Source organism: Pezoporus occidentalis, unplaced genomic scaffold, assembly GCF_034315485.1.
Source record: "Pezoporus occidentalis ecotype Australia unplaced genomic scaffold, CSIRO_AGI_Poc_V1 ctg496, whole genome shotgun sequence".
Taxonomy (NCBI): domain Eukaryota; kingdom Metazoa; phylum Chordata; class Aves; order Psittaciformes; family Psittacidae; genus Pezoporus; species Pezoporus occidentalis.
In genome coordinates this window covers 1-60243 of record NW_026915831.1, presented here as the reverse complement: position 1 = coordinate 60243, position 60243 = coordinate 1, and the positions used below count along the sequence as shown (strand labels likewise).

Sequence of the window (60243 nt, the reverse complement as noted above, 5' to 3'; positions counted from 1 at the left end):
GGGATGGGGCTGGGGTACGGAGCACGGGCACCCACACCGGGCACGGGCCCGCTCGGCCCCGGGGCGCGACAACAGCCCGGGGTGCGCGCCGCGCTCCAGCGACGTGGCGGGGACTCCGGAGGGGGGGGAGCGCGGCCGGGACCGGCGGCGGCACCGAGGGGGATGGAGCCCCGCAGCGGCCGCTGCCCCAAGGCCTTTCCCGGGCGCGGTTCCGCAGGCACCGGGCAGGGCGCAGGCCGCGGCACCGGGCTCCCCCCGCCCCTGCGCCGGGAAGCGCCACACGGGTCCTGCAGGCCTCGGCCCTGCCGCGGAGCCGCGGTTCGTTGTGCGGGACCGGTTTTGGTTGGGTTTCGGGGCTGTGTCCGTGATGTTCCCCCCGGCCCCGCGGGTTGGGGCGCAGCGGCGCTGTCAGTGAGAGAGGGGGAGTGCGCCTGGAGCAGGGGTATCCCGGTGGATCCCCACCGAGAGCATCCAGGCTGGAACCGCGGAGGGGTTTGTTTTGGAAGGGACCTTAAAGCTCCTCCAGCTCCAACCCCTGCCACGGGCAGGGACCCCTTCCACTAGAGCAGCTTGCTCCAAGCCCCTGTGTCCAACCTGGCCTTGAACACTGCCAGGGATGGGGCAGCCACAGCTTCTCTGGGCACCCTGTGCCAGCGCCTCAGCACCCTCACAGGGAAGAGCTTCTGCCTAAGAGCTCATCTCAGTCTCCCCTCTGGCAGGTTAAAGCCATTCCCCTTGGCCTGTCCCTACAGGCCCTTGCCCAAAGCCCCTCTCCAGCTTTCCTGCAGCCCCTTCAGGCACTGGAGCTGCTCTCAGGTCTCCCCTTCAGGAGCCTTCTCTTCTCCAGGCTGACCCAGCCCAGCTCTCTCAGCCTGGCTCCAGAGCAGAGCTGCTCCAGCCCTCGCAGCATCTCTGTGGCCTCCTCTGGCCTCACTCCAACAGCTCCACGTCCCTCTTGTGCTGCTGCCCCAGAGCTGGACTCGGTTCCTAACCTGCTCATTCACAGATGCTGGTGCCTGGGTGGTTCTGAGCCTGCGCTGGAGCCAGGGATGGGGAATCCTTCCCCACCCACCCGTGGGTCGGTGATGACAGGAGTTGTGGCTGGGAGCTCAGTTCCCACCCAGAGCGGCTGCACCGTTGTGTGGGTGCAGATCCCAGCTCTGGGGGCTCTCCCATGGGGACAGGAGCTCTGGGAAGCACAGTGCAGCTCCTGTGAGGGCCCATAGCAGGCAGGCCAAGGCACAGGCAGCCAGCTCAGAGGTTTGGTGTACCCTGTGCTCTCTGGTCCCGTGGTAGGTGTGATGGTGTTACTGTTGCAGGTGTTTTCCCCTGTGTCACAGCATCCCACAGCAACGGGCTGGGAAGCAGCCGTGCTCCCAGTGCCCTCAGTCGGATCCAGCCTGGGATTGCTGCAGGACATGGGCTGCCTGAGGTTTGCTGGTCTCCACAAGGCAAACACTTCACCCGTGTTCCTTGTCCTGAGGCTCCTGGGGCTGAGTAGGGATCAGTCACTGCCCACATCCTCCTGATGCTGTCTAGGAGTGGTTTGAGGCAGAAGAATGTTGCTCCTAGGTGATGTGGTTCATTGAGTGGGACATGAGGAAAGGAAGAGCTGACCCTTAATGAATTGTGTTCTTCTGACTGAGTGTTCACTCTCTGACTTCAGATCTCGCCTGTCACATACAGAACAGGGGCTGGGCTGGTGCTGGTGCTGGTCACAGACCTAGCAGGACATCAGCCTCAGCTGGGAACCCATATCCAGGCACTGGGAGTAGAAAACCACAGCACGTGTCTGGTGGTCCCTGTCCCAGTAAAGCTAGTGTGTGTGTGGGTCTGAACTGAGCTGAGTGCAGGCGCTGGCTGAGAGGGGATCATGGAACCACGGGGTGGTTTGTGTTGGAACGGACCTTAAAGCTCCTGAGCCCCTGCCACGGGCAGGGACTCCTTCTGCTAGAGCAGCTTGCTCATAGATCTCATCTAATGAGCCCTGTCGGAACCAGGGCTGTGGCTGGGGGTGTGAGCCCTTCCCCAGGCTGTTCTGCCTGAGCAGGGCTGCAGTGGGATCTGTGGGGCTTCCTATGGCCATGGATGGAGACATGGGCACAGCCTCGGGGGTTACTTGCAGCCAGAGGTGTCTGCCCATGGTCGAATCTGCTCTGATACACCTTGGGTGGGTGCTTTGCTCATGCTGCCGGTACAGCAGGGAACTGGGCACCTCTGCCATGGGTGGCAGCAGAATACAGGCAGGAAAGCCTTGAGGTGGGGAGCGGTGTCCTGCGAACCGTGGGGAGCTCTGCTGCAGAGCCTGAGTCCCTGTGCTGCTGGGGGGACACTGTCATGGGGTGAGGAGCCCCAGATTGGGGCATCCCCTCCAGAGAGCCATTAGTGCATACTCTGGGCAGTGACAGCTAAAGCCAGACCCTTTCCCATCCCCATGTGCAGGCGTCTGAGCTGTGTGAGGGGTGCTTTGGATCAAGATGTGTGTCAGAGTGATGCTCTGACACCTCCCGCCCCGATCTGCCTGCTGGGATGTGAACACTGATACTGGTTATTGGTTTTGGGGATTTTTTTGGGTTGCATCTTGTGTTTACCCAACACAGGAGGGGCGTGGAGCTGTTGGAGCAAGGCCAGAGAAGGCCACGGAGATGCTGCAAGGGCTGGAGCAGCTCTGCTCTGGAGCAGGCTGAGAGAGCTGGGCTGGTTCAGCCTGGAGAAGAGAAGGCTCCTGAAGGGGAGACCTTAGAGCAGCTCCAGTGCCTAAAGGGGCTGCAGGAAAGCTGGAGAGGGGCTTGGGACAAGGGCCTGTAGGGCCAGGCCAAGGGGAATGGCTTTAACCTGCCAGAGGGGAGACTGAGCTGAGCTCTTAGGCAGAAGCTCTTCCCTGTGAGGGTGCTGAGGCGCTGGCCCAGGGTGCCCAGAGAAGCTGTGGCTGCCCCATCCCTGGCAGTGTTCAAGGGCAGGTTGGACACAGGGGCTCGGAGCAAGCTGCTCTAGTGGAAGGGGTCCCTGCCTGTGGCAGGGGCTGGAACTGGATGAGCTTTAAGCTCCTTCCCACCCAAACCACCCTGTGAGTCTATGTATATCTTGCTCTCTGCGCTCCTGCTGTCACATCTCCTCCCTGCTGCAGCTCAGATGGTATTTGCAGGAAGGACAGGCTGCTCCTCTGGCAGTGACTAACTGCTGTACAGGTTGGGTTGGTCCCATAGAGCTGTAGCTTGGGCACAGGCTGTGCTGTACTGTGCTGTGCTGGCTATAAACACACCAGGGCTGTGGGGGACCCACATGGCACTGGGGAGTTCAGCTGTATGAGGGCTGGATGGGACCCTCTGCAGCAGTGGGGAGGGGGCTCAGCTCTGCCCACAGCTGGATGTGTGCAGCAGCAGTGATGGGTTTGCATGTGGTGAGGCGCTGTGGAGTTCCTGTATCAGTAGGGTTAATGGCTGGGGAGGGATGGGATTGGAGCTGGGGATGGGGAGTGGGGAAGCTCTGCAGGGGGTGGGATCTGAGGTAGCTCTGTGTTGTCTTCAGAGAGAGAATCATGGGATGGTTTGCATTGGAAGGGACCTTAAAGTTCCTCCAGCTCCAACCCCTGCCATGGGCAGGGACACCTTCCACTAGAGCAGCTTGCTCCAAGCCCCTGTGTCCAGCCTGGCCTTGAACACTGCCAGGGATGGGGCAGCCACAGCTTCTCTGGGCACCCTGGGCCAGCGCCTCAGCACCCTCCCAGGGAAGAGCTTCTGCCTAAGAGCTCAGCTCAGTCTCCCCTCTGGCAGGTTAAAGCCATTCCCCTTGGCCTGTCCCTACAGGCCCTTGTCCAAAGCCCCTCTCCAGCTTTCCTGCAGCCCCTTTGTGAGCTGGAGCTGCTCTGAAGCCTTCTCTTCTCCAGGCTGAACTAGCCCAGCTCCCTCTGTGCCCCCAGAAGGTGTTAATGTTGCTTAGTGCAGTTTTGTGAATCCAAAACCGAAAGTAAAGGTGCCGCAGGATGTGACCGCGGTGTCCCTGTGTCCTGGTTGGTGTCACTGCGCCTGGATCAGCTCTTGCACCTACATCCATGCGTCTGATGAGAGGGGCTGCTCCTGGGTACATGTGTGGAGCTGAGTGTGCCCAGCAGTGGGTATTTCATAGGTGAGGGTTGGCTGTGTTGTGTGATGATTGCTCACGTATTCTGTGTAAATGGATGGGTTCCATTTCTTGGCTCTCATCCTGCTGCATGCAAATGATGCTTTGCAAAGCTGGGGCCTGTGGCTGCTCTTTGCCTCCGCAGCCAAGGGTTTTTCTGTGTGTGTCCCCTGTGGCCTGAGAGTCCCTAACAGCTCAACCCCAAACACGTTCAGTGTGGATGGAGGGCTCATCTGGGAGGGGTTTATGGAGCAGGATGAGTCTCAGCCTCCTCCTGCGGGGAATTACAAACACAGAGAGCTCAAACGTGGGGATTTGGAGACGTGCGATTCTGCTGCTCCCAGCACAAGAGGGACGTGGAGCTGCTGGAACGAGTCCAGAAGAGGCCACAGAGATGCTGCGAGGGCTGGAGCAGCTTGGCTCTGGAGCCAGGCTGAGAGAGCTGTGAGGGTTTGGGGCTGCTCTGGCTGCTCATGGACCTCAGCAGGGTGGCTGTGGCGTTTCCCGTGTCCCGTTGCAGTTGTGCATCCTGGAGCATCCCGCGGCACTCCGCATCCTCTGCCCTCAGCTCTCCTTCGGAGCACAGTGCTGTTCCCACGCCAGGACTGTGCTTTGGGCACGTGGGTTCTGCTCCTGAGCTCGGGTGGAGGTGGAGGCTGCTGCTAAGGAAGCCAGCTCTGTGCTCGGGTGTCTCATCCCGAGATGTGTGTGACGCAGGTTCTGTCCCCATGCTCCACCTGGGAACACGGATCCAGCAGGATCCATCCTGTGCTCCCCGAGGTGCTCGCAGCTCCTGCACCTCCATGGCTGGGGCCGGTGCTGGGTGAGGAGCTGCGCTAACCCCAGGCAGAGCAGAGCTTTCGGTCCCATCCTGCTCTGCCCCACTGCTGGGCGCAGGCCCTGTGCCGCGCTGCAGTCCCGGCTGTGCTGCTCTGGGTGTCTGTGCAGCTCGCGCTGGTGGGAGGCGTTTCCAACTGGTAGTAAAAATACCCAGCGCTCTGTCATGTGTGGCCTGACCAAGTGACTCATGGCTTTGACTCAAACTGGTTCTTGTGATGCTCACATCCCGCAGATAAGCCCAAACTCTCACGTTGAGGTGTCTCCAGTGGTTGCTGATTGTGAGCTCTGTTTGCTGGATAAGTACTTGCGGGGGGGGCTCAGAAAAAGGGAATGAATCCCTGTGCATCCCATGTGCAGCACGGCACGTGGCAGTTACCTGGTGGTGTGGAACATGGGGTTGTTAGAGCAGTCAGTGTGGGTTCTGTCAAAGGGGGTCACCCCACACCACAGCATCCCAGGGGTGCTGGTTCTGCAGTTCTGGTCCCAGATCCTCTGTTCATCATAGAACCATGGAATCGTTTGGGTTGAAAGGGACCTTAAAGCTCATCCAGGTCCAAGCCCTGCGATGGGCAGGGACACCTTCCAGTAGAGCAGCTTGCTCCAAGCCCCTGTGTTCAACCTGGCCTTGAACACTGCCAGGGATGGGGCAGCCACAGCTTCTCTGACAACTCAGTACTTGTCTTACTCTCTTTGAACTCCTGCCCAGGAGCAGCTCTGTGTGCTGATCCAGACTCAGGGTGACAGATGCCAGACCAGGGACACAGGATTAGATCCTGCCGGATGGATGGGGAGGTGGGGTTGGTTCTGCAGTGCCTTGTTGACAGGTCCCATCACTGCAGTTTCCTTGAGGGGATCAGCAGGCATCAGTCCCGTGGTCCTTGTATGGGACAACCAGTCCTGAAAGCCACAGTTGGTGCTATGCGGACACAGCAGGGATCATCTCCTCCTTGTGCACCCGCCACCGCACACGGGCTGTGGTGTGCACAGGAGCACTGGGGTGTCTGCTCTGCTCTCCCCTCCCCACATCTCCTCCCATGGGTCTCCTCCTGCGGCTGCTTCCTGTGCTCGCTGTGGTGGTTGTGCACCGGCAGGTCCCGTCCCAAAGGTCACTGAGGGGGCTGAGGCTTTGACACGCTCTAAATAAGGCACCAGGAGCACCCTGGTGTAAATATTTCCATGGGCTCATCTCTGCAAGTGGTGAATCTGCGGTGTCCTGGGCATGGGTTGGGGCAGTCCCCAGGGCAGCTGCAGCCCCGTGTCTGGGGCAACAACAAGAGGGACGTGGAGCTGCTGGAGTGAGGCCAGAGGAGGCCACGGAGATGCTGCAAGGGCTGGAGCAGCTCTGCTCTGGAGCCAGGCTGAGAGAGCTGGGCTGGGGCAGCCTGGAGAAGAGAAGGCTCCTGAAGGGGAGACCTGAGAGCAGCTCCAGTGCCTAAAGGGGCTGCAGGAAAGCTGGAGAGGGGCTTTGGACGAGGGCCTGTAGGAACAGGCCAAGGGGAATGGCTTTAACCTGCCAGAGGGGAGACTGAGATGAGCTCTTAGGCAGAAGCTCTTTCCTGTGAGGGTGCTGAGGCGCTGGCCCAGGGTGCCCAGAGCTGTGGCTGCCCCATCCCTGGCAGTGTTCAAGGGCAGGTTGGACACAGGGGCTTGGAGCAAGCTGCTCTAGTGGAAGGGGTCCCTGCCCGTGGCAGGGGTTGGAGCTGGATGAGTTTTAAGGTCCCTTCAACCCAAACTGTTCCCTGATTCTATGATGTTGCTTCAGACAAATGGATAGTTCTCTCTGCCCCATGCTGAGTAATGCACCACGGATGTGTTTGACGTCTGTGTGGTCACTGCAGCAGCACCCGTGCTGGATGAACGGCCTCCAATGGTTGAATGCTCTGGTTGAGTCGTTCCTCCCCATCGTGAGCAGGGTCCCCCACCCTGGGCTGGCTTCAGCAGGAGCTGCTGTTGGTGTGTGTGAGACACATTGGTCACAATGTGGGGCCGTGGGGAGCAGGAGGAGGCAACTCCTGTCTGCAGAGATGCTGTCCATGTTCCTCAGCTCTTACTGACACTCTGCTGCCAGTTGGGATCTGTCACATTTCTTGTCTTTTCCTTCCATGGGCGATGGAATCCTGCAGTTTGACTGCACCGCATTCCCTTTTCCCATTTCCAGTGCTGGGATGTGCCAGGCTGGAAAAGCAGCAGCGGTTTTAGGGATCCAGAAACACAAACGGAACCCCAGGTAGGAGCATGCCCTGGAGTTCCCTGTGCTCCAGGCAGGAGGAGTTAACCCTCAAACCCCTTTGGTTCCTTACCCTGAGAGCTTCTCCTCCACCTCTCACCATGGTTGTGGTGTGGAGCCCTCCGGCACTGGGTGCTTGGTTTTCCTCTATGTGGCTACAGCTCTTCTTGACCACTAAATGCTCTGGTAATGTCAAAGCAGAGCCTGCAGGCACCTTGGGGCAGGATCCTCCTGCTCCTGGGAATGTGTCTCTGCTGTGTTGCAGTCCTGTTTCTCCCTCTTCCAGTTTAGCAACTGGTAGCAGGAGGCACGGAGGGTTTGGTGGTGGTGGCAACAGTTAGTGGTGAGAAGGGGCAGGCGATGCAGGCCATCTAGAATGGACTGGGTTTGTGTTGGAAGGGCCCTTAAAGCTCCTCCAGTTCCAGTCCGCTGCCATGAGCAGGGACACCTTACGCTAGAGCAGGTTGGTCCAAGCCCTGTCCAACCTCTCCTCTCCCAGAGCAAAGGCCTTTGTGTCACCCTGGTTACAGTGGGTGTTCTGCTGTGGCTCTCAAGTGCCGAGGTGGGTTTGCAGGAACAGCCCAACCTCTTGGGCAGCTGCTGCCCTGTAGCTGCCTTTCAGGTCCCTGCATGTTCATTCTCTGTTTCTGAAGGGGTTGATGCAGAGGATGCAGCAGGAAGCTCTGTGAGGAGGAAACCCCCAAGGCTGTCTGTGTGTCTGAGCTCACTGGCTCTGTTCCTGTGTTGTGGGCAGCCGGAGGAAGCGCGGCAGAAACCTGGTCCCACTGCTTGCGGCTCTGCACAGCATCTTCCTCCCCAGGCCAGGGCCTCCCAACCTGCTGATTGCACAGATAGCTGCTGAAGCACAGGGACAGCGAGGGGTGAGTGGTGACACCAGCACAGCTTCACCAGGAGCAAATCATACCTGGTCAATTTGGTGGCCGCTGTGGCAGGGCCATCATGTTGGTGGACAAGGGAAGAGCAACTGATGTCATCTGCCTGGCCTTGTGGAAGGTGTTCGGTACTGTCCTACACAATATCCTTGTCTCTAAGGTGGAGAGGCATGGATTTGATAGATGGACTACTTGGTGGATAAGGAATTGGTTGGCTGGTTGCACTCAGAGAGTTGTGATCAATGGTTCAATGCCCAAGTGAGACCAGTGGTGTCCCTCAGGGGTTGGTGTTGGGACCGATCCTGTTCAGCATCTTTGTTGGTGACATGGACACTGGGATCAAGCACCCTCAGCACATTTGTGATGACATGGAGCTGTGTGGTGGCGTGACACAGTGGTGGGAAGGGATGGGATCTAGAGGGACCTGGCCAGGCTGGAGAGGTGGGACTGTGTGAACCTCATGTTGTTCAACACGCCAAGTGCAAGGTCCTGCACGTGGGTTGGAGCGGTCTCAGGCTAGAGAACTGGAAATGGGTCTCTCCAAGGGGCGCTGTTGGAGCTGAACCCCAGCAGATGACATCCTCCTCTGCTCCTCCTGCCCATGTTGTGCCATGTCTCTGCGGTGGGAGTGTCGGCTGGGACATCCCTGCCCGGTGAGCACAGAGTGGGACCATGTCTGGCACTCACCTCCAGACATGTCTGCTCTGTTCAGTGCTGCCCAGCTGAGGCTGGAGGATGCTGCTGGCTGTGGTGGCAGTGGGGGGACCCCAGGGATGTGTCGTGGGGTGGGTTTAGACAGGGGCACCAGCCGAGACACACGGGGTGAGTGGTGCTGGTGGAGAAGCAGCACCTTGGGTGGCACTTTGGATTTGGACTGGTACGACTGGGGTTCCTTTGGGAAGGTGCTGATAGGAAATGAGGAGAGCCAAGCTGCAGGTAGTATGGATGTGACCTTAGCAGACCTGTTTGGGAAAGAGGTCAGACTAGGTGTGGTGAGTGTAGTGTTCCGGGGAGAGCCTGCTCCAGGTCAGCTTCCTACTGAGAAGAATGAGGCCTGTGCTGGTCTGTGCAGTAGTTACCTGCAGGAGTGACTCCTGTGGGTTACCAGTGAGGCAAAGAGCTCAAACATTACCTCTAGTGAAGTGTTAGGTCTTAATGTGGATGAGAAAATCTGTGGTGATGTTGGGAAGGCCTGTTGAGGTGCTGCCACCTCACTGGAATCATGGAACCCCAGACTGGGTTGTGTTGAAGGGGCCTTAAAGCTCCTCCAGTTCCAACCCCTGCCACGGGCAGGGGCACCTTCCACTAGAGCAGCTTGCTCCAAGCCCCATCCAACCTGACCTTGAACACTGCCAGGGATGGGGCAGCCGCAGCTTCTCTGGGCAACAGAGAACTTCTCACCTTCCCCTGGATGTGGACTCCCAAACCCTTAATGTACCCACAAGCCATGGAAGGAAACGGCTCGTGTTCTGGTGAATGTTGTAACTGGTGATCCTGGTTGGAGCCAGGCAGCATCGTTCCTCCTCGTGTGGCGTGCAGAGATTCATCCTCTTGGCTGCTCAGAGACTGAACAGCCCTGGCTTTCTGCATGTGTCCTGCTGCATCCCACAGCTGATGATTCAGAGACCAAAGCCCTGAGCTTCCATGGAACACTCATCCCATGACTGCACCCAGCACCAGACCCACAGCCGCTGAGCTTCTGGAGAGCAGCCCTGGCAGAGCTGTCTCATTGCAGCCTGAGCCTGATGACAGCCCATGGTTATCCTCCCTGGCCTGGTGCCACCACGGAGTCATCGTGTGTGTTCACAAGAAAGGGACAGGCAGGAAAGCTGGAAAGGGGCTTTGGACAAGCTCCTGTAGAGGCAGGACCAAGGGAATGGTTTTAACCTGCCAGAGGGGATCCTTTATTTGCAGAATGTGAATGTCCATCACAGAATCATGAATCCCAAGTAGGGAGGGACCTCAAAGATCATCTGCTCCAATCTTTGCAGGCACAGCATGACCTAGAGGCGATGTCCCAGTGCTCTGTCCAGCCCAGTCTTAACAGTGTCCAATGTTGGAGAGTCAGCACTTCCCTGGGGACATTATTGCAATGGCTGGTGGTTCTCATTGGGAATGATTTTCCTCTTGAGTCCAGCTGAAATCTCCCCAGGAACTTGTGTCAATCAGAGCAGCTCCTTCCCTTGTGCTATCAAACAACAGCTTTTGAGCAGCAGTGCCACCACCTCACTGCAATGTCCCTACAAACCAGCTCCTGGTTCCTTTGGGTTAGAGATTTATGGACCTTGCCAATCCTGGGTGAGGTGATGAAGTGTCAGGAAGTGGGAGGGTACCTGGGGAGGCCACAAGAGCAGGAGTCTGTACCTGCTGCTTTACCTTCTCCTGCACCCGCTGTTGGTCCCCGCTGAGCTCACACGCTGCTCCTTGCCCATCTCAGTGCTCTGCTGGCTGAAGTTCTGCTCCTGGTGCTGTTGGCTCTTGTCATTCTGAAGACAAAGTGCGTTGTTGAGGGCTGGAGGTGCCCCACAGGAAGCTGGGTTTGATGGGCAGCACATCTTTTTTTCCTTACATAGCCACAACCACTGCACTGCATTGCAGTGACCAGGGCAAGGAGAGGGTCTGGAGGAGCATCCCTGCGTGCTGTCTGCTCATGACACCCTTGGGCATCCTCCAGAGCTGGAGTACACTCACAGCCCAGCCGGTGCCTTCAGCCAGCTCCTATCCATGTTCCATCCTGGAACATGGATACACGTGTGTGTGAATCATAGAGTCATGGAATGGGTTGGGTTGGAAGGGACCTTAAAGCTCGTCCAGCTCTAGCCCCCTGCCACGGGCGGCGGCACCTTCCACTAGAGCAGGTTGCTTTTTAAGTGCTGAGGAATGGCTGGACTTGAAGAGCTTGAAGGTATTTTCCAACCTGGTTGATCCTAACCACCAGGCAGGAGCTGGCTCCTTTCCCGGTGCCCCTGTGTCAGCTCCAGGGCTCGGGCTGCTGTGGGTCTGTGGGACATGAGCCCTGTGAGCGCTGTAGCCACAGCAGAAAGCCCAGTCCAGTGAGGAACTGGGGGTGCAGAAGCTGAAGCCCGAGGGTGGGTGTTGGTTCTCCATCCCAGAGCAGTCTGTAACGGGGGTGTTCTCAGTTCTGTTCAGCATCAGCCGCTTCCTGCTCTGGGCTGGCTGTATGGCTCATATGGAGAGGTTCTTGCAGGAACTGAGCTGCTTCGCTTCTCCTTAACCCTCCATCTGCTCCCCCTCCAGGAGAGTTAACAACCTTCTTAGAATCACACAATCCAGACTGGTTTGGGTTAAAGGGGCCTTAAAGCTCATCCAGTTCCAGCCCCTGCCACGGGCAGGGACACCTTCCACTAGAGCAGCTTGCTCCAAGCCCCTGTGTCCAACCTGGCCTTGAACACTGCCAGGGATGGGGCAGCCACAGCTTCTCTGGGCACCCTGTGCCAGCGCCTCAGCACCCTCACAGGGAAGAGCTTCTGCCTTAGATCTAACCTGGGCTTCCCCTGTTTAAGTCCTGTGAGGGACCTCCACTGGTGCTGGTGCTGCAGCTGGAGCCTGGCACCGCATCCACCGGCTTCCCAGCCACAGCCAGCACAGCCCATGACCCCCCAGTGCCCTAAACACGCACCAGTAACGCAGGGTAAGGTGCTGCTCCCCTCCAGGCCCAGCGAGGATTCTGCTGGGAGGCTGTGGCTGGCTTGAGTGGGTGATGGCTGCTGGAGGGATCATCTTGGCTGAGTTGTCTTCTTACTTGGGTCCTTCTGTTTGGACGTTAAAGCTGATGGAGTGATCATCCCTGTAAGGCTGCTTTGCACTGTGGCCCCAGGGTGGATGGAATGCTGATGGTTGGGCTGAGCATGGTGGTCTCTGGAAGAACCCTTCCAGTGCCCTGTGGAGCTCTGCCTGCTTATGGCAGCTTGTGCCATGACCGATGGCTGATCAGCAGCACTTGGGCACACATTGGACCAACAGAGTGAGTGTGATAACAGCAGAGCTTCCCTGCAGGGTTAGTAATGTACTTGAGAGAATATTTCCTCCTGTTTCCACACTTAGAATTGTGGAACCAACCAGGCTGGAAGAGAGCTTTGAGATCATCCAGTCCAGCCGTTCCCAGCACTGCCAAGGCCACCCCTAACCCATGGCACTGAGGCCTCGTCTCCACGCTGTGTGAACCCTTGCAGGGCCGGTGACTGCAGCCCTGCCCTGGGCAGCCTGTTCCAATGCCTGAGCACCCTCTGGGGCAGGAATTGTTCCTCAGCTCCATCTAAACCTGCCCTGGTGCAGCTTGAGGCCGTTTCCTCTTGTCCCATCCCTTGTTCCTTGGGAGCAGAGCCCAGCCCCTCCTGGCTCCATCCTCCTGGCAGCACCCCTCATGCTGGGGTGCTCACACCGCCCGAGGTGTCTGCGCCTCTCTCCATGCTCCCTGATGTCCCGTGCGTGGCGGGGCTGCGGCAGGGCCGTGGGGCTCCTCGTGCTGTTTTTAGTGCCCTTGCTCTGTAATTACAGGCCCGGGGGCAGCGGGGCCGGTGCCGGCTCCCAGGGCAGCTGCTGGAATGTGGCAGCGGGTAAAAATAGAGCCGGTTCCTCCCAGCGCCGCTTATAGCCCTCGCCACGCGCCCGCCGTGCGTGCGTGAGCTGTGCCGTGTGCTCCGTGCCGCAGGGACACCGGCACCGTGACAGCGCTGATGGTGGGAGCCTCCTCCGGCCCTGCCGCGGCACGGAGAGAGGGATGTGGGATGGAATGGGAGCAGGATAAACCAGTTCCATCCCCGCATCCAGACACGTGGCTCTCCAGTGCTCCCAATGGGAGCCGGGTCCCTCCCCAGGGGGTATGGGCAGCATTCCTGCCCCGAGGCTGCACCAGCTGCGGTTCTCACTGCCATCCCCTCCCATCCAGCTCCCCAGGGTGGTTTGTGCTGTGGAAGCACATCTAGGCTGTGAGGCTGTGGATGGGCACGTCCCGAGCCCTGAGCCTGGCCTGGATGAGCCGGGAGCTGGGAGCATCTTGGGGTGCTGCTGGTGCAGTATGAGACCCGGCTGTGTCCCGGTGTCAGTGCAGCTCCTCAGGGAATCCTCTGGGAAGTTATGGAATATGGTGGCACTTCATGGGGCTTCATAGACTGAGTGTTGCTGTGGAGGTGAAGGACTGAGCATGTTTATATACACCTGCCTAAGAGCTCATCTCAGCCCCTCCTCTGGCAGGTTAAAGCCATTCCCCTTGGCCTGTCCCTACAGGCCCTTGTCCCAAGCCCCTCTCCAGGTTTCCTGCAGCCCCTTCAGGCACTGGAGCTGCTCTCAGGTCTCCCCTTCAGGAGCCTTCTCTTCTCCAGGCTGACCCAGCCCAGCTCTCTCAGCCTGGCTCCAGAGCAGAGCTGCTCCAGCCCTCGCAGCATCTCCATGGCCTCCTCTGGCTTCGCACCAACGGCTCCACGTCCTTTTTAATCTCCTTAATGCGAATCATGAGGTTTGTGTCTGTCAAACATCAGCAGTTCTGCTCTGGACGTAGCCGTTACAGCATGGAGCTGTCCTGCCCTGTCCCTCAGCTGCTCCCGGTGTCCGGTACCTCACAGCCCCAGGCTGGCCCAGCTCTGGTGTGCTCGGTGTTATTAACTCCTGGCTTGAGCCTGGTCTGGTAGAGGCTCCGGCCCTCTCCAGCTGGGAGGAGACGGAATCATGCAATCATAGAATCATAGAACCAACCAGGCTGGAAAAGTCCTTTAAGCCCATCCAGTCCAACCTTACCCCAGCACTGCCAAGGCCACCACTAACCCACAGCACTGAGGCCTTGTCTCCACGCTGTGTGAACACTTGCGGGGACGGTGACTGCAGCCCTGCCCTGGGCAGCCTGTTCCAATGCCTGAGCACCCTCTGGGGCAGGAATTGTTCCTCAGCTCCATCTAAACCTGCCCTGGGGCAGCTTGAGGCCGTTTCCTCTTGTCCCATCCCTTGTTCCTTGGGAGCAGAGCCCAGCCCCTCCTGGCTCCATCCTCCTCTCAGGCACTTGTAGGGAGCCATCAGGTCTCCCTGAGCCCATGCTCTGTTATAATTTGTGCAGTCTTCCAATGACAGCTGTGGGACACTGAGAACCAGGACTGTGTTAATCTGAATTTGTAGGTGTCCTGTGTGGGGTGGTCTCATCCTTTGCAGGACTTGGGGACCACTGTTGCCACCTCAGTAAGGGCACAGTGGATGGAGAGTGCTAGTGTGGGGCAGTGGAGGACCATGAGTCCTCTGCGGGTGCCTGGGTAAGGTTTGATGCTTTGCTGCTGCTCTGGGACCTTCCCAAGCAACATTTGCAGACACTTGAGGTTGGGGAGTTCCCGTTGTGGGGAGATTCCCTCTGCAGCCTCGATAGAGTTTTGTTCTGCTTTGTGGCAAACTGGAGTCTCCAGAAACTTAGACAAAAATGATGGATTTCAGCTGGAGATTTGGGGATTCAGTTGCCAATCTGACCAGGAGGAGCTGTTTTCAGTGGGGTTGGAGCAAGGAAGACCCTTGTCGTGTGTCCAGGAGTGTGAATCTGTCTCTGGTCACCCCATGCCTCATGCTGTGCACCACCATGCTTCAGGTGGAGCAAAGACCTTGACATGGAGCAAAGACATGCTCCTTGGGACCAGCTCCTTGCTCAAGAGACAGCAAACCCCAAACTCAAGTCAGTGTTTCCAGTTGGGTGGAGGATGCTGCTCCCAGCAGCTTCCATAGCTCTGCATCCCTCCTGGTGACTCCGTGTTGGGATGAACCTCCTGGTCACATCTCACTTCTCTATCTGAGTGCCTGCTGCTGCTACATCACAACTCACAATGCTGCAGCTCAGTCTGATGCAGTTCCTGTGCTGTCGGGATCTGGGGCTGGTGTTTGGAGGCTGATCCAAAGGCATACAGCCCCAGTGCAGGCTGGAGCATCTGAAGCTCTCCATGGCGTGGTGCATGTGATGCTTTGGGTGGCTGTTGCTCTGATGCTGTGTCAGGCCCCAGGTATTTATGATGGGAGGGGTTTGGGAAGGGCCATTGGGCGCTGGCAGGGAGCAGGTTCCCAGCACGGCCATGGCAGAGCAAGGGCAGGAGCTGTGAACCCTCATCCCTGCCCCTGCCTGCCCCCCGGGCCAGGCGGTGCTTCCCGGGAGCAGCTCTCGGAAGCAGGAGGAGTTTTTCATTTAATGACTTCCTCTTGTGTTTCTAAAGATAAACACGGCTCCTGCAGCCGTGCCAGGACAGCAGAGCCTGGCCCGAGCCCAGCCTGGGCTTTGGCTCTGGCTCTGGGGATGGCTCCATAGGCAGGGGTAAACCTCTCCCAGCAGCTCCTGCCCTGGATGGATTCTTCCAGGCTGAATGGGAGGTTCTGCTGAGCGGGACCATCTGGATCCCCAGAAACCAACCTCATCCTGGGCTGCACCCCCAGAGCGTGAGTAGCTGGTCCAGGAGGGGTTCCTGCAGGGACAGGACAAGCAGAATGGCTTTAACCTGCCAGAGGGGAGACTGAGCTGAGCTCTTAGGCAGAAGCTCTTCCCTGTGAGGGTGCTGAGGCGCTGGCACAGGGTGCCCAGAGAAGCTGTGGCTGCCCCATCCCTGGCAGTGTTCAAGGCCAGGTTGGACACAGGGGCTTGGAGCAAGCTGCTCTAGTGGAAGGTGTCCCTGCCCATGGCAGGGGTTGGAGCTGGATGAGTTTTAAGGTCCCTTCCACAAAAAACATTCCATGACTCTGATCCCTCCTGACCCATTCCACCGTTTGCCCTGGCCATGCAGCAAGGCAGCCGAGGGTCATCCTGGAAGCATCGTGCTTAGGAAGCTCAGCAGCTTCTGCCTTGTTGGGAGGTCCAAGTGGACCTCTTCTTGGGGGCCCAGGGGAGTGAGAGAGGAACCAGCTCCACATCCCTGTAGGTCCATGGGGGCTCCTGGTGTTTTCCAGCCCTAAGCCCTTGCCCTGCAGTGTGTCCAGCCCTGTTGGGTTTGCAGCTCACAGGTCCTGCTGCTGCCTGCAGTGAGGTGCTGCTGAGGAGCTCTGGTCACCTACTTACTGCCCGGTGCCACATACCCACCGGCCAGAGGGATGGGATCTCACCATGGATCTCACCAGCACTTCTCATCCTTAATTTGAGAGCGAATAGGAGCAGTTTTAAAGAGGGTAATGACAGCTCAGGGATGGGAGCAGGGCCCGGGGAAGGGATAGTGTGAAAATAGCAGGTGAGGAACACCACCATCCACTTCTCCAGGAGCTTTAATTTTAGCTCTTCTGTAAACACCTCAGCCCTAAGAGGCTCATCCAGAGGCACCCCCAGGAGCCAGTGAGGTGCTGTGCTGGGAAAACACGAGCTGGACTTGCTGGCAGCTGTGTTCCTGCAGGAGCTGCTCAAGGATGGGAGTGAGGGATCCCAAAGTGGAGGCTTTTGCCTGCCTTTGGGAGATGTTCCATTGCTGGAAGGAGCTTTCCCAGCCATGAGCTGGTCAGGTTTTGATGGGAGTCACATGTAGACAATTTCCTTCGCCACCCGCTTCTGCCTTGCGTCCATCCCAAGTGTGTGTCCCTCTGATCACTATCGTCCTGTGTTTACAGAGAGCAACCACGTCCCCAGACATCTCCCAGCCATCACTAAACACACACTGAGGTCATCTTCCCCTATGTTCTGTTCTTACATGAACGCAGGACAGGAGTCGTGTTTGGGTGCGACTGTGCCTCATAGGAGAGACTTTTGCCTTAAATCTCTGCTCTAGTGGAAGGTGTCTCTGTCTGTGGCAGGGGGTTGGGACTGGTCCTTTCCAATCCAAACCATTCCATGATTCTGTGAAAAAGACCTTTGTAGGATCCCAGGGTGTCTCTGTCCTGCTCCGGTCCTGCAGCATCCGGCTGCATGTCCTGTGCCAGGTTCAGATCTGCTGCCTTGTCCTGTCCCTACATCCCTTGTCCCAAGCCCCTCTCCAGGTTTCCTGCAGCCCCTTCAGGCACTGGAGCTGCTCTCAGGTCTCCCCTTCAGGAGCCTTCTCTTCTCCAGGCTGCCCCAGCCCAGCTCTCTCAGCCTGGCTCCAGAGCAGAGCTGCTCCAGCCCTCGCAGCATCTCCGTGGCCTCCTCTGGCCCTGCTCCAACAGCTCCACGTCCCTCTTGTGTTGTTGCCCTAAAGCTGGATGAGGACTGCAGGGGGGTCTTCCCAGAGCGCAGCAAAGGGCAGGATCCCCTCTCTGAGCTGCTGCTCACGCTGGGTTGGGGTGGGCTCAGGGATGGGCTGCACAGTGCCCGGGGGGGGTGGGGGGCAGCCCAGCCCCACACACAGCCCTTTTGTTCTGCTCCATAGAAAGGCCATTCTTTGTGCTGATTTCAGAGGGACATAAGGAGGAACAGAGCTGTCATTGTCCCCCCGCAGACACTCCTCTGTTGTCGGGGGCCGCTGTGCCCGCCGGTGCGCTGGAGTTGCTGGGACGGGGAAGGACGTGTGTCTCATGGATGGGGTTGGGCTCTGTCTGAATCCCCATTTCTGCCTTATTCTCCCTCTTTGTTGTTATAAATCATCCGAAGCTTTGTCCTGCTCCTCTGTGTGCTGACTCCAGGTAGCAGCAGTGGACGTGGTAGTCCTGCCTTTCTCATGAGGACAGTTTGATAGGTCGTCTTGTAGGAAGCTTTGAGAGCAGTGGGATGAACACAGCAGCCTGGATGTGAGGGTCTCACACCTAGGGAGGATCCTGTCATGAGCAGGGACACCTTCCACTAGAGCAGCTTGCTTCAAGCCCCTGTGTCCAACCTGGCCCTGAGCACTGCCAAGGATGGGGCAGCCACAGCTTCTCTGGGCACCCTGTGCCAGCGCCTCCCTGCCCTTCCTCCCCATCTCTTCCTGCTCTTCCCATGCATGGGGTGTCTCTGGAGAGCTCTTGTTCTCCCCCCAGCACTGTGCCCTGTTCCCTGTGCCCTGCTGTGTCTCTGCCAGGAGCCAGCTCCTTGCCCTCATGGGCACTGCGTTGCTCCAGGACCTGCTGCCAGGTCGGTTGTGCCATAGCTCTGGTTGATGCAACAGCTCCTACCTGTTGCGGGGCCGTTGCCCAAGCGGGGCTGGAGGTGAGCTGTGAGGGTGACGTGGATCCCTGCTCGTTCCAGCACTGACCTGCTCGCTGGCCTGGGAATGGTGTGCAGCGCAGGCAAGAGCCTCTCGGCATGGTTTGGGTTCCTTGCATCACTCACTGCAGAGCCCAGCAGTGAGAGCTCTTGGCAGCAGCTTCAGGGCCTCGTGTGTTTCATGGCTTGGTGCCCTGTGGTTGGTGCTGCTCTGTAGGGAGCCACCGCCACAGCTATGGTCGGTGCTCCGGAGCACGCAGTGGTTTGTGATTTACAACAGCACAACTCCTGAATGGATCCTGGCTCTGAGACCTTGAGCAGCTCCTGGAAGCGTCCAACGATACCTCAGGGCTTCCATCTCCCTGTACTGGGGGAGCTGGTGAAACAGCTCGGGGCTTGCAATGCCCCCTGCTCTGTCCTGGCAGAGGGAGACACCCCTTCTCCGTGCTGGGAGAGGGGGAATGCTGAAGCAGCTCTTCCTCATGGGCTGAGCACTTAGAACAGAATCATGGCATTATAGAATGGGTTGGGTTAAAGGGTCCTTAAAGTCTCTCCAGCTCCAACCCCCTGTCACAGGCAGGGACACCTTCCACTAGAGCAGCTTGCTCCAAGCCCCGTCCATCCTGGCTTTGGGAGCTGTGAGCTGTGTGTTTCCTGTGCTGTATCCCGCAGAATGTTTGAGGTCTGGGGGTGTGGGAGCCGTGTCTGAGCCTGCAGAAGCTCTGATCCCCTGGGACTGCCTGGACTGGTTGTACCAAGGTGAAACACGGTCCCGTGCTCTCAGCAACTCGTGAGCGGAGGCTTTGGGGGTGAGTGGTGGAGAAGGGCTTGCTCCAAACAAGACCTTTTCCCTGAAAACCTCAGGAAAACTCCCTTCTGCCTCTCCCCTCACTGTGACACCACAGCAGGAGCCATGGAGAAGGTCCAGCACCCACAGAGGCAGGAGGAGCTGCTGCATGGTTGGGTTCCTCATTGGCCTGTTTCCCTATGAGGTGGTGGGTGAGTTGTCAGAACATGTAATGGTTTGGGTTGAAGGGACCTCAAAGCTCCTTCAGCTCCAACCCCCTGCCACAGGCAGGGACCCCTTCAACTAGAGCAGCTTGCTCCAAGCCCCTGTGTCCAACCTGGCCCTGAACACTGCCAGGGATGGGGCAGCCACAGCTTCTCTGGGCAAGGCACCAGTTCAGAGACAGCAATGTGAGGGCAGTGATGGGAAGCCTCTCCCTTGTCCATGACCCCTCCGACCTGGGACCCGGCTGTTCCCGGTGAGGGTTCTCGGCGTTCCCGCTGCCCCAGCGCCCCGCTCAGCTCCTGTGTCGTGTCACCGAGTGTTTAACTTCTGGCTTATTCAGAATTTCCTGTCTCCTGATAACATCTCCTCAGCTTCCAAATATATCCTGGTGCTGCCGGGGCCGTCCCCGCTGCCCGGGGTCAGCCCGCGCCGTGGTCACTCCGCAGTGCAGGAGCAGCAGGAAGGAAGAGGGGAGTGGAGGGACACGTGTGTGCCTGGGAATCCTGCCAGGAGCAGCGCGAGGGTCGCTGGGGCTGGGCCTGCAGGAAGGGAAGTGCCAATGGGACAGGTTGGTGGGGCTGGCGAGGGGCTGGGATGCTGCAATGGGAATGCTGGGAAGCAGGAGGAGAGGAGCTGGCGGGGTGAGGAGGAGCTGAGGGAGGCACTGGCGCTTGGCTGGACAGTGTGAAAGTGAGGCAGCTTGGGACGGGCAGCTGGGAGCATCATGGAATCACGGAACGGTTTGTGTTGGAAGGGGCCTTAAAGCTCATCCATTCCCAACCTCCTGCCACAGGCAGGGACACCTTCCACTAGAGCAGCTTGCTCCAAGCCCCATCCAACCTGGCCTTGATCATCAGGATGTACCCACAGGTTGCTAAATATTGCAGTAGCCCTTGGATTTGGGAATACCCAGAGGATCGAGATTCCCCTTGTTCTAACCAGCTCCTGGAGGGATTATTCTGTTTGCATTGAGGATGATGAGGGCAGAAGCTCTTCCCTGTGAGGGTGCTGAGGCGCTGGCCCAGGGTGCCCAGAGAAGCTGTGGCTGCCCCATCCCTGGCAGTGTTCAAGGGCAGATTGGACACAGGGACTCGGAGCAAGCTGCCCTAGGGGAAGGTGCCCCTGCCTGTGGCAGGGGTTGGAACCAGAGGAGCTTTAAGCTCCATTTCAACACAAACCATTCCATCATTCCATGATCCTGTATCTGTGTCCCTCATGACCAAGACAGCGTGAGTGAACACACGTTGCACTTGTGCTGCTGGAGTGTGCTGTTGTGGAGGGCATGGGGCTGACAGCACTCACCAGGCCATCAGAGACCTGCAGTCCTGACCTGTATTCAGAGGGATCTTCCCACCTGGGAAGCCGGAGCCAGGCCGATGGTGCTCAGAGGGGGCAGGACTTGATGCAGTGAGCACTGGTGCTGCTGGTGATGCCAGGACCTGTCCGTGTGTGAGGAGGTGTCTGAGCACGGGGACATCTGCTCAACGTGACACTGATGCTGTTTCCTCCCCTGACCTTTCCATTCCAGTCCCCAGGCTGTTAGTGGTGTTTCTGATGCCTTGTTCAGCTAAATGCAGCTGTGGTGAGAAGGGTGGTGGAGACAGGTCGGGTCCTCAAAATAGTCCTTCGTGGTGCACGTCCTCTGGGGAGGCTCCTCCTGCTACCTGGCCCCAACAGCAGTCCCGGAGCCAAACCCAGCTCCCAAATCGAGCTGGCATTGCTGTAGGGACAGACACAGTCATCCCTTGGGATGATGCTGTGGGTGCAGTAACCACACAGCTATTCTGCATGGGGATGGAGCATCCCCCTTTCCATGTGCTGTCTGTAGCTGTGCCCAGCCAGGGGTAGGAGCAAAGTGCTCCTTCAGGGTTTCCAAGTCCCCAACTCCAACGTCATCCACTGAAGCAATGCATTACACGTGGCTGGTGGAGAGTGCAGAGGGGAAATCACTGTTTAATGCCATTTCCCTTGTCCTGTCCCTACAGGCCCTTGTCCAAAGCCCCTCTCCAGTGTTCCTGTAGCCCCTTTAGGTACTGGGGCTGCTCTAATGTGTCCCTTCATGCAGCAGAGGGGCAGGATCCCCTCCCTGAGCTGCTGCTTATGCTCTGGGGGTGCAGCCCAGCACACAGAGAGGGTTCTGGGCTCAAGCACACACTGAAGCTGGGTCATGGGGGGCTTCTCATGGACCAACACTCCAAGTCCTCCTCCACAGAGCTGTATGTACGATCTGTGTGTCTGATCTTGTGTTAGTGACCCAAGGAAGGGAACTGTAACGTGAACTTGACCAGAGATGTGCTGCACTTGTGCTTTGCCTGTTGCACACCATTAGATGATGAGTTTTTTTGCTGTTTGCTCCCACATCTATGGAAATCGCTGCTTTTTCCCTGTGGCAGGGGCTGTGCAGTGGGTTTGTGGAGGGACTGGGGTCTCTTCTCTGCTCCCCATGTCCATGGGGGGCTGGCACAGTTCTGGAGCACCCTGGTGCTGCTCCCAGGCACTGAAGCTATTGGGAGCCTGTGCTGCTGGGGGCTGAAGCGGACTCAGAACCTGCGCTCTAACCCTGCTCTTGCCTCCGCAGGGAGCAGGGATGGGCAGGGACAGATACTGCAGCGCTTCCCGGAGAAGGACTGGGAGGACAACCCCTTTCCCCAGGGCATCGAGCTGGTGAGTGCCATCCATCACAGCTGGCGACGTGTCATCCCTCGGGATCGGGACACCGGGAAGCATGACCAGTGCGTGGGGCGGGGGACACGTGGCACTGTGTGCACGCACCTCAATGGGCACTGCAGGGTCAGAGCAGGGCAGCCACCACACTGGGGTCCCTCCTGCCCCCTGACACAGCTCCAGCTCTGGAAAACCACAGATCGATCCAGTGTGCTGAGCCATGCATAGAATGCTGCATGCCCTGCCTTGGGCTGACTCTGTCCTGGCTGCTGTGCTCCCCGTCCTGCTCTGGGATCAGCTCTATGGGATGCTGGAACATCCTGAACATCCAGAACATCCTAGAGGAGCTGAATGGATGCAGTGTCAGTATGAACAGCCTCATCACAAATAGTGTAGCTCTGTCACAGTTAAGCCTCTCCCAAGTGCTTTGCCTTGCAAACTGGTCTCCTTTTTGGGCTGGTGGCACTGGATGAGCTTTTTGGACCTTTCCAACCCAACCCAACCCTGGGATTCCATGATTCCATGGTGTAGTGAAGGGTGACTTGCCTGCTTTCCACTCCACGTCCCCTGGGCCTCACTGAGGGGATGCCCTTGTCCTTGGGAGCCAGTTTTGGATGCCCCCCCATCTCTTGCCCTCATCCAGACTTGATAGTCATCTCTATCTTTGTGCTGGTGCTGGAGAACTTCCATGTGAGTGGTGCCTTTGGGATCAGCCCCTAGAGCATGGCTCCAGTCCCCATCCTCATTCCTCTGCCCTGTCCTGGGCTCTTGGCCGTGGCAGTTCCCACTGCAGCCACGGGGATCATCACCCTCATCATCTCCTCATCCTGTTACCAGAATTCCATCACAATCTTGGACTTTCTGTACCGTTCCGTCCCGAGGCAGGCTCTGTATTCATGTTCTGGTCTGTGTTTCCCGGCTGTCTGCAGGGCACTTGGGAACTGTCCCAGGCAAGAGGAAAGCTGCTCCCCCCACCCCAAGGGTCAAACTGTCCAGCCAAAGCATCCTTGGAATTTAAACAATTGGAGCCCCATCCTGTTGGGAGCCTGGGGGGCTCTGAGGCTTCCACAGCACTGGAAGGCAGCTGGGGGAGCGGGACGTAGGGATGGGACAGAGCAGCTCCCCAGAGCTGGATGGAGCCCACCGTGGGGTTTGGTACCATAACCACAACGTTGTGGTGCAGCCAGTGCTGTGTCCCTTCCTGCAGGGGAGAAGGTTCTCTGGTGCATGGAGGGAGCTTGACCCCGGAGCTCTTGCCCTGGCGTTGCTCTGACAGCAGCTCCAAACAGAGCTGTCCCATTGCAATGGGTGGAAGTTGCTCTGGAGACAGGCACAGGATGTGAACGTGTCCCGGTGCAGTATCCTCCCCTCTGGGCAGAGCTGGCTCCATTTGCATCCCCAAGCCCAGGGCAGGTGCTGGAACACTGGGAGAGCAGAAGCCAGGCCATGGGGTGATGCCAGCCCCCAGGGGTGGTGGTCATGGTGCCTGTGGTGGTGCTGAGCGGGTGAGCAGGATGGGGACAGGGAATCCTGCTAAAACTGGTGGGATTTTGTGAGGCGCTGGCACAGGGTGCCCAGAGAAACTGTGGCTGCCCCATCCCTGGCAGTGTTCAAGGCCGGGTTGGACACAGGGGCTTGGAGCAAGCTGCTCTAGTGGAAGGGGTCCCTGCCTGTGGCAGGGAGTTGAAACTGGAGGAGCTTTAAGGTCCCTTCGAACCCTGATCAGTCTGGGGTTCTGTGATTCACAATGGTTCAGGTTCTGCAGTGATTCCTTCAGCTCCTGTCAGCCCTTTCTGGCCTCGTTGCCACCTTATTCCCATCCTCAGTCCTGCTCAGGTCTCCGTGTCCTGAGGGCACATCCAGCTGGAAGGAGTGGCTCTGTCTCTTCGCTGTCCAACTCTTGGCGACTCCCCCAGTGCCAGGAATTTTCTACAGCTCCTCAACAGCCAAATGCTGAGGAAACAGAGGAAAAACCCCTTGAGACCTCGAACCCCCCCAGGGGAGTCCTGGGCTGATGCTGGAATTACCCCCCTGGCCCTGGTGTGTGGAAAGTCCCAGGGATGGGCAGAGCTGTGTTTGGAGCTGCCTGAACTGTGGAGCTGGTGCAGGTGTTTTCCAGCTGCTGGTCCCAGGGGAGCGGTGCCACCTCTTGGAGGGGATGTGGGGCTGGGACACAGCCCTGGCTGCATGCAGGTCACCTTCCATCATTCCCAGTGCTATTCCAGTGCCTGGGTGTGACCACCAGCACCTCGATGGCTGCAGGGGCAGACCAGAGCCCAGCCCATCACTGCCCTGTGCTGGGAGCTCCTGAGGCTTTGCGATGGCTGCAGGGTGTGTGTGGGGTGCCCATCTCGGCCAGGGGGACATGGAACAATGGAATGGGTTGTGTTGAAGGGACCTTAAAGCTCATCCAGTTCCAGCCCCTGCCACGGGCAGGGACACCTTCCACTAGAGCAGCTTGCTCCAAGCCCCTGTGTCCAACCTGGCCTTGAACACTGCCAGGGATGGGGCAGCCACAGCTTCTCTGGGCACCCTGTGCCAGCGCCTCAGCACCCTTGCAGGGAGGAGCTTCTGCCTTACCTCCAACCTGAACTTCCCCTGTTTAAGTTTTAACCCATCACCCCTTGTCCTATCACTACAGTCCCTGATGAAGAGTCCCTCTCCAACATCCTTGTAGCTCCCTTCAGACCCTGAAGCCACTCTGAGGTCTCCACGCAGGTTCTCTTCTTCAGGCTGAACAGCCCCAGTGTTCTCAGCCTGTCCCCATACAGGAGGTGCTCCAGCCCCTGTACATCCTCATGGCCTCCTCTGGACCTGCTCCAACAGCTCCATGTCCTCATGTTGGGGACACCAGCACTGCACACAGTGCTGCAAGTGGGGTCTCACAGGGCAGAGGAGAGGGTCAGGATCCCATTGTTTGACCTCCTCCTGACGCAGCCCCTGCCCTCTCTTGCAGTTCTGCCAGCCCAGTGGTTGGCAGCTCTTCACGGAGAGGAACCCCCCAACCTTCTTCGTGGCCGTGCTGACAGACATCAACTCGGAGCGGCACTACTGCGCCTGCTTCACCTTCTGGGAGCCCATCGAGAGCGCCCAGGTACTGCGGGTGGGAAGGGATAAAGGCAGCCTCTGGCTTCGGCTGTGCCTGGGCCAGGGGAACCCAGGCCCTGGTGTTAGATCCTGGGGGAGGGAAGAGCTCCTTTTCCTTACCCTGGGCCTTGTCTCGTAGCCTCAGAGCCACCCCAGGAATGGTGATGGGGAGGAGGAGGAAGAGCCATCATCTCCTGTTCAACCTGCGCAGCTCTTTGCTCCCAAAAGCTTGGTCCTGGTGTCACGGCTGGACCATGCGGAGGTGTTCAGGGTAAGTATGAAGTGCTCTGGGCAGGGGCAGTAGGGTCTCTGCTGGGTGTGGAGAGGAGAGCAACGGTGGTGAAGGGTTTCTGGCTCTGGGAGCAACCTGGAGCCATGTAGTCTCTGCTGGAGCAGGAGGTGAGGGCAGGAGCACTGTGGCACAGCGCCTATGGGAGAGCAGCCTGTTGCCAACCTGCTCCTTGCATCCTGGTCCAGCAGCTGAACCTGAACATCAACCCAAGGACTCGGCCACACCAGGCACCTGGCGGCCTTGACCTGGTTTGTGAGCAGAAGCAGCATAACCAACAGCCCATTCCTGTGGGAACATTGCTCCTTGCCATGGGAATGTTCCCCAGCCCTGCTGCTTTCTGTGCTTGGGGAAGAGGTGTGAGGACGGGTGCAGGCTGGGCTCTGTGTGTTGTGTCAGCTCCATGGCTGGACAGGGGGTGATCACCTCCCCAGACCCATCACACTGCCTGCCTCATGCTCCAGAGGAGGAGCCCACTTAAGATTGATGGAGGCTCAGAGGAGGGCAGCGTGCTCCAGACCAATGTGTCTCCCTGCTTTACCCTCCCGCTGTGGGATCCCAGTGCTGGGCTCTGCCCTGTTCCTGCACATCTTGTTCACACCGGCTCTGTGAATGGAGCACAGGCTGTTCCCGTGGGACACGCAGTGCTCAGGGCATTAATAACTGACAAGGGTAAAAAATCACTCCCAGCTCTGGCTGCAGCTGCTGCAAAGAGCACAAAACCTGGGCTTTGCAGACTCACAGCTCTAAAAACCCACACAGCCAAGGCTGGAGGCACCTCTGGAGGCCCCTGGCCCAACCCCTGCTTGAGCAGGGTCAGCTGGAGCAGGTTGTCCAGGGGGTCATAGAGCTGTGGAATGGTTTGTGTTGGGATGGATCTTAAAGCTTGTCCAGTTCCAGCCCCTGCCACAGGCAGGGACACCTCCCACTGGAGAAGGTTTCTTCAAGCCCCTGTGTCCAACCTGGCCTTGAGCACTGGCAGGGATGGGGCAGCCACAGCTTCTCTGGGCACCCTGTGCCAGCGCTTCAGCACCCTCACAGGGAGGAACTGCTTCCAGTTGAGGTCTGAAAACCAGAGGGCTGGGCAGCATATGAGGAAAGGCTGAAAACGGGAATGCTCAGCCTGGAGAAAAAAGGCTCCAGGGAGACCTTATCTTCATGTCCCACTATTTGAGGGTGGCTACAAAGAAGATGGAGACTCCCTTTGTACAAGGAGTCCCATGTCCCAGTTCTGACTAGATATGAGAAAAATTGTTCCCACTGAGGACCACCAGCCATTGCAGTGATCTCCCTGGGGAAGTGGTGACTCCCCAGCACTGGACACTGTTAAGACTGGGCTGGACATGGTGTTCGGACATCTGGTTTAGATGATGCTTTGCCTGGAAGGGTTGGAGCAGATGATCCCTGAGGTCTCTCCCGCCCTGGGATCCATGCTCCATGGTGCTGTGCTGTGTTTTCCTCTCCAGAACAGTCTGGGCTTGATCTACACCATCTACGTGGACGGACTGAGCGTGTCCCTGGAGAATGTCATTGGGAACCTGCTGACCTGCACCATCCCCATCACTGGTGGAGCTCAGGTGAGTGCTCAGCCCCTTCCTCATCCGCTTCGTGCCTCTGCCCCTGAGCAGCTCTGGCAGAGGCAGAGGGGCTCCTCAGCTCTATCTGGGTGCTGTGCTGGGGGAGCTGAGCGAGGCTGACGTGTGCTGGCAACCAGGAGCCGCTGAAGTGCTTGGCTGGTGCCTTCCCAAGCTCTTGAGAGCAGAAACAACAGAGCTCTGTGGTTCCGAGCTCCTCAGCTCCTCCAGCAGCTGAGATCCTGCTGCTTCGCTGCCTTTTAGCTTGCCATGACTGGGCAGCTTGGCCCTGGCTCCTTGCTCTCTCCACTTGCATAGTCACTGATGGGTTTGTGCACACAGTTGCCATGGTCCATGCTCATTTCTGCACTGGGGAGGTCCTGCTGCTCCACTCAGCCCCATCTGAGTGCCTGGAGAGCTGCTTCAGAGCCAAGTGGTCATGGGCCATCTGTGAGAGCAGGGGGACAGGCCAAGCAAGGCCAGCATTGGCCAGATGAGCAGCTTGGGGCTCTCTCCTCAACCCACTGGCCTGTGCCTGTGCAGGCAGCAGCTCTGATGGACAGGGCTTGAGAAGCAGCAGCTTTGCTTGTGCCCAGAGGTGAGGCCATCAGAGACAACCTCCTGTTGTCCCTTCCAAGCCATGTGTCCCCCTCCTGCTGGGGCAGGGCCAGATGGGCTCAGCCTTGCTAAGCAGATGGGTGAGGAAGGGCTGGAGCTGCCTGGAGATGGCAGGAATGGAGAGAGCCCAGCTGGGCCCTCTGGCAGGAGGTGTTTGGAAGCAGCAGCATAATGCCCTGCAGCTCCTGTGCCATGCCAGCACCTCAGACGTAGCCATGGACGTGTTGTTTGCTGTGGTGGCTTCACTTCCAGCTGAGCTCCACTTCCCCCAGCAAAAAACACCATTAAATTCCCCCCTACCCTGTGGAGGAGCCTTCACAGGGCTGGGGCAGCACCTCAGGTCCCTGGGGCCCACAGACAGAGGTTTCTTCCCTTGCTGCAGCCCGTGAGCCTGGGGGGAAGCTGCTTGCTTGGACCCAGGTGTCTGTGAAGGCTTCCTGGGTTGGTGCTTTCTGCTGGGCAGGAGTGGTGCCCCTCGAGCTGCTGTAACTGCCTGGCACAGGCTTGGAGGTCCCTCTAATCATCCAGAGTGACTGGGAGAACACCAGTGGTCCTGGTGCTTCATGGACATAAAATCATGGAATGAACCACAGCCTGGTTTTTGTTGGAAGGGACCTTAAAGCTCATCCAGTTCCAACCCCTGCCACGGGCAAGGACCCCTTCCACTAGAGCAGCTTGCTCCAAGCCCCTGTGTACAACCTGGCCTTGAACACTGCCAGGGATGGGGCAGCCACAGCTTCTCTGGGCACCCTGTGCCAGCGCCTCAGCACCCTCACAGGGAAGAGCTTCTGCCTTATCTCCAACCTGAACTTCCCCTGTTTCAGTTTGAACCCATCACCCCTTGTCCTATCACTACAATCCCTGATGAAGAGTCCCTCTCCAGCATCCTTGTAGCCCCCTTCAGGCACTGGAGCTGCTCTAAGGTCTCCCCTTCAGGAGCCTTCTCTTGTCCAGGCTGCCCCAGCCCAGCTCGCTCAGCCTGGCTCCAGAGCAGAGCTGCTCCAGGCCTGATCATCCTCGTGGCCTCCTGTGGCCTCGCTCCAACAGCTCCACATCCCTCTTGTGCTGTTGCCCCAGAGCTGGACCCTGGTCCAGGTGTCTCAGGAGAGGATGGGTGCTGGCCATACCCAAGCCTCTGCAGAAGGAGCAGGGTGCTGCCCCTGCCAGGCTGTGTGCCAGGTGCCACGGCTCTGCACTGTGGCATTCCTGCAGGATCTGCCCAGCTCTGTCCGACTCCATCTGGTTCCTCCCAGTGCACCAAGTGAGCAGCAGCATGGGAGGCAGCAGGGCAGCTCTGGAGCCGCTGTGCCTCGCTGTGTGGCACTCCTTGGCACAATTACTGCCACCTCCCAGTTCCTGCAGGTCTCTGTGCTGTGGGAACAAGCTCGTGGGGCACTCCCCTGTTCTCCTGCTGCGTCCCAGTGCTCCATCTCTCCGTGGTCTCTGTTGCCTTGGCTCCATGTGTGTGTTTGTGCATCTCCTCACTCCGGGTGCGTTCCCAGCTCGCTGTCAGCCCTGCCTGTGTCCTCCCTCCCTCCCCTGTCTCCTGTGCTGTCTCTAACTTACTGTGCCATCTCTGTCTCTGTCCCAGCCTGACGCGGAGGATGAAGCAGCGGTACGCACACCTTTTCCTTCCTGGGGTCGGTCTCCTCCTTAACAACCTCTCTAACTGTCTGTGAGGGTGACACATGCTGTGGCCGGGGCAGAGCTGGAGGCCTGGGCACTGCTAGTACCTTGGGTGTGTGTCTGTGTGTGCTGCACTGGTGCAGCACTGCTGTGGCTGGGCTCTGGGGGGTTCAGTCCTGCTCTGCAGCAGCCACCCTGTGAGCTGGGGTGGTGCAAACACCCTCGGCTGCTCTGGAGGATGAGGTCAGGGGTGTTTGATCAGCTCTTCCAGGGCTGCAGTGTTCGGAATCATGGAGTCATTGAGTGGTTCGGGTTGAAGGGACCTTAAAGATCCAGTTCCACAGGCAGGGACACCTTCCCCTAGAGCAGGTTGTTCTGAGCCCTGTCCAGCCTGGCCTTGGACACTGCCAGGGATGTGGAAAGCAGATCTGTGGCTGTTGCAGTGGGTTGCATGGTGAAAGCTACTATTGCAGGCATGTCCTCCCTGGAGAGATGTAGAAAGAGGAGGAGAGGGCAGTGAGCTGCAGCCTGGGACATGTGAAGGCTGCCCTGTGCCACTGGGAATGAGCTGAGGTCTGGGTAAAAAGTTGTACTGGGGGAGAAGCAGTGAGAGTGTGTCCAGTGTGTCTGGTGTCTGTCCCCAGCCCAGGAGCCATGAGTACCCTGTCTGGTCGGGGAGGCTGGTGCTGCTCCCTTGCCAGGCAGCACTGGTGGGCATGGCACAGGCGAGCTCTTCCCTTCTGCTTATCATGGAATCCCAGAGTGGTTTGTGTGGGAAGGGACCTTAAAGCTCACCCACTTCCAACCCCCTGCCACGGGCAGGGACACCTTGCCCTGGAGCAGGTTGCTCCAAGATTTATTGAAGCTCCTCATGTGCTTGTCACTGTGCAGGTCTCAGGGCTTGCTGCCATCACGGTGTTGCTCGTGCCGTCCAGGAGTGACGGCTATTTTGGGAGCTCCCATTCCCCCCTGTAGCCCATGTCCCCAGTCAAACACAATGTGTGGTGTTGCAGGCTCCTCTTCCCTCTTCCTGCAGCAGCCATGGTGTCACAAGGCAGTGTGTTGTGGTGGGATGTGCTGCACCCTGTGAGGGTGGTGCTGAGGGCACAGTGGTCCTGGCCCTGCTCTGGGGGGCACTCAGGCTGTCGCTGCCTGCCCTCGATGTGTGGCTGTGCCCGGTGACGTGTGTGTGCTCCCTTGCAGAGAACCATCTCGCTGGGAGCCGGGGACCGGCAGGTGATCCAGACACCCATCAGCGACTCGCTCCCGGTCAGCAGCTGCAGCGTGGCGCTGCTCTTCCGCCAGCTCGGTGAGACTGATGTACCCCAGAGCCCCTCACACCAGCACACCCTTCCCCGGCACCCCCTCGCACCGGCACCCCCTTCCACCAGTGCCCTGTGCCTGTAGGACCCATTCCCCTGGGTGCCTTTTTGCCTAGGCCGGGCCAGAGCCCCCTGTGTCAGCCTGGCTGGAGATCCCGCCCTGCTCCCCAGCTTGGTGGGTCACACAGCTCCTCCAGCCTCAGATGGAGCCCTCCTGGCCCTGCTTTGCCTCCCTTTCCCCAGCAGGGCAGGGACTGGCAGATCATGGAACAATGGAATGGTTTTGGTGGGAAGGGACCTGAAAGCTCTGCCATCTCCAACCCCTGCCATGGGCAGGGACACCTTCCAGTAGAGCAGCTTGCTCCAAGCCCCTGTGTCCAACCTGGCCTTGAACACTGCCAGGGATGGGGCAGCCACAGCTTCTCTGGGCACCCTGGGCCAGCGCCTCAGCACCCTCACAGGGAGGAGCTTCTGCCTTATCTCCAACCTGAACTTCTCCTGTTTAAGTTTGAACCCATCACCCCTTGTCCTGTCACTACAGTCCCTGATGAAGAGTCCCTCTCCAGCATCCTTGTAGCCCACTTCAGACACTGGAAGCAGCTCTGAGGTCTCCACGCAGCCTTCTCTTCTCCAGGCTGAACAGCCCCAACTTTCTCAGCCTGGCTCCATATGAGAGATGCTTCAGCCCTGATCATCCTCATGGCCTCCTCTGGACGTGCTCCAGCAGCTCCATGTCCTTATGCTGGGAACACCGGAACTGCACACAGTGCTCCACATAAAGATGTGTGGCCAGATCCCATGGGAACTGGGCTGGGTGGCAAAAAGGGGTGCCCAGAGTGTGCTGCCATTGGCCTTATGCCTGTGATTGATGACACCGGCACCTCAGGAAGACACCTGTCTCCCAGAACAGGAGCTTCCATTGGAAACACATCCCGGAAGTGGCTCTTTGGGTGATGTTGAGCTCCTCTGTGGTGCAGAGTTGGAGATGAGGGATGGGATCCATGCAGGAGTCGTTGCTCTCTGGTGGGTGCAGGAGGTGACCCTCATTTCTGAGCTCTCCTGTGTTTTCTCCCAGGCATCACCAACGTGCTGTACCTGTTCTGCGCCGCGCTGACCGAGCACAAGATCCTGTTTCTGTCCAGCAGTTACCAGCGGCTGACGGACGCCTGCCGGGCTCTGCTCGCACTCATGTTCCCCCTCAAGTACAGGTGAGGGCACCCAGAGCACCCCGAGCCCTCAGCCCTCCACAGCTACCAAGAGCTGCTGCCAGGCCATAGTCACAGCATCATGGGATGAATCCCAGGCAGGTTTGTGTTGGAAGGGACTTTAAAGCTCATCTGGTGCCAGCCCCTTGCCACAGGCAGGGACCCCTTCCACTGGAGCAGCTTGCTCCAAGCCCCTGTGTCCAACCTGGCCTTGAACACTGCCAGGGATGGGGCAGCCACAGCTTCTCTGGGCACCCTGGGCCAGCGCCTCAGCACCCTCACAGGGAAGAGCTTCTGCCTAAGAGCTCATCTCAGTCTCCCCTCTGGCAGGTTAAAGCCATTCCCCTTGGCCTGTCCCTGCAGGCCCTTGTCCAAAGCCCCTCTCCCGGTTTCTTGTAGTCCCTTTAGGCACTGGAGCTGCTCTCAGGTCTCCCCTTCAGGAGCCTTCTCCAGGCTGACCCAGCCCAGCTCTCTGAGCCCTTCAGACAAAACACGTTCTACAGCCTCACAAGGTTCCTGAAGGCTCATAGGTGCTGACCATGGTCATTCTCTGGCCCTGGAGTTACAATCTCAGTCCAACCAAGGGAAAGGTTTCCAGGAGATCAGTGGAACTCCCAAAGGAAGCTTTCTTTGGGATACAAGCAGCCTTTCTGCAGGTGGGGGTACTGCAGGCCAGCTTGGATAGAGCACAGCAGGAGCTGCAGCACAATGGCCCATCTATCTGAGCTGTCCTACCTGGGGGACGTGCAGACAGCCCTGGTAGTGGCCAGTCCATGGCCTAGATAGTGGGGTGCCAGTGTCCACAGGAGCCACCACAGTGGCTTGGCCACCGCTGCCACCACCTTAACAAGAGCCCTGTTATGTGCCTTGCCCTGTCTAGGGTGGGCAGAGGTTGCACCAGGCTTTCTGGAAGTTTCCCAGTGTCCTTGTTCAGTGTCGTGCCCAGGGCTGGGATGGATGGGTGCCAGTGGAAGTGGTGCACCGGGGCTCTGCTCTGTAATGCAGCTGGGAGAAGGGGAATGGGATGGATTCTGGGGAGAAAAGCTCCATGGGGTGATAACACACTGCTGAACCACATTCAAGAGCCTGGTGGGCTGCTCCCCTCTGTCAGGGGTTGCCACAGCCTGGAAAAGCACATGGCAGCAGGTCCTGGAGCTACAGACACTGCTGGTGATGCTCTGGTCCCTGCTTCCAGTAATAGAGCTCCAGGCTTGCCATAGGGAGGAAGGTGTGGAAGGTTCACACCTCTTCACTGCTGTGGATACTGGAATTACACTGCTCTGTGCACCAGAGGTGTCAGGAAAGGAGCTGTCAGCACAGCTAAGACCTGTGGGCATTCACCTCCTTGCCCCTTTGCCAGCAGGGCCCAAAACACAGTTATTTACCCATCATTAGGACCATGGAGCTGCTGCAAGAGCTGGAGCAGCTCTGCTCTGGAGGTGTTCAGGGACAGGCCAAGGGGAATGGCTTTAACCTGCCAGAGGGGAGATTGAGATGAGCTCTTAGGCAGAAGCTCTTCCCTGTGAGGGTGCTGAGGCGCTGGCCCAGGGTGCCCAGAGAAGCTGTGGCTGCCCCATCCCTGGCAGTGTTCAAGGCCAGGTTGGACACAGGGGCTTGGAGCAAGCTGTTCTAGTGGAAGGTGCCCCTGCCTGTGACCAGGGGTTGGAATTGGATGAGTTCTAAAGGTCCTTCTAACACAAACCAGGCTGGGGTTCTGTGGCTGAGCGTGCTGGGGGAAGGCCTGCAGTCACCCCCACCTCCAGAGGTGGGCTCAGCAGTGCTGAGGATGGGTTCAGAGCAGGGTTTCACTGGCTGCAGTGATGCTCTCCTTTGGTTGCAGCTTCACGTACGTGCCCATCCTGCCCGCGCAGCTCCTCGAGGTGCTGAGCACACCAACACCCTTCATTATCGGAGTGCACTCCATCTTCCAGTCAGAGACACAGGAGCTGGTGAGACTCTAGGACCCCCGTTCCTTGCACCAGGATCGGGATTGGGAGGGAGAAGCAGGGGTCGAGCTCCAGCTCACAGCCGGCAGCAACCACTGTCCTTAGGCTGAGCTCGCTCAGGCCTGCCTTGCTGAGTCCAGGCTGTGCTCCAGCTGTGCTGTGCCAAGCTTGGGATCAGCCAGGGAATTGCTTTGGGAGCTGAGAGCTGCTCCGAGAGGCCGTGCTGGCACTTGAGGCTGCAGGACCTGAGTGAAACCAAAGTGTACCGGGGCCACTCCTAACTGCAGCAGCTTCTGTGCAGCCTCCAAAACACCCCCATCCCAGTGCTGCTGTGGTGGAGCAGGGGCAGGGGCTGATAGAAAGCACCGAGCCACAGTCTGGTGCCTGCTGAGCAGAGCTGTGTCCCCCCCCCATCAGGTTGTCCTCCCCTGTCACTGTCCTGGGAGGTGGCGATTTGTAGGTTGTGTGTTGGCAACTGCTTGGGTTTGGTGGCAGTGGATAAAGAGCATAACTACTGAAGGCTTAGAGTGACCGCAGGAGATGGAGAGGGGGGACACACAGCATTCCCAAGCACCCCTCCTGAATGGGGCTCCCCCCCCCAGCTCTCCATGGCCCACTGGAGGTGGTGGAGAGGGTGCAGCGAAGCCTGGCCTTGTCTCATGCCTTGTCCTGCCTCTTCCAGCTGGATGTTGTCATTGCGGACCTGGATGGCGGGACAGTGAATGTCCCCGAGTGTGTGCACATCTCCCTGCTCCCTGAGCCTCTGCTCCAGCAGACCCGGGAAGCCCTTTCCATGGTGAGTGTGTCCCTGTGTCCTGTCGGCAGGGTGCCAGACCTTGGGAATGACATGTATTTCCAGGGGGAGCTGGGAATGGAGCAGCAGGAACTCCTCTGACAGCATAATTCCGCACCTCGGGGTCCCAGTGACCATCTCACAGCAGACCTGTCCCCATGCTGACAGCCTCTGCTGCGTGGCAGTGCCGGAGGAAGGTTCTGCTGCCAAAGGTTTCTGGGAATGGGGTGCTGGCTCCCAGCCCATGTATGGGAGGAAGCAGCTGCAGCCCTGGAGCTTTCCTGCTGCTGCTGTGTTCCCAGAGCCCTGTGGCCATCGGAGTGTGCCCAGGGCAGCTGCGCCACACACGTGCTGCATCCGCAGCTCCTGCTGCTCAGCTCCAGCCCCAGCCCTCCACAGGGACCATCCCAGAGCTGGAGAGGTGCCCCCTTCCCACTGCCCCCAAAAGCAGAGCACCAGTGGTGCTGCTGTCTGCTGGCTCCAGCCCTGGTCATTTCCACACCCACAGACCTGTCCTGTGGGTGCTTTTGGGTCTCTGGGGAATCACAGGATCCCAGACTGGTTTGGGTGGAAGGGGTCTTAAAGCTCATCCAGCTCTAACCCCCCTGCCATCAGCAGGGACACCTTCCACTAGACTCACAGGGAAGAGCTTCTGCCTAAGAGCTCATCTCAGTCTCCCCTCTGGCAGGTTAAAGCCATTCCCCTTGGCCTGCCCTTACAGAGCCCTGTCCAAAGCCCCTCTCCAGGTTTCCTGTAGGACCCTGTATGTACTAGAAGACTGTTAGAAGGTCTCCCCAACGCTGCTTTGCTTTTTCCAGCTGTGAAGGTAAAGGTTCCTGAGGGTGCTTTGTGCCTTGTCTGTGCAGGTCCTGGACCCAGAGCTGGAGGTGGCAGATCTTGCATTCCCCCCTTCAACAATTTCTGTCTCTTCTCTCAAAATGCAGGTGAGTGGAGTCGGCAGGGTGGCACCCTCCTGTGAGCTGTCATTCCTGATGGACACCTTGTTTCTGGGCATGGAGTGGGCAGGCAGCTCAGCCTGTCTCCATCTCAGTGCTGTTGAGGTTAAGAGGCAAAGAGAGCACAGGACTTCAAGGCACTGAGGCCACGGCTCTGAGCCATGGCCTGGAACTAGTGGTGCCCTTTCGGTAGCTGCTGGGTTTACTGGAGGCAGACACTGAATATTTGGGTGCTTCAGCAAACCCTGGGCTCTGAGAGCTGCCTTGTCCTCTGTGTGCAGTGTCAGGGGTGCTGGGAAGGGGACACAGGATCACGGGATACCAGACTGGTTTGTGTTGAAGGGTACTTAAAGCTCCTCCAGTTCCAACCCCTGCCATGGGCAGGGACCCCTTCCACTAGAGCAGCTTGCTCCAAGCCCCTGTGTCCAACCTGGCCTTGAACACTGCCAGGGATGGGGCAGCCACAGCTTCTCTGGGCACCCTGTGCCAGCGCCTCAGCACCCTCACAGGGAAGAGCTTCTGCCTAAGAGCTCATCTCAGTCTCCCCTCTGGCAGGTTAAAGCCATTCCCTCTTGTGCTGTCCTTACAGGCCCTTGTCCCAAGCCCCTCTCCAGCTTTCCTGCAGCTCCTTTAGGCACTGGAGCTGCTCTCAGGTCTCCCCTTCAGGAGCCTTCTCTTGTCCAGGCTGACCCAGCCCAGCTCTCTCAGCCCAGCTCCATAGGGAGTCAGAGCAGTGAACCCAGCCTGCGGGGTCCATTTTTCCCTGTAACCTGCTGAGCTTCCTGCCTGGCTCAGCAGACACTGACCCTAACATAAGGTTTGATCCCTTCACCTCTGTGCTGCTGTAAACTCCTACTGCTATGAGCTGGATCATCTGCACCCTTAGCCTGACTGTGCTGTGACCATGCTGTGACCATGCTGTGACCATGCTGTCCTTCCCCGTTCACAGGACAAGGAGATCCGTGCTGTCTTCCTCCGCCTGTTTGCACAGCTGCTGCAGGGCTACCGCTGGTGCCTGCACATCATCCGCATCCATCCTGAGCCCGTCATCAGGTTCCATAAGGTGAGTGCTGGCACTCTGGGGTGTTCCAGCTGGATCGGGGCTGAGCTGGGGACAGCTCTTGGAGCTGGGAGCATTGGGATGGGAAAGGGAGCAATCCTTTGGAGCCCATCAGGGAGCCTGTTTGGAGGTAACTCAGCTCCATCTCCTCTGTGGTCTCCTGCCATAGAACCATGGAATTATGGAATGGTTTGTGTTGGAAGGGACCTTAAAGCTCATCCAGTCACAAACCCCTGCCATGGGCAGGGACACCTTTCACTAGAGCAGCTTGCTCCAAGCCCCATCCAACCTGTCCACAGAATTATTGTTCCAAACTGTCCTCTGGAATAACACCTTTCCAGGTACATTGGGGAGGAGTTTGGGATGAGGTTTGCACAAATACAGCCCTATCTAGAAACAGTGCTGTGTTTGCACAGTGACCTCTGCATCACTCCCAGCTCCACCTGCATCCCTTGTTTGTCCTTGGCCATCCCGAGGTCTTGAGGATCAGGTGGTGCTTCCTGGTTTATACCCATGTGTGGTCAGTGCACTGCTGCCAGCATCCTGATGCCTTAGAGCCTCCCGGAATGCGTCCCTCACATCCTGGCTGAGGATTTTCCCTGCATCTGGGGAGAGGAAGGAGGAAGGAGCTGCCTTCCCTATTGCTTCTCTTGTGGCAGATCTACCAGAAGGGCTGGCAGGGCAGGGAGAGCAGGAAATAGCTTCAGAATGTCTCATGGTCCCTGCCATTGGAAGCAGCAGCATGTTCATAAGGGCTTTGAGCTGTACTTTTCCCAGCAGGTGCCCAACACAGATTCACTGGTTCCATGAAATCATAAACCTGCAATAAACTGAAAATGCCCGTCATAAAGTGCCATAAAGTGAGTGAAAGATAATGATGAACTTCCAGGTCATAACAGCCAGGTCAGGGAGGGGATTGTCCTCTCTGCTGCACTTTGGGGAGATCCCCCCTGCAGTCCTGATCCAGCTCTGGGGCAGCAGCACAAGAGGGACGTGGAGCTGTTGGAGCGAGTGCAGAGGAGGCCATGGAGATGCTGCGAGGGCTGGAGCAGCTCTGCTCTGGAGCCAGGCTGAGAGAGCTGGGCTGGGGCAGCCTGGAGAAGAGAAGGCTCCTGAAGGGGAGACCTGAGAGCAGCTCCAGTGCCTAAAGGGGCTGCAGGAAACCTGGAGAGGGGCTTGGGACAAGGGCCTGTAGGGACAGGCCAAGGGGAATGGCTTTAACCTGCCAGAGGGGAGACTGAGATGAGCTCTTAGGCAGAAGCTCTTCCCTGTGAGGGTGCTGAGGCGCTGGCACAGGGTGCCCAGAGAAGCTGTGGCTGCCCCATCCCTGGCAGTGTTCAAGGCCAGGTTGGACACAGGGGCTTGGAGCAAGCTGCTCTAGTGGAAGGTGTGTCCCTGCCTGTGGAAGGGGTCGGACCTAGATGAGCTTTAAGATCCCTTCCAACACAAACCAGTCTGGGGTTCTGGGGTTCTGGGGTGAAATCACTCTGTGCAGAATGACCTGAATGTCACTCATTTAGCTGCTTTGGTCACTGCAACGTCTGTGCTTCCCACTGTGGGTTCAGGACCACAGGACTCTGCACCCGCTGTGGTGCCGTGCTATGGCTCTGGCATCAAGTCCTGCACCTCTGAGCTCCATCCCGTGGCAAGGGGCTGCTCCAGAGAGGCAAGGAGGGCAAATGATCTGGAGCCCTCAGTGTCGCTTGAAGGCGTGTAATGAGCTGTAGTGGGTGGTTCTGGGGTGGGATGAGGTCCCACGTTCATCTGCCGAGGGCCCAAGTAGCTTTCAGCAGACACAGCAAACCTGGTGCTTCTCCCTTTGTGGTGCCAGCCAGAGGCTCCTTCAGAGCCATGCTGGGGATGATTTGGGGCGGGCAGCCATTGCTCAGGTGAGCTGCTGACGGTGCTCTCCCCTGTTGCAGGCAGCATTCCTTGGGCAGAGAGGGCTGACGGAGGATGACTTCCTCACCAAGGTGCTGGAGGGAATGGCCTTCGCCGGCTTCGTCACGGAGCGCGGGGCTCCGTACCGCTCCATCGACCTGTTTGATGAGGTGAGAGGGGCAGCTCGGGAGCAGTCCCCCACCTGCCCTGGCTGTGCTTGCTCTGTTCTCCCTGCCCCAGTGGCCTGAGCTGGGGATGTGCCATGATGCTCCGGCTGCAGCATTGCACCGGGATGTGGGAATGGTGTCCGGATCCTGCGGGAGCTGCTCCTCTCACCTGAGTCCTCTGCCCCCAGCTCGTGGCTTACGAAGTGAAGCGCATGCGTGCAGAGGAAGGGAACAAGCAGAAGATCCTGAGGCACATCAAGGAGCTGGCGGAGAAGCTTTACAAGAACGTGAGTCCTGGAGGTCCCAGTGCAGGGGGAGCTGCTCGGGCCCGAGCCCCATTGCTCTGTGCTCCCTCCATAAGGTCTTGCTGGAAGTGATGCTCCCAGTGTGTGATGCTGTGGTGGGAGGGACCTGTCACGAGGAGGAGACCACGAGGATGATCAGGGGCTTGAGCATCTCCCACACAAAGACAGGCTGAGAAAGCTGGGGCTGTGCAGCCTGGAGAAGAGAAGGCTGCGTGGAGACCTCAGAGCAGCTTCCTGGTATCTGAAGGGGGCTGCAAGGATGCTGGAGAGGGACTCTTCATCAGGGACTGTAGCGACAGGACAAGGGGTGATGGGTTCAAACTGAAACAGGGGAAGTTCAGATCTAAGGAAGAAGTTCTTCTCTGTGAGGGTGCTGAGGCGCTGGCACAGGGTGCCCAGAGAAGCTGTGGCTGCCCCATCCCTGGCAGTGTTCAAGGCCACGTTGGACACAGGGGCTTGGAGCAAGCTGCTCTAGTGGAAGGGGTCCCTGCCTGTGGCAAGGGGTTGGGACCGGAGGAGCTTTAAGGTCACGTTCAACCCCACACATTCTGTAACTCCTTGATGTACCCAGCAGTATCTGGCTGGTGTGAGCTACTCCCAGGAGCGGGATTCCTCACTTTTGGATTACATGAGCGTCCAGCACTCCATGCCTTTGCTTTGGAGCAGCCACTGCCTTGTTGCCTGATCCAGGGCTGGCCAGCAAAGGTCTTCTGAAAGCAGAGCAACACCTGTGGGGCCTTTGGCCATCTCATGATGGAGCTTCTGAACAGTACTTAGCTCACTGCTGTGTTCAGGATCAAAGTGACCTGTCCTTGAGGCTCCTTTCGAGCATCACTGCCCAGGGACCTGCCCTCAGGCCTGGGGGTTGTCCAGGGATTGTAGATACCATCTTGGGGAGCGCTGGGCCTCAGAGCACTGGAGGTTGCTGAAGGATGGGGGCATCTCCTGGTGCTCCTGCCCTGCGACAGGACCCGTGGTGTCCACAGGCCTGACAAGAGGCTGTGTTTGGTCTTCCAGGAGAACCCGTACCCCGCGGTGACCATGCACAAGGTACAGAAGCCCACGGAGGGCTGTCACCTGCGCCTGCACCAGAAGCCGTTCCCCCGGCTGGATGAGGGGACGGTGCAGTGGATCATCGACCAGGCCACCGCCAAGCTGCAGACAGCTCCTCCTGCTGTGAAGGCAGAGAAGAAATGCATGGTGCCGTCGGGGCCCCCCATCGGTGCGTGTGTGCTGAGGGACCTCCCTGCCCAGGAGGAGCTTTACTGTGGTGTACCAGCTCCTTGTCACACTATGGTGTGTCTGAGGGTCCCATGTGAGGAGTAAAATGCGCTTTGAAGAAGCAGCATCACTGTCCAGATTTGCTTTTGCCCCCTTGGGGTGCTTAGAGCTCCCTGGGGTCTATAAGCCAGCATAGGGGATGGTTGAAGACCCCATAGTATTCCTTCAGGATGAGTTCCTGCCCATGCAGAACAGGGGAAGAAGCTGGAGAGGGGCTTTCAACAAGGGCAGGTTGTGATGAGAGAGAATGGGTTTGAACTGAAAGAGGAGAGATTAACATTGGATATAAGGCAGTTCTTCCCTGTGAGGGTGCCGAGACGCTGGCACAGGGTGGCCAGAGAAGCTGTGGCTGCCCCATCCCTGGCAGTGTTCAAGGCCAGGTTGGACAGAAACCATTCCACAATTCCATGCTCTCTCCCCACCATGGGTGAAGCTCCTCCCCTGCTTGCACTAACGGGGGATTCTCTCCCCAGCTGCCATCATGGAACGCAATGGCAATGCCCTGGCCAACAGCGCCCGGCGCCTGGAGGTGGTCAGGAACTGCATCTCTTACGTCTTCGAGAACAAGATGCTGGAAGCCAAAAAGGTGAGGGGGGTCCTGAGGAGCTGTGGGTGAGGAGAGGAGAGACGGAGGTTGCTCTGCAGGGTCTGAGCTGGGGAAATAACCAGGCTGGGTCCTCCTCACCTTCCTCTGCGTGGGTTTGTGGCTTTGCCTCCCCATCCAAGTGCAGTGAGCTGCCTGCAGCCACCCTGGCGCCAGCCAACAGCCAGAATGTGAAGCCCCCTCACTGTGGGCTGTCCTTGGGCTAACTCTGTGACCAGAGCTCCACCGAACCCCTCTTTCTCCTCCATGACTTCTTTCTCTGCAGCTCTTCCCTGCAGTGCTGCGTGCCATGAAGGGCCGAGCGGCCCGACACTGCCTGACCCAGGAGCTGAACCTGCATGTGCAACAGAACCGGGCAGTGCTGGACCACCAGCAGTTTGACTTCATCATCCGCATGATGAACTGCTGCCTGCAGGTAGGGCAGGGCTGGGAGAGCTTGTCTGCCCATGCAGACAGGGTGAGAGCTGGGCTGGGTCAGCCTGGAGAAGAGAAGGCTCCTGAAGGGGAGACCTTAGAGCAGCTCCAGTGCCTAAAGGGGCTGCAGGAAAGCTGGAGAGGGGCTTTGGACAAGGGCCTGTAGGGACAGGCCAAGGGGAATGGCTTTAACCTGCCCGAGAGGAGACTGAGATGAGCTCTTAGGCAGAAGCTCTTTCCTGTGAGGGTGCTGAGGCGCTGGCCCAGGGTGCCCAGAGAAGCTGTGGCTGCCCCATCCCTGGCAGTGTTCAAGGCCAGGTTGGACACAGGGGCTCGGAGCAAGCTGCTCTAGTGGAAGGTGTCCCTGCCCATGGCAGGGGGTTGGAACTGAATGGCCTTTAGGGCTCTTTTCCACCCAACCCATTCCACGATTCTGTGGAACAGCAGAGCACAGGAGCCTGGGGGTCTTGTGGTGAAGCCTCTGTAAGCTCTGCTCTCCTCACTCCAGGACTGCACTGCCATGGATGAACATGGGATTGCAGCTGCTCTCCTGCCACTAGTCACTGCTTTCTGCCGAGTGAGTATCCGCAGTGTCCTCATGTCCTGACCCCGCACAGTCCCCACAGGCTCGGGAGTCCCTGAAGGCTGCAGGGGTGGGAACTGAGGGCAGGTTGTGCTGAAGTTCTGTTCCCCCTTGTGCTTCCTCAGAAGCTGAGCCCAGGTATCACGCAGTTCGCCTACAGCTGCGTGCAGGAGCACGTGGTGTGGACCAACATCCAGTTCTGGGAGGCCATGTTCTACTGCGACGTGCAGAACCACATCCGAGCCTTGTACCTGGACAATAGCGAGGAGAACCACGCAGATGAGGTGAGGAGGTGACAGCAGTGACACAGGGGCCCTGTGGTCCATGGGTTGAGGAGGGTGAACTGGCTTGAGGTTCTGTGAGGTTTCTATGGAACACTGGGGGAAGGCTGGTAGGTCTGTCCATGAAGGTGACTGATCTTCTTCCATCTCCTTCAGGAGAGCCCAGAGGAGCCACAGGAAGCCAAATCGGCCTTGGAGATAGCATCGGAGCAGCTGAGGCTCTGGCCCACCATGAGCAGAGAGAAGCAGCAGGAGCTGATCCAGAAGGAGGAGAGCACTGTCTTCAGCCAGGCCATCCACTACGCCAACCGCATGAGCTACCTGCTGCTGCCCCTGGACACCAGCAAGAACCGCCTGCTCCGCAGCTCCGGCCTGGGCGACATGGAGAGCGTCAGCAACAGCTTTGTCACCAACAGGTCAGCAGGGCTGGGGAGTGGGGTGGGACACAGGAGCACTCAGGGCATTGGGATCGTTCGGTGGCTAGCAGGATGCAAGCAGCTTGCAGTGCCCAAGGGTGTTTCATGTCAAGAGTGGGAGTTCTCCTGTGTTCATATCACGGGTGGAAGCTCTCCTGGGTTGATATCAAGGGTGGAAGCTCTCCTGGGTTGATATCAGGAGTGGGAGCCCTCCTGGGTTCATATCAAGGGTGGGAGCTCTCCTGGGTTCATAGCAGGTTCATATCAGGGGTGGGAGCTCTCCTGGGTTCATATCAAGGGTGGGAGCTGCCCTGAGTTCGTAACAGGTTCATATCAGGGGTGGGAAGTCTCCTGGGTTCATATCAAGGGTGGAAGCTCTCCTGGGTTGATACCAAGGGTGGAATCTTCCCTGTGTTCATATCAAGAGTGGGAGCTCTCCTGGGTTCATATCAAGAGTGGGAGGTCTCCTGGGTTCATATCAAGAGTGGGAGCTCTCCTGGGTTCATATCAAGGGTGAAACCTCTCTTGGGTGCACATCAAGACTGGGAGCTCTCCTCGGTTTGTGTCAATGGTGGAAGCTCTGCTGGGTTCAAATCAAGAGCAGGAGCTCTCCTGGGCTCTGTGTGGTGTGAGGACACAGCAGAGGAGATGTTGAGGGTTGACTCTTCCCTGCTCCTCATGGCAGCATCGCTGGCAGCGTGGCTGAGAGCTATGACACAGAAAGTGGCTTTGAGGACGCAGAGAGTTCGGATGTGGCCAACTACGTGGTGAGGTTCATCAACCGCTTCGTGGACAAAGTCTGCACCGAGAGTGGAGTCACCAACGAGCACCTCAAGGGGCTGCACGTCATGATCCCTGGTAATACACCCTGCAGCAGTGCTGGGCACTGGGTAACTCTGTGGTAGCACTGGGAATCCTTCCACATCACCCCAGGGGGCTGCTCAGGAGATGGTTTTGCAAGAAGCAGTAGGAAGGGCAAGAGAAGGTGCTACAGGGTGGGTTGGCAGCATGCTTGGGTGCTGTGTAGGACAGGACTTTGCTCTCCATCTCTGTCTTCATGTTTGTCCACAGATATCGTGCAGATGCACATAGAGACACTGGATGCCGTGCACAGGGAGAGCAAGAGGCTTCCTCCCATCCAGAAGGTATGGAGCCAGCCTGCTGCTGTGGAAGGTTCTGGTGCCTTGGGAACCTTCAAGTCCCCCTCCACAGTACACATGAGCCTGAACTTCCTATTGTACATCCTTGTAGCCAAAGCTGCTGCGCCCCAACCTGCTGGTGGGAGAGGAGTGTGTGATGGAAGGGCTCCGCGTGTACCTCATGCCTGATGGGCGGGAGGAAGCTGCTGGAGGGAATATTGGTGGCCCACCTCTGCTCCCTGCAGAAGGAGCCATCTTCCTCACCACGTACCGCATCATCTTCAAAGGCACTCCCACCGACCCCCTGGGTAAGGTCCTGTGTCCTCTGCCTCCTGGCGTTGGTGGTGCCTGGGGAGGAGGTGGCTGGAGCAAATCTGGAGCAGGGCTGCAGCTCAGGACTGCAGAACCCCCTTGAGTGGGTTCCCAGCTAACACTGGGCCTTGCTGGGGGCTTCTACAACCACCACAAACTTCATGATTGTGCCCCACTGCTACAAAGGAGGTGGTTGCTGTTGCTCTCCACATGTGGTAGATGATGATTCCTCGTGCCCATCCAAGGCATCCTGTACAGGTCACCGTGGGCTGGCTGTTGAATGTCCAGCCTGCTTCTGGCCACTTCATCCTCCCTGTGGTGATGGCACACCTGGTTTGGGCTTGCACAGGGCTGAGGCCGTGTCTAACCTGTTCTATGCTTCTGCCCAGTGGGGGAGCAGGTGGTGATCAGGTCCTTCCCCATCGCCTCACTGACCAAAGAGAAGAAGATCAATGTCCAGGCCCAGGTGGATCAGTTCATCCAGGAGGGTTTGCAGCTGCGCTCGTGCACATTCCAGGTGAGGCCATGAGGGACTGGGTGCTCCTGTGCATGGAACTGGTGTGTGGCCACGGCTCCACCAGCTCCTGGGACAAGGTACTACCCAGCTGTGGTGGTCTCATAGCACCGTGGAATCATGGAATGGGTTGGGTTGAAGGGACCTTAAAGCCCATCCATCTCCAACCCCTGCCACGGGCAGGGACACCTTCCACTAGAGCAGCTTGCTCCAAGCCCCTGTGTCCAACCTGGCCTTGAACACTGCCAGGGATGGGGCAGCCACAGCTTCTCTGGGCACCCTGTGCCAGCGCCTCAGCACCCTCACAGGGAAGAGCTTCTGCCTAAGAGCTCATCTCAGTCTCCCCTCGGGCAGGTTAAAGCCATTCCCCTTGGCCTGTCCCTACAGGCCCTTGTCTAAAGATCTTCTCCAGCTTTCCTGTGGAGCCCCTTTAGGTACTGAAACTGCTCTAAGGTCTCCCCTTCAGGAGCCTTCTCTTCTCCAGGCTGACCCAGCCCAGCTCTCTCAGCCTGGCTCCACAGCTGCTCCAGTCACAATCCTCTTGTAAGAAGGAGCAACTTCTTGCTTGTAAACTTCTTTCCAACTGCTCCAGTGTCTGCTGGAGCTCTGAGAAGGGGTGAGACATCCCCACACAGTGTTCTAGGAGGTGGTTCTGCAGAGCCTTGCAGCAGGCTGTGGGGGAGAGAAATACACCAGGGAGAGGTGTCACAACACGAGGAGTTACTCAGCATTTTACATCTTGGGAGACTTGTGCTTGGAGGAAAGCACCTAAACCACACTGCCTGCTCCTTCCTGCCCATCTTCTGTGCTGTGAGCCACAGTGACTGGCACTGGGAACAGCTGAGGAGCAGCAGTGCTGGGTTTGGAGGGGGCTCCAGGAGGAAGGGGAACGGGACAGAGGAACTGGCACAGGGGGACAGCAGCGCAGCCTCACATCTGTTCCCAGCTGGGACCTGAGCTGTGCCCTGCGCTGTGGGACGAGCCTTTTCCAGAGCCCTGCCCCAGCCTGACCCAGCGCCTGTGTCCTGCAGCTGCTGAAGATCGCCTTCGACGAGGAGGTGGCTTCAGACAGCGCCGAGATCTTCCGGAAGCACCTGCACAAGCTGCGCTACCCCCAGCACGTGCGTGGCACCTTCGCCTTCACCGTGGGCCAGTCGCCCAAGCAGGCCATGCAGCCCAAGGCCAAGGAGAAGAACCCCTCGCTCAGGTACTGCGGGGGCACCCGACCCTGGCACGGCTTCTCCTCTCCCTCCTCTGTACACCTGCAGAGAGCTGCTGAGTGGGGCTCGCTTGGGAGAGGGGCAGAACCCCCCTGGCTGGGGGTGAAGGTCCCTGGGACCTCTGCTTGTGGGCCTCTCCTGGTGCAGGGTCTCCACTTGTCCCTGCGGGGGACACGTGCTGTGCACCCAGCAGAGAACCGCTCAGAAGTGGGAAGCGGGGTGTCCACTTCCACGGCATCCCTGCCCCATTCCCCAGCCCACAAGCCCTGAGGGGTGTGAGGGACCAGGCTGTGCTGTGCTGCAGGACGGGAGCACTGGGGGTGGTGGAGCTGTGGAGGTGCTGCCCTGCAGCCAGCCCCTACCCTGTGCTCGGTGGCAGGGGCAGGCACGGCTGGGCTCGGTGCTGCTCTGCTCGCTTGCTGTGCCCTGCTCTAAGCCCCTCTCCCGTGTGTTTGTGACTCAGCTCCCAGCAGGTCACCGATATGTTCCAGGGCCTGGCAGTGGGGGTCATGTCCCTCGGGCACCTTGGCCATTCCAGCACGTAAGATGCCTTCAGCCTGGGTGGGAGCTTGCGAGGTGGCATTGATTCTGGCTGCTCCCAGGGTTTCCTCTAACCTGCTCTGCATGTGGTGTGGGGCTTGTCTCTTGGGAATGCCCTTTTCCAGGTCTGAGGGTGTGCTCTCACCACGGCAGCACCATGCTCAGAGGTGGTTGATCCATTGATCAGCCACCCTTGTGCTCCATGCCACTGTGGTGGCCCCACGATGTCTACCACTAACCTCCAGAGACCTCTAGAGCTGCCAGGCCTGGGCACAGTCTCCAGTGTCTGAACTTGTGAGATGGGCTTTGTCACCTCTCTCCAAGGCTGCTTCCAGTGCCCCACATTATCTACAAACCTTGGTTCTCCCGTTCTTGAGTCTCCATGCCTTAGCATTCATTCTCAGGGCAATGTTTTTCTTCTGTCCTGAGGCTCTCCCTCCCTTGGTACGTGCAGGGAGCAGTTGGAGTCCTTCACCACCCACTTCACAAAGCCAAACAAGGCACCTGAAGGTCTCAGTTTGAGCCCTGTCTTGATCAGGTGAATGTTGAGAAGTCTTTCATCAGTGTAGCTTTGTCCAGGGTTGGCCGTGGCCATTCCCTGTGGGATGTATATCCCATGTCTCCTTCATTTGTTCCCCTTTGAGCCCATGAGCTCACTGAGGAGGTGATGAGCATGAGGTCCTGTGTGTGGGCAGGACACATTCCTGCTTCAGGAATTCCTGCCTTCTGGAGCTGCATCATGTGGAGCCTATTCTGACCATGCAGCCTTATCTCCGAGGGTTTTGGAAGGTCTCCCTTCCTGCTTTCCATGGGATGCCCTAAGGAATGGCTGAACCCATCCATGCTCTCCCTGTCCTACGTGGTGTGGAGCAGGTCACCTTCCACAAGCCATGGGCGGGCTGGAAACCCCCTGTGGTGGCTCTGGCCTTTGCCATAAGCTAGAGCCTCCAGGGACAAGCTGGCTCAGTGCCTGCTGGAGCTCCAGTGTGGAGGTGAGAGTTAGAGCCAGGACAAGGCTTCCCTCGGGACAGGAGGCTGGGGCTCCTGCCCAGCCTGGCAGCTCCATCCACAGACGGGCAAACCTCGGAGCTCTGCCCCTGCTCGGTGCCCTCCACAGCCAAGGGAGCCATGAGGTGGCATCTCCCCTCCTGTGGTGACAGCGACCACCCCGCGCCTGCAGGCGGTGGTGCGGGACGCGCCTGTCTCTGCTTCGCTCTCGGTGTGACTGAGTGTTGGTGTCTTCAACCCTTCGGGGCTGCTCGTGGGGCTGTGGCCACGGGAGGTGGTGGTGGGGGTCTCAGCCTGTTCTCTGGTCCCAGGACGCTCTCCAAAAACCTGGTGAAAAACGCCAAGAAGACCATTGGGCGGCAGTACGTGACGCGGAAGAAGTACACCCCCCCCATGTGGGAGCAGAGGGGCAGCCAGCACTTCCCCGAGGACAACGAGGATGAGATCTCAGGTTGGGAGTGGGCTCTTGGATGGGGCAAGGAGCTTCTTCCAGGTCATGGCCATCAGGAGCTTCCCTGCACTGCCACCGTGCTCACCTCTCCCAGTTCTCAATGGTCCACCAGCTCTCATCTGCTTGTGGGACACTCTTTCAGTACCCAGCAAGCCCTGTGGAGAGGAGGGAGTTCTTTGGTCTCAGCTCTTCAGATGAGAAGTCCCAAATTTCAGCTGCAGTCAGGTCAGGTTAGACATGAGAAGAGCTTGATCGGTTTGAGAAGGGACAGGAAGGAGTCCTCTGTGTGGAGGTTCAACCTTCCTGGGTGGAAAGGCTGGTCAGAGAAGATGTGGTGGATGGGATTTAGGGTTTCGGTTGGGAATGCTGCCTGCGGGGACCTGGCCCTCCTGCCGGTGTGGGGCTCGTCCAGCAGACTGGACATGGCTGATTTGGGATCTTCCCTTCTGTTCATGGAGATAGTTTGTATGCCATGGGGATCATAGATTTTCACAATGGATGGTTTGGGTTGGGAGGGACCTTAAAGGTCCTCCGGTTCCAACCCCCTGCCATGGGCAGGGACACCTTCCACTAGAGCAGCTTGCTCCAAGGGCCTGTGTCCAACTTTGCCTTGAACACTGCCAGGGGTGGGGCAGCCACAGCTTCTCTGGAGCTGCTCTCCTCTACGGGAGGAGATGGACCCATTGGTGGAGCAGCTCTGGCCGGTCAGTGTTGGGCTGTTCCTCATCTCTCCGTGATATCAAGCAATGTGAAAGCACCAAAAAAACCTGCTCTAACGCCAGCCCTCAGGCAGAAGCTGACTTTTCTCTGTGCTTTTAACCTCACAGGTGAAGGCTCTCGCCCTAAAGTCCAGTGCCCAGCCCTTTGGGGCAGCTGAGCTTCACCATTTCAGGTGGAAGTGGTGGGATGGAGCTCCTGCCCTGTCTGTGGTGGGCTGGGAGATGCCTCCAGCCCGTTCACCTCCACCAGCAGCACGTGGGACACTGTCAGTGCTGTACCCTGACCCCTTTGTCTCCGCAGTGTCTGAAGAGATGGACAGAAGCACTTTGACCCCCACCACCACCATGAAACCTTCGGACAAGATGACCATCAACCACCTGGTGGAGCGGGCCTGCTGCCGGGACTACCAGCGCCTGGGGCTGGGCACCCTCAGCAGCAGCCTCACCCGCTCCAAGAGCGAGCCCTTCCGCATCTCCACCGTCAACCGCATGTACGCCATATGCCGGAGGTGAGCGCCTGCGGGGCAGGGAGGGCAGCGGGCTCTGAGCTGGGCTGTGGGCGCCGAGGGGGCTCATCCTGCACCCCACCGAGCTCCGCAGCACCTCTGCTCTGCCCTGCAGCTACCCCGGGCTGCTCATCGTGCCGCAGAGCATCCAGGACAACACGATCCAGCGCATCTCCCGCTGCTACCGCCAGAACCGCTTCCCCGTGGTGTGCTGGAGGAACTCCCGCACCAAAGCCGTGCTGCTGCGCTCAGGGGGGCTGCATGGCAAGGGCGTCGTGGGCCTCTTCAAGTCCCAGAATGCTCCCACCGCAGGTGCCTATACCCCCTGTGCCCTCCTTCCCCTCCATTCCCTCTGTCCCCTCCATCCTCAGGGCATTGCCCACGCCGGGGCCGTGCTGCAGAGCCCTCCCCACATCTCACGGTGGTTTTGGTACTCTCCCCCAGGCCCCTCGCAGGCAGACTCCACGAGCCTGGAGCAGGAGAAGTACCTGCAGGCTGTCATTAACTCCATGCCGCACTACGCCGACGCCAGCGGGCGCAACACGCTCAGTGGCTTCACCTCGGCTCACATGAGCAGCTCAGGTGAGGAGCTCGGGGACAGGGATACAGGAGGGATCATCCTCGTGCCCCAGGGCTGCAGCCATGGGTCATGGTGTCCCTCCCACACCCTTGACACCGGGTGAGCTGCTGGCCCCCATGGCCCACCTCAGAGGAGGCAGCAGAGGCTGCTCCACAGCTCCCAACTCCAGCTGGGCCTCTGTGGATGAGTTTGGGATTGTTTTGGGGAACCCCAATGGCCTGGGACCTGTGAGCACTGGATCTGGGTGCTTGCTGAGGACCTGGTGGGACAGGCCCTGCCAGCTGAGCTCTCAGCACTGTTGGCACCCGGTGCTGTCATGGGAAGCCTCGGTAAGTCTGTGTCTCCTTTGCTCTGTGAGCATCCTGCCCATTTCAGCTGTGGCAGAGCTGCCATCACTGTCCCACTCCAGTGTCATTCATCCTCTGTCCCAACCATTCCACCCCATCATTGCTCCAAAGCTCACTGGGGGCCAGAGGGACCATGGGGACCCAGCCAGGGGCTCCCTGCAGCCTGGGGAGGAGAGGATGTGCCAAAAGCCCCTTCTGGCACATGCTGGGGACATGCCCAGAGCCGTGGCTAAAGGAGGGGGTGTCAGGCCAGCATTGGGGTGGCAGACCTGGCATGGTGGTGATGGAGCTCAGAGCAGGGGCTGCAGGGCTGTGGCAGTGCCTGGGTGACCCCCAGTACTGAAGCAGAGCTGCAGGAGTGTTGAGCCTCCCTTTGTGCTGCTGCAGTGGGTGCCGTGGTGGGGCTCACGCTGGAAGGTGTCCCTGCATGCTGGGTCCCAGCCCCGGCGCTCCTGCTTGTGCTGCTTCCTCTGGTCCCTTGCCCTCCACCCTGAGCAGTGCTGGGGGGTGAGGTGGGAGAACCCCAGAGCAGCCCAGCAAGATGAGAGCTGACGTTCTGTTGGTGCTACAGATCACGCCGACAAGAGACAGCCTAAGCTGGGATCGCTCATGAAGCAGGTGATGGGAGGGAAGGACGATGGGCCTGGTTCTATTAGCCGTGGAGGTGAGGATGTGTGAGGGAACTCTGCCTCTGGGGCCTCACACAGGCCCTGCCTCGGGGCAGTGGTGTAGAGTAGATGCTTCCTTCACCCTGAGCTCCGAGCTGCAGAGAGGGAGGGAGGGACCCTCTGAGCACCTGGAGCCACCATCTCCTTCATCCCCATCACTGCTGCAGCCGCTGCGCCTGGGGCCCCAGGTACCCCGTGTCCAGGCAGCGCGGGTCCCCTCGCTGGGTGCCCTCGCTGAGTCGCTTTGTCTGTGCTGCCAGGGCTCGGTCACCGAGCTAAAGTCATCACCCTGTCCACCCCAAAGTGCGCGTCGGCGAAGGGCCGCGACACCCCTCGAGGTACGGAACCGCCAGCCCCTGCACCAGTGCTAACCACAGCACTGACCCCCATGCACCCCTCACCGGTGCTAACCACAGCACTGACCCCCATGCACCCCTCACCGGTGCTAACCACAGCACTGACCCCCATGCACCCCTCACCGGTGCTAACCACAGCACTGACCCCCATGCACCCCTGCACCAGTGCTAACCACAGCACTGACCCCCATACACCCCTCACCGGTGCTAACCACAACACTGACCCCCATGCACCCCTCACCGGTGCTAACCACAACACTGACCCCCATGCACCTCCTGTCCCCCCTCACCAGTGCTAACCATGGCACTGACCCCACCACTGCCACCCATACACACCCCACGCTGGTGCTGACCATATCACTGACCTCCATGCACCCGTTGTCACTCCTCACCGGTGCTACCCATGACACTGACCCCCCTCCACACCCCACACCAGTGCTAACCACAGCATTGATCCCATCACTGACCCCCGTCCATACCCCTCCCTGGTGCTGACCCACAGCCCACCCCTCACACCACTAACACCCCAGTGTCCCCCTCGGGCCGCTAACCCCTCACTGAGCATGCCGCTGGCTCCCGGCGCTGGGGGTAAGTACTGAGCCCATCCCAGCCCGTCCCACTCCTCTGCTCAGGTTTGCTTTGGGCTCCTTGCACGCTGCTGGTGCTGGGTGGTGGTGGCGGGGCTGGGTGACGGATGCAGGGGTGCTGGGGTTGGGTTGGGTTGGGTTGCACCAGGCAGGACTCCCACAGCACCCAGCAAGGAGAGAGGAGCGAAAGCAAACCTGGCTCCAGCGCCTCCTGCATGTGCTGCCGGGTGCCGCGGGGGACAGCGACTTGGCCATGGCTGGGTGATGCGGTGACAAGCTGCTGGCCCCCACGTCAGCCCGGCGGGGGGGGGGGCATGGACACCAATGCTGCTGGGACCCCCAGAACCCCTCCTGATGCTGCTGTCCCGCAGGCAAGTGGGGCAGCATCCGGGCCAGCGGGCGCATGAGCAGCTACGCGCTGAACGTGGAGATCGGGTCACGCCTGGCGGGGAAGGAGCTGCTGGGAACCCACCACAACGGCACGGCCGAGCCCGGGTTCCTGCGCCCGCACCGCGCCTCGCTCTACATCATTGGGGACAAGTCCCAGCTCAAGGTGACCCCAGCGGCATCACCGAGGGGGACACACACACATGTGGTTGATAGGAGCATAGAACCAGGCAGGGTGGAAGAGAGCTTTGAGATCATCCAGTCCAGCCATTCCCAGCACTGCCAAGGCCACCACTGCCCCATGGCACTGAGGCCTCGTCTCCATGCTGTGTGAACACTTGCAGGGACGGTGCCTGCAGCCCTGCCCTGGGCAGCCTGTTCCAATGCCTGAGCACCCTCTGGGGCAGGAATTGTTCCTCAGCTCCATCTAAACCTGCCCTGGGGCAGCTTGAGGCCGTTTCCTCTTGTCCCATCCCTTGTTCCTTGGGAGCAGAGCCCAGCCCCTCCTGGCTCCATCCTCCTCTCAGGCACTTGCAGGGAGCCATCAGGTCCCCCCTGAGCCTTCTCTTCTCCACACTGAACCCCCCAGGTCCCTCAGCCCTTCCCCATAACACTTGCGCTCCAGCACCGACTCCATTCCCTTCTCTGGCCCCACTCCAGCACCTCAGTGTCTCTCTTGTAGTGAGGGGCCTGGAACTGAACACACTAGTGTTGTATTTGGGGGTGGTGGGTCTGCTGGGGTGTCTGAGGACAGCATGGATTGTCTCCTTGTTCAGGGTGTGAAGCCGGACCCTCTGCAGCACTGGGAGGTGGTTCCCATTGAGGTGTTCGATGTGCGGCAGGTCAAGGCCAGCTTCAAGAAGCTGATGAAGGCCTGTGTGCCTGGCTGCCCCTCCACGGACCCCAGCATCGCCTACCTACGCTCCCTGGAGGAGTCTGAGTGGCTGTCACAGGTCAGTTGTCACAGACTGATAGGATCGTGGAATGGTTTGGTTTGGAAGGGACCTTAAAGCTCCTCCAGCTCCAGCCCCTGCCATGGGCAGGGACCCCTTCCACTAGAGCAGCTTGCTCCAAGCCCCTGTGTCCAACCTGGCCTTGAACACTGCCAGGGATGGGGCAGCCACAGCTTCTCTGGGCACCCTGTGCCAGCGCCTCAGCACCCTCACAGGGAAGAGCTTCTGCCTAAGAGCTCATCTCAGTCTCCCCTCTGGCAGGTTAAAGCCATTCCCCTTGGCCTGTCCCTATAGGCTCTTGTCCCAAGCCCCTCTCCAGCTTTCCTGCAGCCCCTTTAGGCACTGGAGCTGCTCTCAGGTCTCCCCTTCAGGAGCCTTCTCTTCTCCAGGCTGCCCCAGCCCAGCTCTCTCAGCCTGGCTCCAGAGCAGAGCTGCTCCAGCCCTTGCAGAAGCTCCATGGGCCTTCTCTGCACTCACTCCATCAGGGTTCTGTGTCACAGCCCTGTGTAACCCCTGGGCTCTGCTCCGTTTGGCTCAGTCACTTCCAGGAAGAACATTCCATTTGCACAGTGCCCAGCAGACAAGCTTCCTGCACTCTGGTGACTCTTGTCCCTCACGTTGCAGATCCACAAGATCCTGCAGATTTCAGTGCTGGTGGTGGAGCTCCTGGACATGGGCTCCTCAGTGCTGGTGAGCCTGGAGGACGGCTGGGACATCACCACGCAGGTAGGAGCCCTCCAGATGCTGAACACGGTATCTGCCCATGGCCGTCACCCCTCCATGGAGCATCTCAAGCCCCTTCTGTCCCTGCAGGTCGTGTCCTTGGTGCAGCTCCTGTCTGACCCCTACTACCGGACACTGGAAGGCTTCCGCCTGCTCGTGGAGAAGGAGTGGTTGAGCTTCGGGCACCGCTTCAGCCACCGCGGGGCGCAGACCCTGGCCGGGCAGAGCAGTGGGTTTGCTCCCATCTTCCTGCAGTTCCTGGACTGTGTGCACCAGGTGAGCTCCGAGCACCGGGATCTCGGGAGCACCGGGGGCAGGAGCTCCTCCTGCAGCAGGGAACGGTCCCAGAGCACCGGGGGTCTCACCCAGGCTGCTCCTTGCAGATCCACCTGCAGTTCCCCATGGAGTTCGAGTTCAGCCAGTACTACCTGAAGTTCCTGAGCTACCACTACATTTCCAACCGCTTCCGGACATTCCTGCTGGACTCGGACTACGAGCGCATCGAGCTGGGTGAGGGCAGTGTGTGGGCACACAGGGATGGCAGCACAGAACCGTGTCCTCACAGAACACCTCATCCCCTCTCTGCTCCCCTCAGGCCTCCTGTACGAGGAGAAGGGGGAGAGGAAGAGCCAGCAGGTCTACAAGTCCATCTGGGACTATATCGACCGCCTGAACAAGAAGGCCCCCATCTTCTTCAACTACATGTATGCTCCTGAGGATGGGGAGGTGAGAGCTCAGTCCTGCCCTGCACACCCCAGCACCTACATGGAGCTGAAGGAGCAGTCCCTTGTTGGGTGGACCAAGGTGTTTGCCCACCAAGGGGCTGTCTGCCACCCTGGGGAGCATGAGCAGAGTCAGGCTCCTTAGGGTCATGGAATGGTTTAGGTTGGAAGGGACCTTAAAACTCCTCCAGTTCCAACCCCTTCCATGGGCAGGGACACCTTCCACTAGAGCAGCTTGCTCCAAGCCCCTGTGTCCAACCTGGCCTTGAACACTGCCAGGGATGGGGCAGCCACAGCTTCTCTGGGCACCCTGTGCCAGCGCCTCAGCACCCTCACAGGGAAAAGCTTCTGCCTAAGAGCTCATCTCAGTCTCCCCTCTGGCAGGTTAAAGCCATTCCGCTTGGCCTGTCCTTACAGGCCCTTGTCCTAAGCCCCTCTGCAGGTCTCTTGTAGCCCCTTTAGGCACTGGAACTCCTCTAAGGTCTCTCCTTAAGGAGTCTTCTCCAGGCCATGTCCCTGCAGCATGGCCAGTGCCATGTCCTGCCCTCCCTGAGCATCACCCTGTGCTCCTGCAGGTGCTGAGGCCGTACAGCAACATCTCCAACCTGAAAGTGTGGGATTACTACACGGAGGAGACACTTTCCGAGGGCCCCTCCTATGACTGGGAGCTGGCACAGGGGCAGCCGGAGCCGGTGGAGGACACGGATCGACAGGACACCGGAGCCCCACAGACCAAGCGCAAGATCATCTGGCCCTGCTACGACAACCGGGGCCGCGTGGAGCCCGACGCCATCTCCAAACTGCTGGAGGTGAGCACAGCCCCTGGGGAAGCGCCGTCGGTGTCCCAGCGGTGGGGTTGTGGTGGGGTTGGTGTTGGTTGAGCCCCAGGGCACTGACAGTGGTCCCAGGGGTCTTGTCCCCTCCTGCTCTGAAGCCTGAACTCCCCCTCAGGAGCTGCACAACCTGGAGATGGAGCTGGGGCAGATTCCAGAGCGCTGGAAGGATACGTGGGACAAGGTGAAAGCTTCCCAGCGCACCGAGGCGCGGCAGGAGGGCAGCAGGGTAGGTCCATGGAGGGGCTGAAGGGGTGGCTGTGCCCAGGGTGCCCCATGCAGCAGGTGCTGGTACTTGGGCACTGTCCTCACGCTGTGGTCTCTGCTCCCGCAGACCCCCAGCTCCCTGCTGATGTCCTCGGGCCTGTCCCACCACCGCCGCTCGCTCGGGGTGTACCTGCAGGAGAGCGGCGTGGGCTCCACGCTCAACCTCAGCCTGGACAGCGACACCAGCAGCACGTCCACCCCGTCCAGCGGGAAGCCGGGTGGGCGCAGGAGCACCAGCACCCTCTACAGCCAGTTCCACACGTCCGAGAGCGAGAACAGGCAGGAGCAGGGCCCGGGGTGTGGGGGGGATGTTCTGTGGGTCCTCTGTGGGACCACGGTCTCCTCCTGTCCCCACTGATGCCACAGACCAAGCTGTGCTTCATCCCTCCTCTCCCTCCCACCCTAACACGCTGCCCTGTCCCTGCAGGTCCTACGAGGGGTCTCTGTACAAGAAAGGAGCCTTCATGAAACCCTGGAAGCCTCGTTGGTTTGTGCTGGATAAAACCAAACATCAGGTATGGAGGGGCAGGGAGGCCTGGGGTCTGTCTGTGCTTCCATCCCTCCATCCTTCTATCGCTGCATCCCTCTGTCCTTCCATTGTTCCATCATTCCATTGTTCCATCCATCTTTCCATCCCTCCCTCCATCCATCCACCCATCCCTTCCTCCCTCCATTCTTCCCTGCCTCCATCTATCCCTCTCTCCATCCCTCCTTCCATCCCTCCAACCATCTGTCCATCCATCCGTCCGTCCGTCCATCCATCCATCCATCCATCCACCCACACATCCATCCACCAATCCCTCCATTCCTCTATCCCTCTATCTCTCCATTCCTCTATCCCTCTATTGCTCCATCCATCCCTCCATCCATCCCTCCATCCACCCATCCCTCCCTCCATCCATCCATCCATCCATCCATCCATCCATCCATCCATCCATCCATCCATCCATCCATCCATCCATCCATCCATCCATCCACCCATCCATCCATCCACCCATCCACCCACCCATCCATCCATCCATCCATCCATCCATCCATCCATCCACCCGTCCATCCATCCATCCATCCACCCATCCATCCACCCACCCTCCATCCACCCATCCACCCACCCACCCATCCACCCACCCACCCACCCCCCCCCACCCACCCACCATCCCTCCATCCATCCCTCCCTCCCTCCATCCCTCCCTCCCTCCCTCCCTCCCTCCCTCCCTCCCTCCCTCCCTCCCTCCATCCATCCATCCATCCATCCCTCCATCCCTCCATCATCCATCCCTGTCTCCTTCCTCTGTCCCTCCTTCCATCCCTCCCATGTGCTCTGACCGCTCGGAACGTCTCCCTGCAGCTGCGGTACTATGACAGCCGGATGGACACGGAGTGCAAAGGAGTCATTGACCTGGCCGAGGTGGAGTCCATCACCCCAGGGACCCCCACCATGGGGGCACCCAAGACGGTGGATGAGAAAGCCTTCTTCGATGTGAGTGTGGTGCTGGGCTGCAGTGTGCGGTGCCCCAGCGCTGGGTCTGCAGTGCCCTGGGCTGGGGTCTGTGGTGCCGTTCCCCGCTCACCTCCTGCCTCCTCCCTTGCAGCTGAAGACGACGAAGCGCGTTTACAACTTCTGTGCCCAGGACGTGCCGGGGGCGCAGCAATGGATCGACCGCATCCAGAGCTGTTTGTCGGACGCGTGAGCGCAGGAGCCCCTGTGCGGGTGCAGGGTCCGGGCCCACGGAGCAGTGGCAGCGCTGGAGCCGGGGCTGGGATCAGCTGCGGGTGAGGCCCTGGCCTCGGGCGGCCGCGGGGCTGGAGCTGCGGCTCCGCGCTGGGAGGCACTGGTGGAGGATCCCGTCGCGTTGAAGCAGGCCCGGGATGAGCTGGGATGAGCAGGAGCTGGTCCTGCTCTGTCCCCCCCAGGCCTGTCTGAGCCCTGTAATTATTGTGTCCCCTCCGCACCCCACTGCAGCCCCTGCACTGCTGGAGGAGGCAGGAGCTGCCCTCCTCACCCTCCCCATGGCTTGCATGTCCACCGAGCACCCAGGGGGACCAGCCCTGCTCCCCACGTCTCATAGTGCAGCACCCACCCCGCTCCCACCTTGCTGGACCCAGGGACCTGCCGCTCAGGTGCTGGTTTTGGTGGGGGTGATGCGTTGAGCACAGGGATGCGCTGCCCATCCAGTGCCCCCTGGGCGCTGCAGGCAGAGGGTCCCAGTCTTGCACAGGAGCCGCTGCCCGTGGCTGGTGGTGGTTGGAGCTCTGGGCACTGGGCTCAGGGATGTGGCTGTGGCTCTGTGTCCCTGCTGGGCACAGTCTCTACCTCCACGGTCAGGTTTGCTGTCGTGGGGGGGGGCACATTCCCCACGGGAGGTGCCAGCCCTGTCACATTGCGTGGAGGGGGGGGCACCAGCCCTGGCCCTGGGGTCCCTGTGCCCAAGGGACCCCTCCAGCAGCAACACCGGGGCTGGGATGGTCACTCCAGTCCCTGTGGCGCCGGCTGCTGCCACCCGGGCTCTTTGCACAGGTCAACCCCCCCCCACACACCCCGCCCCTGGTGGCACCGCTCAGCGCTGCCCCGTGTACCCCCACACCACCTCAGGGCCCTTCCTCTCGTCCCCCCCCGTCTTTGTGCTGTTGGGGGGCTCTGAGCAGAGCGGGGCTGCCCCCACCCTCCCTGCGTGTCCAATGCCAGTGCAAAGGGGAACCTCGGTACAAGCGGCTCCTGCAGCATCTCTCCCCCCCGCACTGGTGTGACCGCTGGAGGGGGGCTTGGCTCACCCAAAGGGGTCCCTGCCTCCCCCCCCCCCCCCCCAAGCTCGTTCCTGTCTGTTTTTATGGAGTACAATGTTTTATTTCAGTGCAGAGCTCTTTGTACAGTCTTACCCCCCCCCCCCCCCCATTGTACAATAACGGCCGCGCCGGAGCCGGAGCCGCCGCCGTGGGGCTGGCCGCAGCAGGTGTAGATTATTGAGGTTTCTGTACATTGGGGCCCGGCCCCGCGGCACAGAGAAACTAACGGTTTAATAAAAAAAGTCACAGAGAGCGGGCGGCCCCGGCGCCTCAGTGCGGGGGGTGATGGGGGGGGGGAATGGGGGTGCCCGGTGCCATGGGGCTGCGGCACCGCACTGGGGATGGGCCCACCCTGCACCCCTGTGCCAGGCAGGGAGCCGTGTCCTGCCTGTGCTGGGGCCACCAAGTGCTGCTCTGCCCCAGTGGGACGTGGTTGGATGAAGCCAGTGCCCACCCAGCACCCAGTGTGCACCCAGTGTTACTCGATGCCCACCCAGTGTCACCCAGTGCCCACCCAGTGTCACCCAGTGCCCACCCAGTGTCACCCAGTGCCTACTCAGTGCCCACCCAGTGTTACCCAGTGCCACCCAGTGTTACCCAGTGCCCAGTGCCCACCTAGTGTCCACCCAGTGCCAGCCAGTGCCACCTAGTGCCCACCCAGTGTCACCCTGTGCCCCCCAGTGCCCACCCAGTGTTACCCAGTGCTAGCCAGTGCCCACCCAGTGCCCCCCAGTGCCCACCCAGTGTCACCCAATGTCTACACAGTGTTACCCAGTGTCACCCAGTGCCACCCAGTGCCCACCCAGTTCCCTCCCAGTGTTAGCCAGTGCCACCCAGTGTTACCCAGTGCCCACCCAGTGCCCACCTAGTGTTACCCAGTGCCACCCAGTGCCCAGCCAGTGTCACCTAATGTCCACGCAGTGTCACTCAGTGCCATCCAGTGCCACCTAGTGCCCACCCAGTGTCACCCTGTGCCCGCCCAGTGTCACCCAGTGCCCACCCAGTGTTACCCAGTGCCAGCCAGTGCCCACCCAGTGTCACCCAATGTCTATGCAGTGTCACCCAGTGCCACGCGGTTCCCTCCCAGTGCCTACCCAGTGTCACCCAGTGCCCACCCAGTTCCCTCCCAGTGTTAGCCAGTGCCATCCATTGCCACCCAGTTCCCTCCCAGTGTTAGCCAGTGCCATCCATTGCCACCCAGTGCCCACCCAGTGCCACCCAGTGTTGCCCAGTGCCCACCCAGTGCCCAGCCAGTGCCCAGCCAGTGTCACCCAGTACCCACTCAGTGCCATCCGGTGTTACTCAGTGCCCACCCGGTGTCACCCAGTGCCCCCCAGGCTCAGCTGGAAATTGCCTCACTGCGGCGCAGGGGATGGGAGATGGTGTGAAAGGAAAGCTGGAAAGGAGCCCAAACCCTGGTACCAGTTTGATGCTCCCCTTATCACTGGGCGGGGGGATGACATTGGGCACTCTGGGACCAGCACAGGAGGCACCATTTGCTTTCCCTTGACCAACCACCCCAACTGCCTCAGTAAATGCAGCCCAGTGACTCCACGCAGTTCTAACGGCAAACCTGCTCCTGGCTGCGGCCGCCAAGATGGGCACAAGAGGAGGCTTCAGTGCCACCACAAAGGAAAGATCCCCAGGCCTGAGCCAACGGGATGAGTGCCTGAGGCCAGCCCTGCTCTGCCCCAGCACTGATGGCTCTTGTGGCCTCATCCAGCCACTCTGCAGGGTGAAGACTGAGGCCTTGGGCACGAGACTCCTGGGACTGCGCTGCTCTGGCAATGGAGCCAGCACAAGGGACCGGGACGTGCAGAGCCAGCAAGTGCCAAAGCTGCTGCTGGCCAGAGCCTTGGCAGGGACCAGCTGGGGTCAGTGACAGCCCCTCGAGGGTGGGGGGAGAGAATCAGCCCTGCAGCACCTCACCCATCAGCTGCAGACACCGCAGGTGCATCCAGCACCAGCAACCCCACCAGAGCACCGCAGCCCATGGGGCTCACAGTGCTGCTGTGCTCTGCCTGCACCCGCTGCTGGATGAAGCCATTGCACTGCCTGGGCAGAGGGAGGGATGCGGCACAGCCAGGGCTGAGCGTGTCCTGCAGGGTGGAAGTGTTCAAACCCCACGCAGACGAGGCCCTCAGCCCCACGGAGTGAGCTCCAGCACACCCTACCTGTCCAGGAGCCTCCCTGGTGTGCCCAGTACAGATCTTTGACTGTACCCATGCTGATGCTGGTTTCGAAGTGCACACTTACTGATCATCAGTGCAAACACCAAAGCTCTGAGAAAAACAGGTTTAAGGTGATTTTAGAAATATATATGTATATATATAACTAGTCCCTATATACATTAGCAACAGGAGATGATGAGCAGAGGGAGGGATGAAGAGTCGAGCTGATGGTCCCTGGCCAGCAGCAC

General features: G+C 59.2%; 1 protein-coding gene across 1 annotated transcript; it reads left to right on the top strand.

Moving 5' to 3' along the window:
• The first annotated feature begins 21726 nt into the window (after positions 1 to 21726).
• SBF1 (SET binding factor 1) lies at positions 21727 to 57694 on the top strand. The gene is made up of 43 exons (XM_062636781.1): positions 21727 to 21794; positions 23896 to 23905; positions 24760 to 24897; positions 25030 to 25161; positions 26646 to 26756; positions 28963 to 28986; positions 30201 to 30306; positions 31395 to 31527; positions 33365 to 33473; positions 34153 to 34266; positions 35130 to 35207; positions 36169 to 36282; positions 38202 to 38330; positions 38516 to 38614; positions 39650 to 39854; positions 40387 to 40499; positions 40783 to 40932; positions 41440 to 41508; positions 41640 to 41798; positions 41952 to 42211; positions 42897 to 43069; positions 43283 to 43356; positions 43463 to 43658; positions 44052 to 44179; positions 45208 to 45383; positions 47256 to 47395; positions 48416 to 48623; positions 48736 to 48932; positions 49065 to 49202; positions 50119 to 50211; positions 50476 to 50553; positions 51530 to 51711; positions 52322 to 52498; positions 53123 to 53224; positions 53312 to 53497; positions 53605 to 53731; positions 53817 to 53947; positions 54519 to 54752; positions 54895 to 55005; positions 55111 to 55322; positions 55471 to 55558; positions 56389 to 56520; positions 56633 to 57694. Exons 1-43 carry the CDS (start codon positions 21727 to 21729, stop codon positions 56729 to 56731), a joined length of 5703 nt encoding a protein of 1900 aa, XP_062492765.1. The 3' UTR covers positions 56732 to 57694.
• Positions 57695 to 60243: the final 2549 nt, after the last annotated feature.

Excerpts from the sequence above, each read along its gene's own strand:
- SBF1 (XM_062636781.1), top strand. The coding sequence starts at position 21,727 with ATGGGCAGGGACAGATACTGCAGCGCTTCCCGGAGAAGGACTGGGAGG. Across the intron at positions 33,474-34,152 it reads AGTCAGAGACACAGGAGCTG|CTGGATGTTGTCATTGCGGA; the intron begins GTGAGACTCTAG and ends TGCCTCTTCCAG. Across the intron at positions 38,615-39,649 it reads CGGAGAAGCTTTACAAGAAC|GAGAACCCGTACCCCGCGGT; the intron begins GTGAGTCCTGGA and ends TTGGTCTTCCAG.